The sequence below is a fragment of the Phyllobates terribilis genome, unplaced genomic scaffold, assembly GCF_046119375.1.
Source record: "Phyllobates terribilis strain yellow unplaced genomic scaffold, ASM4611937v1 Scaffold_12__6_contigs__length_324123572, whole genome shotgun sequence".
Taxonomy (NCBI): Eukaryota; Metazoa; Chordata; class Amphibia; order Anura; family Dendrobatidae; genus Phyllobates; species Phyllobates terribilis.
This window is the reverse complement of record NW_027362772.1, coordinates 23861556-23933644: the sequence shown is the minus strand read 5'-3', so window position 1 is coordinate 23933644 and position 72089 is coordinate 23861556. Positions and strand designations below refer to the sequence as shown.

Genomic DNA, 72089 nt, shown 5'->3' with positions numbered 1-72089 from the left:
ACGTCGGCTGCCCTGAGGCCATACCCCTCCCGTTGGGGGTTATACTATCACGCTGCACAATTCTACACCGGCCTCAGCGGTCTGCCCTGCGGCGGCAGCTCCATAGCTGCAAATCAACGGGTGGCGTAGTCGACACTCAAATAACATCTATCAAGACTGCCACACACTGAGTTTGACTCCCTGGGCACGGACCGGGTCCCCGCCACTCGGAGACTACAACCCTCATCTGATCCGGTTCCGGGTAAGCCCCCGTGCGCGAGACGCTGCGCGACACAGCAGGCCCAGGGGCGCGTCAACTTTGGCGTAGTCGGCAGGATTTCGTGCCCGCAACCACCGGGTACTGCGTGCCTGAAAAAGAGACTTTTCAAACTTACCTGTGGTGAAGATTCCCGCCATCCGGCGCCATTTTCAGCCTTCTTCCCGCCATCCGTGAAGATTCCCGCCATCCGGCGCCATTTTCAGCCTTCTTCCCGCCATCTGTGGAGTTTTCCCGCCGTTGGGCGCCATCTTGGGGACGCCGCGCGGGAAGAAGAGGGGCGTGGACTCCGAAAAGCCCGCGAGAACTGAAGCCCCGCCTCACGTCCGGACGTTGCGTAGGGTCCTGGAAGGAGCCCAGCAGACGCCGACGTCACAGGAGCGCGACGGAAGGTCCTCAACCATCCACTGCGGAGCCGCGGCCTACGGAAGAGGATCATCGCAAGGTAGGCCACGGTCCACTAGGGGGGAGGAAGATGTCAGATACGGAGGAGAGCTTCACTGCCTCAACCCCCGCCAGCGGTACCGCTGCTGCAGTTATGCCCTTCACCATGCCCTATATCCCGGGAGCAGCTTGGCTACCCCAGTACTCAGGGGAGTCACATACCCTGCATGACTTTAGAGAAAAGCTGGATAGCCTCTTCCAGGTGTACCCCCTCACAGAAGAGCAAAAAGTGAGCATCCTTGTGGCCCAACTAACCGGGGCAGCCAAAAGGGAAGTAAAATCCTGGCCACCTGGGAGGAAGACTGTCGCAGGGATACTAACCCGGCTGAAGGACACCTTTGATACCCGCACCTCAGCCGAGATTAAGCTTAGGTTCTACGGGTGCAAGCAGCGAGCGCATGAGAGTATAAGGGACTATGCTCTAAACCTACAAGAGGCCCTGAGGGCCATTAAGCAGACCGACCCTGATGGAGTGGGAAACGAGGACAGGCTGTTGACCGAACAGTTTATAGAGGGACTATATTGTAATACCCACCGAACCCAGTTGCGGGCAATGGCCTTACAGGATCCCCATCTGGGCTTTGCACAGTTCAAGGACAGAGCCATCCGGGTGCTCCGAGAACCGGCACCGGGTGGCGTTGTGACCCACAGGCGCCCTGCTATCACTTACCACCAGGAGGCGGCGCCTTTGTCGGCAGGGCCTGTGGGAGCTGATGCGCAGGCTTTGGACAATGACCCGGCTCCAGACCTACACCATCAGGTCCAAGAGCTAGCTAAGAGCGTTGCTGCGCTAACCCGAACTGTGCAGTCTTTACAGGCTTCCACCCCAGGGAAGATCCAGCTGGCATCCGGACCGGAGGACATCCCGTGGCGTCGACCAAGGTGGACCCCACCGGCCAGAGGAAGACCCAGTGACCGATACAGCGAGGACGGACCACCCATCTGCCGCCGCTGCAATCAACCCGGACATATGGCAAGGTACTGTTCTTTAAACGGGCACAACCTGGGGTAGAGGGCCAACCCCCAGGAAAAAGATCACCAGGCCCATCGAACTGGCGCGACAGATATGTGGGAGGATGTCCAGTCTTGCCTGTGGTACTGGATGGCATTCCCATGAGTGCCCTACTGGACACCGGGTCACAGGTCACCACCATCCCGTACGTGCTCTTTAAGCAGTACTGGAATGACTCGGATATTACCCGCTACCCTGACGACGACTTGAGTATCATCGCCAGCAATGGCCAGCCCGTGCCACAGATCGGATTTAAAGAGGTGACCATCAAAATCGGTAGAGTCGAACTGGCAGCACAGGGACTGATCATTGTAGATATTGACAAACATGAGAGTCACCCAAAAATAACTCTAGGAACTAATGTAATTGAAAATTGTCTTGCAGAGGTGATTTTCCTTTTACAGCAGGTTGCCAAGAACGCCAGCTCCGGCGAGCAGCGGGTGCTCCAGAAAGAGATCCGGGCACTGATGCGATGGCAACAGGTGGAACTCTCCGGCGGTGAGATTGGTAGCGTAAGAATGTGTGACCCTTTTCCTATTGCCATGCCCCCAAAAAGTGAAATGATGATTTGGTGCCGGGCAGCTATTGGTCTGAGAGGTAGGGATTACCAGGCAATGGTAGAACCAGTTTACTCGGACAGTAGGCCCACCATTTTGACAGCACGGGGGGTGGTTGATGTACGCCATGGGAGGGTGCCCGTTCGCATAATAAATATCGGGGAGAGGGAAGTGTACCTGCCCCGGTATGCCACGCTAGCCAAATTATATACCATTAACCAAAATTCTATACAATCTGTGGAACCCTTGCCTCCATCTCACCCGGAGGAAGGTAACGGCTCTAAGAAAAACATGGAGGACTGGTGTCAGCAACTACATCTGGGTACTGACTCCACTCCCACACACCAGAAACAAGGAGTCTATCGGGTGGTTCAAGAGTACGAGAGAGTGTTCAGTAAACACCCGTTAGACTTCGGGCGAGTCAAGGGGGTAGAACACCACATCCCCACGGGAGACCATCCTCCTATAAAAGAGAGGTATCGACCCGTACCCCCTGCCCACTACCAACACGCCAAGGGGATGCTTAGAGACATGAAGGAGGCTGGGGTGATCAGGGATAGCTGTAGCCCCTGGGCAGCTCCACTAGTCTTAGTCAGAAAAAAAGACAACACCATGAGGATGTGTGTAGATTACCGGAAAATCAACCGTATCACACACAAGGATGCGTACCCCTTACCAAGGATAGAGGAGTCATTGGCTGCTTTAAGGTCTGCTAACTTCTTCTCTACCTTGGATCTCACTAGCGGGTACTGGCAGGTTCCTGTAGCAGAGGCGGACCGGGAGAAGACCGCATTCACCACCCCGATGGGACTTAGCGAGTTCACCTGCATGCCGTTCGGACTCTGCAACGCACCAGGAACCTTCCAACGACTAATGGAGTGTTGTCTGGGCCACAGAAACTTCGAGACGGTCCTGTTGTACCTGGACGATGTCATCGTATATTCCAAGACGTATGAGGACCACCTGAAACACCTGGCGGAAGTGTTCGAGGCTCTGGCGAGTTACGGCCTAAAGGTGAAACCCTCCAAGTGTCACCTCCTGAAACCAAAGGTGCAGTACCTGGGACACGTGGTGAGCGCTGACGGAGTGGCTCCCGACCCTGATAAGATCACCGCAATTAAGGAATGGCCAAGCCCCTCCAGCGTAAAAGAAGTGCGGCAGTTCCTCGGGTTGGTAGGCTACTACCGAAGGTTTATTCCCGGTTTCACCAAAAAGGCAGCACCTATGCAGGAACTCCTGATAGGCCAGTCCCGGAAGGCCAAGAACCAGAAGCCGCCCTTCAAATGGGAGGAGCTGGAAGAAGAGTCCTTCCGCCAGCTGAAGATGGCCCTCACGGGGGACGAAATCCTGGCGTACCCGGATTATAGCCAGCCCTTTATCCTCTACACCGACGCCAGTAACATCGGGCTAGGAGCCGTACTGTCCCAGATTCAGCAAGGGAAAGAACGAGTAATCGCCTACGCCAGCCGAAAACTGCGACCCACCGAAAGGAACCCCGAGAATTACAGCTCATTTAAGCTAGAGTTCCTGGCCGTGGTATGGGCAGTCACCGAGCGCTTTAAGCATTACCTCGCTTCTTCCCGGTTCACCGTGTACACGGATAACAACCCGTCGACACACCTGGACACGGCAAGACTCGGTGCCCTGGAGCAGAGGTGGATGGCCCGTCTGTCCAACTACGAGTTCACAATCAAATACCGGGCAGGACGCTCCAATACCAACGCGGACGCCCTGTCCAGGATGCCCAACCTGCCGGACGGAGGAGAAGATCCGGAGGGACTGGAAGAAGTTGAACTCCCTGCGTTCCACCGTCATGGGACTATCCAGTATTCCCACCGGGTAAGGAGTAAGCAGGCTGCTACGTTGAACCCCTTACCCCACTACAACTGGGCGGAAACGCAAGACAGCGACCCTGCCGTCCGACTGGTGAAGGAGATGCTGACTCGGCCGGAGGCTCGCCTTGAACCAGACGCTCCGGAGGAAGCCAAACAACTATGGGCAGAGAAGAGTCGACTGTTCTTTAACAAAGGGAAGTTGTGCCGCAGAATGGTTAACTCCCGGACGCATGAATTACTCTGGCAAGTAGTGGTGCCACGAAGAGACGCAGCCATGGTGATGGAGGCATACCACGACGGAGCTGGACACTTCGGGTGGAAGAAGCTGGAGTTCCTGCTGCGCGAGCGGTTCCACTGGGTAGGCATGCGGGGAACCATCGAGAAGTGGTGCAGAGACTGTGGCCCGTGCAACCTGAGAAGGAAGGACCGTGCCAGCCAGAAGACTCCCCTGCAGTCCATCGTCACCCGGCAACCGTTGGAACTGGTAGCCTTGGATCATGTAAAACTGACCCCAAGCAGAAGTGGCTACGTCTACGCGTTAACCATCGTGGATCATTACTCCCGGTTCTTGGTTGTCGTCCCCGTCAAGGACTTAACGGCTCAAACAGCAGCTAGAGCCTTCCAGCAGCACTTCTGCCGTCCACACGGGTACCCGGACCAAGTGCTGACGGACCAGGGACCTGCCTTTGAAGCGGAGGTCTTCCAGGAATTTTGCAATCTGTATGGCTGCCGGAAGATAAGGACGACACCCTACCATCCGCAAACTAATGGACTTTGTGAAAAAATGAACCAGGTGGTAATGGATCTTCTAAAAACGTTGCCCCTGGAAGAACGCAGTCTGTGGCCTGAGAAGTTGCCCGATCTGGTGGACCTATACAACCACATCCCGGTAGGTTCCACCAACTGTACCCCGGCTTACCTAATGAGGGCGAGACCTGGTAAGTTACCTGTTGACCTGGAAATGGGAGTCCTGACACCCGAGGACACTTCACCAGAAGCAGACTGGGACACAGAGAGGCAGCAACAGTACCGGAAAGTACAGGAGAGCGTGGAGCGAAGTCTCTGTCAGGCTAGGGAAAGACAAGAGAAAACTTACAACCAGTACGCTCCCGCCGTTCCCCTGGTACCCGGAGAGCAGGTCTTAAAGAGGAAAAGACGGCTCCACAAGTTGGACGACCAGTGGGAGAAGGACCCGTACACCGTACTGCCCTCAAGCCACGAGAACCCGAAGGTCTGCACCATCAGTAAAGACGGAGGGGAAACCACAGCCATTGTATCCCGGGACCACCTGAAGAAGTGTCCCGAACAACTGAGGAACCCTGAAGAGGAACAAGAAGACCATCGACCCGTAGAGGAAAGGGAAGATATGGTTAGTACTGTACTCGGGGACTTCCCTCGGTCTTGGACTCAAGTCAATGGTGCAGTTGTTGTGCCCGTACTCACCTTCCTCCAACCGTCATCCCAAGCACCTACGGAGCAACGGGTAGAGCTGGAAGAACAGCCGGTCCAGGAGGCAGAAGACCCCACACCCGCAGACCAGGAGGATCAATCCTCTGCTTCCAGTGAGCCTGCCATATCCCTAGTGAGCCACGGAACTCGTAGACAGCTGCCCAGTTTACCCTTGACAGCTCCTACACCCTGTAGTTCGGGGCCAAACGGTCAGCTCCGTAGGTCCACTAGAGCCACTAGAGGCCAGTTACCCGCACGCTGGAGGATTTAAAGTGTATAAATTGTTTTATTTATGTTTACCTGTGTATTGTTGCTTGTGTATAATTTTGTGTTTCTAGTTATTTTTAGGAATCCTTGGTGGATCTACCGGGAATCCTTGTACAATTAGTTGGAGCGTAACCCAGGATGGACTAGAGACTGTTAAGGACTCGGGGTAGGACAGACCCCTACCTGGTTACGTCTCCCTGTTTTGGTGAAATGGACACCTTGCTTCCCCTCAAAGACTGCACCCGGTTGCGGACACGCCGTGACCATTGTTATGTGTCTCTTTATTATAATGTTTTGGTTGTGCTCTGGTATGTTTACAAAAATGTGTTTAGTCCCGGAGTACTAAATTTTACTAGGGGGGAATGTCGCACCCCAGGGGTCTGGTTTCCACAGTAATGTAATGTTATGTCTGAGAGCAGGTGGGAGGTCCTTTGGTCAGGGATCCTGTGCATGCCACACCTCCTGCCCAGTCTTGGGAGGGGAAGAACTTCCCCTGTATAAACCCGGGGCTGAGGCAGGGTTAGTCAGTCAAGGGGCAGGGGATTGCAGGTCCTCTGGCCAAGAAACCCGAAGGCACGGTCACACGCGTGGGACCAGCACCGCCATCGTGGAGCGGAAGCCATTAGAAGGCCCCGAGTCACCGGCCATACAGGTGAGCACCACACGGTACACTCAGGGACGTGGGCTACTTATATCCGCTTCTAGCAAGGTAGCCAGAAGAGTACAGTCAGTTTGGGAGGCCTACAACTCCGCCTGGCCAGGGGAGATCCCATCTGCTCAAGGACTGACCAGGCCCCGTTCGCTAGCAAGTACTCCGGGAGGGTCTATCGTTGTTACCAGTAAAGACCCTGAATTACACCGCACCGTCTCTGAGTGGTTCCTGCTACCCCCATCTTCCACGTCGGCTGCCCTGAGGCCATACCCCTCCCGTTGGGGGTTATACTATCACGCTGCACAATTCTACACCGGCCTCAGCGGTCTGCCCTGTGGCGGCAGCTCCATAGCTGCAAATCAACGGGTGGCGTAGTCGACACTCAAATAACATCTATCAAGACTGCCACACACTGAGTTTGACTCCCTGGGCACGGACCGGGTCCCCGCCACTCGGAGACTACAACCCTCATCTGATCCGGTTCCGGGTAAGTCCCCGTGCGCGAGACGCTGCGCGACACAGCAGGCCCAGGGGCGCGTCACACACAGTGCTCAGATAATATACACAGTGCCAGATAATGCACACAGTGCCCAGATAATACACACAGTGTCCAGATAATACACAGAGTGCCCAGATAATACACACAGTTCCCAGAAAATACACACAGTGCCCAGATAGTACACACAGTGCCTAGATAATATACACAGTGCCCAGATAATACACACAGTGCCCAGATAATACACACACTGCCCAGATAATACACACACTGCCCAGATAATACACACAGTGCCCAGATAATACACACATTGCCCAGATAATACACACACTGCCCAGATAATACACACAGTGCCCAGATAATATACACAGTGTCCAGATAACACACACTGTGCCCAGATAATACACACATTGCCCAGATAATACACACAGTGTCCAGAAAATACACACAGTGCCCAAATAGTACACACAGTGCCCAGATAATACACACATTGCCCAGATAATACACACAGTGCCCAGATAATACACACAGTGCCCAGATAATACACACTGTGCCCAGATAATACACACAGTGCGCAAATAATACACACACTTCCCAGATATTACACACATTGCTCAGATAATACACACAGTGCCCAGATAATACACACAGTGTCCACATAATACACACATTGCCCAGATAATACACACAGTGACCAGATAATACACACAGTGCCCAGGTAGTACACACAGTGCCCAGATAATATACACAGTGCCCAGATAATACACACTGTGCCCAGATAATACACACAGTGCCCAAATAATACACACACTTCCCAGATATTACACACATTGCTCAGATAATACACACAGTGCCCAGATAATACACACAGTATCCAGATAATACACACAGTGCCCCGATAATACAAACACTTCCCAGATATTACACACTGCTCAGATAATACAAACAGTGCCTAAATATTAGACACTGTGCCCAAATAATACACACACTGCCCAGATAATATACACAGTGCCCAGGTATTACACACAGTGTCCAAATATTACACACACTGCCCAGATAATACACACAGTGCCCAGATAATACACACAGTGCCCAAATAATACACACAGTGCACAGATAATACACACAGTGCCCAGATAATACACACAGTGCCCAGATATTACACACACTGCCCAGATAATACACACATTGTCCAGATAATACCAACAATACCAAGATAATTCACACTGTGCCCAGATAATACAAACAATGCCCAGATAATACACACACTGCCCAGATATTACAAACTGCCCAGATAATACACACACTGCCCAGATAACACACACACTGCCCAGATAATACACACAGTGCCCAGATAATACACACTGTGCCCAGATAATACACACAGTGTCCACATAATGCCAACAATACCAAGATAATTCACACTGTGCCCAGATACTACAAACAATGCCCAGATAATACACACACTGCCCAGATATTACACACTGCCCAGATAATACACACAGTGCCCAGATAACACACACACTGCCCAGATAATACACACAGTGCCCAGATAATACACACTGTGCCCAGATAATACACACTGTGCCCAGATAATAAACACATTGCCCAGATAATACACACAGTGCCCCGATAATACACACAGTGTCCAGATAATACACACACTTCCCAGATATTACACACTTCCCAGATATTACACACTGTGCCCAAATAATACACACACTGCCCAGATAATATACACAGTGCCCAGATATTACACACAGTGTCCAGATATTACACACACTTCCCAGATAATACACACAGTGCCCAGATAATACACACAGTGCCCAAATAATACACACAGTGCCCAGATAATACACACAGTGGCCAGATAATACACACACTGCCCAGATAACACACACAGTGCCCAGATAATACACACACTGCTCAGATAATACACACACTGCCCAGATACTACAAACAGTGTCTAAATATTACACACTGTGCCCAGATAATACACACAGTGTCCAGATAATACCAGCAATACCAAGATAATTCACACTGTGATCAGATAATACAAACAATGCCCAGATAATACACACAATGCCCAGAAAACACACACAGTGCCCAGATAACACACACTCTGCCCAGATAATTCACACAGTGCCCAGATGATACACACAGTGCCCAGATAATATACACAGTGCCCAGATAATACACACAGTGCCCAGAAAATATACACAGTGCCCAGATAATATACACAGTGCCCAGATAATACACACAGTGCTCAGATAATACACATAGTGTCCAGATAATGCACACAGTGCCCAGATAATGCACACAGTGCCCAGATAATACACACACTGCCCAGATACTCCACAGTGCCCAGGTAATATACAATGTGCCCAGATAATACACACAGTGTCCAGATAATACACACTTTGCCCAGATATTACACACAGTGTCTAGATAATGCACACAGTGCCGAGATAATACACACAGTGTCCAGATAATACACACTGCCCAGATCTTACACACTGCCCAGAAAATACACACTGTGCCCAGATAATACACACAGTGTCCAGATAATACACACAGTGCCCAGATAATACACACACTGACCAGATACTACACAGTGCCCAGATAATACACAAAGTGCCTAGATAATTCACATAGTGTCCTGATAATACACACACTTCCCAGATATTACACACATTGCTCAGATAATACACACAGTGCCCAAATACTGCACACAGTGCCCAAATAATACACACAGTGCCCAGATAATACAAACAGTGCCCAGATATTACACATACTGCCCAGATAATACACACAGTGTCCAGATAATACACACAGTGCCCAGATAATACACACAGTGCCCAGATAATACACACAGTGTCCAGATAATACACACAGTGCCCAGATAATACACACAATGCCCAGATAATACACAAGTGCCCAGATAATACACACACTGCCCAGATACTACACAGTGCCCAGATAATACACAAAGTGCCCAGATAATACACACAGTGCCCAGATACTTCACAGTGCCCAGATAATACACACAGTGTCCAGATAATACACACAGTGCCCAGATAATACACACAGTGCCCAGATAATTCACACAGTGTCCAGATAATACACACAGTGCCCAGATAATACACACAGTGCCCAGATAACACACATAGTGCTCAGATAATACACACTGTGCCTAGATAACACACACAGTGCCCAGATAATACACACAGTGCCCAGATAACACAAACAGTGTCCCGATAATACACACAGTGCCCAGATACTACACAGTGCCCAGATAATACACACACTGCCCAGCTAATGCACACAGTGCCCAGATAACACACACACTGCCCAGATAACACTCACAGTGTCCAGATAATACACACAGTGACAAGATAATGCACACATTGCCCAGATAATACACACAGTGTCCAGATACTACACACACTGCCCAGATAATACATGCACTGCCCAGATAACACACACACTGCCCAGATAACACTCACAGTGTCCAGATAATACACACAGTGCCCAGAAAATACACACAGTGCCCAAATAGTACACACAGTGCCCAGATAATACACACATTGCCCAGATAATACACACAGTGCCCAGATAATACACACAGTGCCCAGATAATACACACTGTGCCCAGATAATACACACAGTGCCCAAATAATACACACACTTCCCAGATATTACACACATTGCTCAGATAATACACACAGTGCCCAGATAATACACACAGTGTCCACATAATACACACATTGCCCAGATAATACACACAGTGACCAGATAATACACACAGTGCCCAGGTAGTACACACAGTGCCCAGATAATACACACATTGCCCAGATAATATACACTGTGCCCAGATAATACACACAGTGCCCAAATAATACACACACTTCCCAGATATTACACACATTGCTCAGATAATACACACAGTGCTCACATAATACACACAGTGCCCAGATAATACACACAGTATCCAGATAATACACACAGTGCCCCGATAATACACACACTTCCCAGATATTACACACTGCTCAGATAATACAAACAGTGCCTAAATATTACACACTGTGCCCAAATAATACACACACTGCCCAGATAATATACACAGTGCCCAGGTATTACACACAGTGTCCAAATATTACACACACTGCCCAGATAATACACACAGTGCCCAGATAATACACACAGTGCCCAGATAATACACACAGTGCCCAAATAATACACACAGTGCACAGATAATACACACAGTGCCCAGATAATACACACATTGCCCAGATATTACACACACTGCCCAGATAATACACACATTGTCCAGATAATACCAACAATACCAAGATGATTCACACTGTGCCCAGATAATACAAACAATGCCCAGATAATACACACACTGCCCAGATATTACAAACTGCCCAGATAATACACACACTGCCCAGATAACACACACACTGCCCAGATAATACACACAGTGCCCAGATAATACACACTGTGCCCAGATAATACACACAGTGTCCAGATAATACCAACAATACCAAGATAATTCACACTGTGCCCAGATAATACAAACAATGCCCAGATAATACACACACTGCCCAGATATTACACACTGCCCAGATAATACACACAGTGCCCAGATAACACACACACTGCCCAGATAATACACACAGTGCCCAGATAATACACACTGTGCCCAGATAATACACACTGTGCCCAGATAATAAACACATTGCCCAGATAATACACACAGTGCCCCGATAATACACACAGTGCCCCGATAATACACACAGTGCCCCGATAATACACACACTTCCCCGATATTACACACTGCTCAGATAATACAAACAGTGCTTATATATTACACACTTTGCCCAAATAATACACACACTGCCCAGATAATATACACAGTGCCCAGATATTACACACAGTGTCCAGATATTACACACACTTCCCAGATAATACACACAGTGCCCAGATAATACACACAGTGCCCAAATAATACACACAGTGCCCAGATAATACACACAGTGTCCAGATAATACACACACTGCCCAGATAATACACACAGTGCCCAGATAATACACACACTGCTCAGATAATACACACACTGGCCAGATACTACAAACAGTGTCTAAATATTACACACTGTGCCCAGATAATACACACAGTGTCCAGATAATACCAACAATACCAAGATAATTCACACTGTGATCAGATAATACAAACAATGCCCAGATAATACACACATTGCCCAGATAACACACACAGTGCCCAGATAACACACACTCTGCCCAGATAATTCACACAGTGCCCAGATAATACACACAGTGCCCAGATAATATACACAGTGCCCAGATAATGCACACAGTGCCGAGATAATACACACAGTGTCCCGATAATACACACTGCCCAGATCTTACACACTGCCCAGAAAATACACACTGTGCCCAGATAATACACACAGTGTCCAGATAATACACACAGTGCCCAGATAATACACACACTGACCAGATACTATACAGTGCCCAGATAATACACAAAGTGCCTAGATAATTCACATAGTGTCCTGATAATACACACACTTCCCAGATATTACACACATTGCTCAGATAATACACACAGTGCCCAAATACTGCACACAGTGCCCAAATAATACACACAGTGCCCAGATAATACACACAGTGCCCAGATATTGTAGCACCCTGAGGACTCGGCTGCTACAGGGGTATTACACCTCATGCCAGAGGTGTGGTATTCCACTCCCGGGTAAGGATGGAGTGTGGAAATGAGCTAGTAGGCTGCATGCACTACATACATCCCATTTCCGGGGGACAGAACGACGGTACTCCCACCAGTTTATGTGCAGGTACGATAGTGTCTGTCCCTGGCTGGAGTGGGAGGGGGGGTGGAACATCCCAGTAGTGTAGGGGCAGATAGGGGGAGCAGTCTGGGTAAGGCTAGGAGCTCATTGGGTGCTGGTCACCTGAGCTCACACATAGAGGGAGTATATAAGGTGGGCACCATCTTAGGACAGGGTCAGTCTGTCAGAGTTTAGCCTGAGGAGCAGAGCAGAGAAGCTCAGCCAGGAGGGCTGACAGGGAGCTGTGGCTCCGGCTGGGCCCAGCTCCAAGGCCATGTCTGCAGAGAGAGAGGAGAAAGGAAGGCCCAGAGAGGAAAGAAGAAGGAACCCCAAGATCCCAGAATAAGGACAAAAGGGTGAAGGGTTGGCGCACAAGGGTACCGGATCCCAAGCTGGCAGAGGCCAAAGCACACCTTAGCCAGGAACCGGAGGTCGTGGACAGGATCTGCCCCGACCCTCACCAAATCCACTAGAAAGGCACACCAAGCATAGGGTCAGGGGACCCAGAAGGGGTCCAACCAACAAGAGACCCGAGGGAGCCGGACATAAGTGGATCCCTGGTGGGAACGGCCAGAGAAAAGGGAAAGTCAGAAAGGAGCTCAGGGCCACGCTCCAGAATTGCTTGGGGGTTGGCCGAGTCCAGGACCTGGTGGACGCAGCACGGCTCGGGTGGTCACTCAAGGCCAGAGTGACCACAAGAACATCAGTAAGTAAAAACCCCTGAACTGCACAGCCCGACTCTGAGTCTTCTTGCTTAATTCTCCTGCACCTTCACAACCACCATCCTCTACACCTGACCCCCTGAGGCTATACCCCTCCCGTTGGGGGTTATACTACCACAGCTGCACACATACCACCAGCCTCAGCGGACCCTTCTGCAGCGGCGGCCCTTTTGACCGCAAATCAACGGGTGGCGTAGTCGACACTAAGAACATCTAACAACATCTACAAAAGACTGCCGCACACAGAGTTTGACACCCTGGGCATGGACCGGGTCGCCGCCACTCGGAGACTACAACCCCCATCTGATCCGGTTCCGGGTATCCCCAAACAGCACTGGCCCAGGGGGCGCGTCAATATTACACATACTGCCCAGATAATACACACAGTGTCCAGATAATACACACAGTGCCCAGATAATACACACAGTGTCCAGATAATACACACAGTGCCCAGATAATACACACAATGCCCAGATAATACACAAGAGCCCAGATAATACACACACTGCCCAGATACTACACAGTGCCCAGATAATACACAAAGCGCCCAGATAATACACACAGTGCCCAGATACTTCACAGTGCCCAGATAATACACACAGTGTCCAGATAATACACACAGTGCCCAGATAATACACACAGTGCCCAGATAATACACACAGTGCCCAGATAATTCACACAGTGTCCAGATAATACACACAGTGCACAGATAATACACACAGTGCCCAGATAATACTCAAAGTGCCCAGATAATACACACAGTGCCCAGATAACACACATAGTGCCCAGATAATACACACAGTGCCCAGATAACACACACAGTGCCCAGATAATACACACAGTGCCCAGATAACACACACAGTGTCCCGATAATACACACAGTGCCCAGATACTACACAGTGCCCAGATAATACACACACTGCCCAGCTAATGCACACAGTGCCCAGATAACACACACACTGCCCAGATAATACACACAGTGTCCAGATAATATACACAGTGCCCAGATGATACACAAACTGCCCAGATAATAAAAACACTGCTCAGATAACACACACACTGCCCAGATAACACTCACAGTGTCCAGATAATACACACAGCGACCAGATAATGCACACATTGCCCAGATAATACACACAGTGTCCAGATACTACACACACTGCCCAGATAATACACACACTGCCCAGATAACACACACACTGCCCAGATAACACTCACAGTGTCCAGATAATACACACAGTGCCCAGATAATGCACACATTGCCCAGATAATACACACTGTGCCCAGATAATACACACAGTGCCCAGATAATACACACAGTGCCCAGATAATGCACACAGTGCCCAGATAATACAAAAAATGCCCAGATAATGCACACAGTACCCAGATATTACACACAGTGCCCAGATAACACACACACTGCCCAGATAATACACACAGTGTCCAGATAATACACACACTGCCCAGATAATATACACTGTGCCCAGATAATACACACTGTGCCCAGATAACACACACAGTGTCCAGATAATACACACAGTGCCCAGATAGTACACACAGTGCCCAGATAATACACACAGTGTCCAGATAATACACACAGTGCCCAGATAATTCACACAGTGCCCAGATAATACACACACTGCCCAGATAATACACACAGTGTCCAGATAATACACACAGTGCCCAGATAATACACACAGTGTCCAGATAATACACACAGTGCCCAGATAATACACACACTGCCCAGAAAATACACACAGTGCCCAGATAATATACACAGTGCCCAGATAATACACACAGTGTCCAGATAATACACACAGTGCACAGATAATACACACAGTGCCCAGATAGTACACACAGTGCCCAGATAATACACACAGTGCCCAGATAATACACACAGTGTCCAGATAATACACACACTGCCCAGATAACACACACACTACCCAGATAATACACACAGTGTCCAGATAATACACACTGTGCCCAGATAATACACACAGTGCCCAGATAATACACACAGTGCCCAGATAATACACACACTGCCCAGATAACACACACACTACCCAGATAACACACACACTGCCCAGATAATACACACACTGCCCAGATAATACACACAGTGTCCAGATAATACACACAGTGCCCAGATGATACACACACTGCCCAGATAATACACACACTGCCCAGATAACACACACAGTGTCCAGATAATATACACAGTGCCCAGATAACACACACAGTGTCCAGATAATACACACAGTGCCCAGATAATACACACACTGCCCAGATAATACACACAGTGCCCAGATAATACACACAGTGTCCAGATAATACACACAGTGTCCAGATAATACACACAGTGCCCAGATAATACACACAGTGCCCAGATAGTACACACAGTGCCCAGATAATACACACAGTTCCCAGATATCACACAATGCCAAGATAATTCACAGTGCCCAGATAATACACACAGTGTCCAGATAATACACACAGTGCCCAGATAATACACACACTGCCCAGATAATACACACAGTGCCCAGATAATACACACAGTGCCCAGATAATACACACACTGCCCAGAAAATACACACAGTGCCCAGATAATATACACAGTGCCCAGATAATACACACAGTGTCCAGATAATACACACAGTGCCCAGATAATACACACAGTGCCCAGATAGTACACACAGTGCCCAGATAATACACACAGTGCCCAGATAATACACACAGTGTCCAGATAATACACACACTGCCTAGATAACACACACACTACCCAGATAATACACACAGTGTCCAGATAATACACACTGTGCCCAGATAATACACACAGTGCCAGATAATACACACAGTGCCCAGATAATACACACAGTGCCCAGATAATACACACAGTGTCCAGATAATACACACAGTGCCCAGATAATACACACAGTGCCCAGATAGTACACACAGTGCCCAGATAATACACACAGTTCCCAGATATCACACAATGCCAAGATAATTCACAGTGCCCAGATAATACACACAGTGTCCAGATAATACACACAGTGCCCAGATAATACACACACTGCCCAGATAATACACACAGTGCCCAGATAATACACACAGTGCCCAGATAATACACACACTGCCCAGAAAATACACACAGTGCCCAGATAATATACACAGTGCCCAGATAATACACACAGTGTCCAGATAATACACACAGTGCCCAGATAATACACACAGTGCCCAGATAGTACACACAGTGCCCAGATAATACACACAGTGCCCAGATAATACACACAGTGTCCAGATAATACACACACTGCCTAGATAACACACACACTACCCAGATAATACACACAGTGTCCAGATAATACACACTGTGCCCAGATAATACACACAGTGCCAGATAATACACACAGTGCCCAGATAATACACACACTGCCCAGATAACACACACACTACCCAGATAATACACACACTGCCCAGATAATACACACACTGCCCAGATAATACACACAGTGTCCAGATAATACACACAGTGCCCAGATGATACACACACTGCCCAGATAATACACACACTGCCCATATAACACACACAGTGTCCAGATAATATACACAGTGCCCAGATAACACACACAGTGTCCAGATAATACACACAGTTCCCAGATAATACACACAGTGCCCAGATAACACACACAGTGTCCAGATAATACACACACTGCCCAGATAACACACACAGTGTCCAGATAATACACACAGTGCCCAGATAACACACACAGTGTCCAGATAATACACACAGTGTCCAGATAATACATACACTGCCCAGATAACACACACAGTGTCCAGATAATACACACAGTGCCCAGATAATACACACAGTGTCCAGATATTACACACACTACCCAGATAATACACACAGTGCCCAGATAGTACACACAGTTCCCAGATATCACACAATGCCCAGAGAATATGACTACTGCCTTAATAATATATATAATGCCCAGATATACAGTACTCAAAATCTTATACACAGTGTCCAGATAATATACACTGTGTCAAGATAATTTAGAGTTCCCAGATAGGTGCCCAGATAATATATAAAATGCCCATATAATACACACTGCCCAAGCATTACACACAATGCTCAAATACTACACACAGTGCTAGATAGTACACATAATGACTAGATAATACGCAATACCCATATAGATTACATAAAGTACCCAGATAGGACAATAGTACCCCAATAGTACAGAAAGTATATATATACTCAGTGTTAGTGGCTGGTATACATTACCCCAATCCCCTGCACCTTCCCAAATAATCCAGAGCAAGTGAAAGGCCCTGGAGTTAATTATTTACACCCTAATCTCAAGTGGAAGAGAAAGAAGTGGAAACAGAAGGCGAAAAATTTCCTAAGAGTTAAGTACCTCACCATGTACAGACTGCTGGTGGCTGCTCTCCTGGGGGTCGTCGGTAAGTGGAGCTTTACGCTAAAGGATACGGTGGGTTCCTAGGGGGTCTTGAACTGTGCATTTATGGGACCCTTCTATCCTTAAACCCATATGTTTCTGGGGTAATAGTAACTTAAAAATAGGATTAAAAAAACCCTATTTTTGAACTTTACGAAGATCTTCATTTTTCTTTTTAGAAGTTTTAGGAAGTTCTGATGGAATTTCGAAATCTACTGTATATTAATGATACTGAGCGAACAAAGGAGAAACTGGAGTAAATGATGTACAAATAATACAAGATAATTTTATTAGACAAAAATAGTTATAAAAAGTGGAACGATAGGAAAATCTATAAAAACAGCACAATATGTGAGGGGATGGGACCCTCCTGCACACATGTGTAAAGTGCCAAGTGCTTAATAATGACATAAGGATAACAGCATCTTCTACCCATAATAAAGAATCTAACATAGGGCTGAGCAGATGAACACACGTATATTAGAAGCCACAAGTAAGAAATATCCAGTGCGCCCTATATCAAAATATATAAATAACCATGTAGAGTCCAGTGACTCATAATAATAGGCGTTTCACATATGTCTTACCCGGGCAGGTGCAGGAGAGAAGTAGATGGTACCGGGGGGGGAAACCAGGTCCCCAAATAAACCCCGACGCGCGTTTCGCGTATGGTTTGATAGCTTTTCCAAGTGGAGATACTGTAGAAAATGAGTGTGGAAGGGTGTTGGGTCAATTTTTTTGTAATTCAAATTTTTTTTAAAGAGGAAACAGGAACAGGTAGAATCAACAGGGTAAATGTCGATATGCGACATTCCTGCCTATCTGTGTTCTGCAGTATCTAAAATGTCCACACAGTAAACAAGAATTAAATACATTTCTGGCAGGTAAAAGTATACATAAGTAAATGGGTATTAGAGAGGTTGTCCTAACTCTGGGTCCAACTGATCAATCCAGAACCAATTCCTGTTAGAATGGAGCAATGGGACCAAACATTTTATTTTGACGCTATAGAGTTATAAATGTCAGCATCTTTAAAAAATCTTAGAATTTGCTTTTTTATTTTATATATTTTATTTGTTTGAATCTTTGCAATAAAGAAAATTCAATTTCTTGCTGATAGTTTCCAGCAGGAGATATTTTCTTATCTTTCTTATAGAAGGGGGCTCCTAATACAACTTACGGAAAAGCGTCGTCTTTTAAAGTCTAGTTCAAATATTGACGCAAAAGAGGAAACATTATTTTAAAGCTGATGCAAATGAACAATGAAGCATTTTCCCAGCGTAAACTACCGTACTCAGATTTCAGCTCTGAAGCCCATTGTATTAATGAAAGCTGCAATCTTAAAAGGAGAAAATGGATCAACTTGAACAGGTGTTTGTTTGGACGCTTTCCATCATTTTATCTGTTTTTGGTTCACTCTAGTGCAAGGCCATTACTATAACAGGATTATTGGGGGCTTCGAGTGCGTGCCAAACTCTCAGCCGTGGCAGGTCAGCCTTCATTACTTTGATCAGCATGCTTGCGGAGGAGTCCTGATAGATGAAAACTGGGTCCTGACTGCGGCACATTGCAAACTACCGTAAGTGTCCCCGGGTTATAGCAAGGACAAAAAGGTGGCAGCTTTCCAAACCTACTCGCAGTGGCGGTGTTATATCTGTATTGTGTGGTACAATTACATGAGCATTTTCAGTAGTATTATGTGGGCACTGTGTGGCGTTATTATTTAGCCATTTTATAATATGTACAGGGGATGGTATTACTCTATGTCACTTCGTTCACACGTTGGGGTGTGGGTTTGAGTGCCACATGCTTTAGTCAGTTACCTCCACCCACCCTGATCCAGACCCTTCTTCAGTTCTGTTCAATGTTCCTCTTCTTCCATAGGAATCTGCAGATTCGCCTCGGAGACCATAATATAAAAAATTACGAAGGGACGGAGCAGTTCAGCTACGCTGATAAAATATGTGATCACCGCGAATTTAACCCCGAGACCTACGACAATGACATCATGCTACTGAAAATGCCGTCTCCTGTCACCCTCAATGAGCATGTGCAGACGATCCCGCTTGGCTGCCCCACCCCTGCTGATGGGACCAGCTGCCTGGCTTCAGGATGGGGGACCACCACCAGCCATGACTGTAAGAAGCTCTATATAATATATTTTTTCATCCTTTGTTACCCACTATGTATAATTAACTACCGCTAGTTATTCGGTATTTCTGCCAGACCTCGGCATGTCCTCCTATTATAATGTACGTGAAACATGAAGAAACATTGTAAATAGTTTTGGTTAACATTCCGCTACAATGTTGTGTAAATAGAACTTTTTGTTTCCATGACTACAGACTACAAAGAAACCTCTCGTCGTCTGATCCTGTGGTCAGATATTATTTCACAATGTCAATGGATCTTTTACATTGGGTGAAGTTAATGCTTAGGGGCATTAATGCTTAGGGTTAAATGTTAAGGGGCACTTTTGGGTGTATTTGATTCCTTCACAATTGGGATAAAGATTACGTTTAATGGTAAATTATATTTGCCAACTCTCCAGGAGGCTTCCGGAAGAAGGGTAGACGACTAGAATCTAGGATGAACTGGAAAATCTCCCTGGCGCTGCCAAAGATTCCTGACACCTCCTGAAAAGCAAAAACATTTCTTGTATTTTTTCAGTAGGATCCCTATTGCATTTGCATGCAATTTTAAGGGGATGGGAAACAAGAGTGCAGAGGAAAGGGTGTGATTTGCAAAAGGGAGAGGGAAATTTGCAGTATGTTCTGCAGTAGAAGGAGATTGTAACACCTATATTGGCACCCCTGTATGGTTTCCCTTACCCCTCCATGCAGGCTTGCCAACATACTCACCATCCTGGCTGCGCAGCGTGTTCCCCAGCGTTCTCCCTGTTTCATGTGTATGTGTCCCGGTGGCGCGCATAATGCGTGCGCGTGCTCGAAAGCTCCGAAAGGGGCAGTGCGTGCACCTGCAAACATGCCCCCAGCCAATGGCTGGGAGGCATCCTGCATAAAAGGAACCTTCTCCAATAGGGCGGTGTCTAAGTAACGTGGATTCAATAGTTAGTTTTAGTAGAACTAGTGAGTTGTTAGGTCCCCTGGTCCTTGTGTGGTCAGTGCATGAACCCGAATCCCTGGTCCGTGTGTTGCCAGTGCCTGAACCTGCTCTCCTGGTCCATGCAAGGCCAATGTCTGAACCTGAATCCCTGGTCCATGTGTTGCCAGTGCCTGAACCTGCTCCACTGGTCCGTGCATGGCTAGAGCCTCAACCTCGTCCCCTGGTCCAAGTGTGGCTAGTACCTGAACCTCAACCCCTGGGCCAAGTGTGTCCAGAGCCTGAACTCGAATCTCTGGTACGTGTGTTTCCAGTTCCTGAACCCTGTCCCCTGGTCGTTGTGTGGCCAGTGCCTGAACCTCATCCCCCAGTTCGTGTGTGGCCAGTGCCTGTGACGCGCCCAGGGGATGGGGACGACTACTCGGCGCCCGGGCCTTGTTGTTGGTTTTGGGGGATGCCGCGGTGGCTGGCTCCCGGGCCCGTACCCTGGGGTCACTCTTAAAAGCAAGGTATGGGGGAAAGGTGTATAGGAAAGGGGGAATTGTTCGTGACGCCACCCATGGTGTCTGGTGAGGATCACTAGCGCTGCTACAGTCCTCTGAGGCCGGTGTTCAGGCAGCTTAGTTGTTGCGGCTCCCCACAGGTGGAGCGGGGCCTCAGGGCAGCGTAGGAGAAGGGATGCAGGACAGAGGGGACCCAGCCGGGTCAGAGGAAGGGTAGAAGAATAGGCACACACGCGACAGATCACTTTAGTATCTTTACTGGTGGTGTTTCAGGCACGATCCAGGGCACTGTAGGGTGAAGGTTGCATATCAGGACTCTCCCCAGTGAGCGGGTGTGGGGCCTCCTGTTTCTTGCCTTTTCCTGATAAGTTTATGACCTGCCTGGAGCTAGGCCTAACTTGGTCTCTGTCTTGCACCGGCTGACCTGTGGTAGGGCCTTCTGTTGGAGTTCACACTCCCTGGTCTCTTGGGCTTCTGTGACTCCTGACCCTGGTATAATAGTCAGCTTTTTGGTGTTCCTGGGACATATAGTTCGTCAGGGGTTCCGGTTGTTTCCGCTGGATGTATGAATCCCTGCGGACGCGGACGCGGTGTCCGGTAGATGGTTGTGGGGTGAGCTGGTTAAGCTCCTCTGCCCCCTATGTAGCTCGCTTACTCCACTTGCCTTCGGCCACGCTCGGGGCCCTCACTAGGCTTCACACTGGCAGTAGGCCTCGCTACTCTTCACCGCTCTTTTGGCGTCGGCACGCCCTAGGCTCACTAACTGAGCTCACTGAGTCTGTACTGACCTGACAACCTCTCTGGCTGCAGCAGACTTTAGACTGCATACTCCAGGCTGTAGATTCCAGACTGACTGACTGCCTAGCTACTCCTTCCCTATTTATTTCCCTAACGGGCTCCCTCTGGTGGTCTGAGGTGGAAGGTGGAGGTGTGTGAATGCTATGAGGGTCTCTTGAGGAGGAATCCATCCATGCACCCCTCTGGGATCTGTGGCACCAATGCACAGCAGGGCACCACATTCCCCCCTAGCAAAGCTCAGTACTCCCGGACTGAAGTAATTTTTATAACAACAATAATAATAACTCTTCCCTTTATGGGAGGCACTTTGCTTGAACGTTGCGTATAAAACATTAAAAATAATAAATAGATATGTACAATTCAATAAGCAACCCCAGAATTCAAGTCTCTTCCGGTGAGGTTCGCAGACAGGATGTCCATCTCACAGGTTAGAGTACTTGGTAGCTTGGGGGACCTGTCCAATGCAAACACGCCACCTAGGCCCTGGGGTGACTGCAGGGCATGGTGATCCCGAGTTGGACCTCCGTTTGTGCCACACCAGACAGGTTTTTGTTCTGAGGTCACCTAAAGGGGCACTCCAGGGAGTGCAATTATTTACAAGAAGCAGTTTTTGGGCTGCACACAGTCCTCAGCCACAAAGTTCTTTAGGTACCCTTACGGGTAGTTAGAGGCAACCAGAAAAGTGTCCATTTCACTTAGATTGTCCATTATAAGGCAAAACACAAGGTAATAAATACATATACATGAAAATACACAATATAATACCCCAAGGGCAACTATTTACACTGTCAGAGTTTCCTTCTTTATTCTCTGTATCTGACAGGGGTCTGACCTCGTGTGCTACGTGTCGACCTACGTGGTACTGGGATGCGTGAGGCAATAGTATTTGCACTACCTCCCACTCTGTCAGTTCTAAGTGTTGGGGGACTGCAGGGTTGCCTTAACCTCTCTACGGGACTGGCAAGTATACCATTGGCTGGGCCTTCTTGCTCTGCTCCAACCGGGGATCCTTCTTCCGGGGATTCTTCTTGAGCAGTCTCTTCTGAAGCACTTACAGATTCTACTTGCTGTGGAGGGTCTTCTGGCTGTTGAAAGAAGTGGATCACAGGTATTATTACTGCTCCTCCTAGTTGAGGCCAATCTGCTGGGAATTCTCCTAAGTCAGTACGGAGTACTGCTTCTTTAGGCTCCTCCAGTACGGTGAGAGGCACTTCTTCTTGGGGCTTTAGCAGGTCTGGACACAACTTCAGATGGTCTCTAGATACCATTGCAGTCGTTATTCATCCGTCTTTGCTAATCAAACAGGTCTTCTTGTTATCAAATCTTGAATTCAACACAGTGTAGGGTTTTCTCTCCCACTGGTCATCAAGTTTGTGGTTTCTCCTTTTCCTCTTTAACACCACTTCTCCTGGTGTGAAGGGTTCTGCGGGCGCACTTTTATTGTAGTGGGCTTCCTGCTTGTCCCTTACCCGAGTGAGACTGTCTTCGACACAGGCCTGTACTCTTCTGTACTGCTCCTGTCTGGTCGTGTCCCAGTCCTCAGTGGACATATCTGCTTCCGGTTCTACTACACCAAGCTCCAGGTCCATGGGCAACTTCCCGGGTCTTGCTCGCATGAGATATGCTGGAGTACAATTGGTGGAACTCACAGGTATGTGGTTGTACAGATCTACCAGGTCAGATAGTAGGTCTGGCCACTGATTTCTCTCCTCTAGTGGTAAGGTCTTCAGCAGGTTGATGACGATGTTATTCATCTTTTCACAGAGACCGTTGGTTTGGGGGTGGTACGGTGTAGTCTGGATCTTTTTACACCCGTACAGATGGCAGAACTCCTTGAACAATTCGGCTTCAAAGGCTGGGCCTTGATCCGTCAGCACCTGCTCCGGGTATCCATGGGGCCTGCAGAAGTACGCCTGAAATGTCTTCGCCGCAGTTTCTGCCGTCAGATCCTTGATGGGGCCGACCACCAGGAACCGAGAGTAGTGATCCACCATGGTCAGGGCATAGAAATATCCTGACCTGCTGGGTGACAGCTTGACATGATCCAGGGCCACGATCTCCAAAGGTCGAGTTGTCTTGATGGGTTGCAGGGGTGCCTTCTGGCTGCTGTAGTCTTTTCTTCTGAGGCTACAGGGTCCACAATTCCGGCACCACCTCTCAATGGAACTGCGCATATCTACCCAATAAAACCGACACTTCAGCAGGGTTTCTAGCTTCTTCCAGCCAAAGTGCCCCACCTGATCGTGGTAGGCTTCCAACACCATCTGGATGTCTGTCTTGGGCACCACTATCTGCCATACCATCTCATGGGTCTTGGGGTCGACGTACTTTCGGCACAGCTTCTCTCTATAGATGAACAGCCGGCTTCTCTCATTCCACAGCTGCTTGGCTTGTAGAGACGTGTCCTTCTCCAGGGAGGAACCTTCCTGGGTTATCAGCTCTTTGATACGGCTGACAACCGGGTCGCTGTCCTGGGTCTCCTTCCAGCTGTGGTGAGGCAGGGGGTTTAACGTCTTACCGCGATGCCTCCTGGAGGCTCGTTGCTCGTGGACCATTCCATTCCGATGAAAGGCAGGTAGTTCAATCTCCTCCAAGTCATCCACTTCTTCTTCAGTGTCCGACTGGTGAGGCATCCTGGACAGGGCATCGGCGTTGGCGTTTTTTTGACCCGCCAGGTACTTAATAGTGAATTGGTAGTTTGACAGCCGAGCCATCCATCGTTGCTCCATGGCTCCTAACTTGGCTGTTTCTAGATGAGTCAAGGGGTTGTTATCAGTGTAGGCAGTGAACTTACTGGAGGCCAGGTAGTGCTTGAACCGTTCGGTGATGGCCCAGACCAGGGCCAGGAACTCCAACTTGAAGCTGCTATAGTTCTCTGGGTTCCTCTCGGTCGGGCGGAGCTTCCTGCTTGCATAGGCGATGACCTTCTCTTTGCCATTCTACTTCTGACTCAGTAGAGCTCCTAATCCTTCGTTGCTGGCATCAGTGTACAGCAGGAACGGTTGGCTGTAGTCAGGGTAGACTAGGATCTCTTTGCTGGTCAGGATCCCCTTCATCACCTTAAAGGATTCGGCTTCCTCCTTACCCCACTGGGATGGGGGATTTCTGCCTCTCCCGGACTGTCCTACCAGGAGATCTTGCAAAGATGCCGCCTTCTTGGTATAGTCCTTCACAAACCTCCGGTAATACCCGACTAGTCCCAGGAACTGACGTACCTCCTTGAGGCTCTTCAGCTCCGGCCATTTCTGGATTGCAGTGACCTTCTCCGGGTCTGGTGCTACTCCCTCTGGACTAACGATGTGTCCCAGGTACTGTACCTTTTGCTTGAGCAGGTGGCACTTGGAGGGCTTCAGCTTCATCCCATACCGGGACAGCGACTCAAATACCTCCGCCAGGTGCTTCAATAAGTTTTGGAGTACACTATCACGTCGTCCAGGTATAGTAGTACAGTCTCGAAGTTTCGGTGTCCCAGGCAGCACTCCATCAATCTCTGGAACATTCCGGGGGCGTTGCAGAGTCCAAACGGCATACTATTGAACTCGCAGAGTCCCATCGGGGTGGTGAAGGCCGTCTTCTCCCGATCCTCCTCAGCAACAGGTACTTGCCAGTACCCACTAGTGAGGTCAAGGGTGGAGAAGTAATTTGCAGACTTTAAGGCAGCCAGGGATTCCTCTATACGTGGTAAAGGGTATGCATCTTTATGTGTAATGCGATTTACTTGTCTGTAATCTACACACATTCTCATGCTTCCGTCCTTTTTCCTGACTAGAACTAGGGGAGCTGCCCAGGGACTACAACTATCACTTACTACCCCTGCCTTCTTCATGTCTTGCAACATCTCCTTCGCCTTCTGGTAGTATGCTGGTGGTATAGGCCTGTAACGTTCTTTGATGGGTGGATGGTCACCTGTGGGGATATGGTGTTGAACCCCCTTAATCCTCCCAAAGTCAAGTGGGTGCTTACTGAAAACCCGCGCGTAATCCTGAACCACCCGGTGTACACCCTGCTTCTGATGGGCAGGAGTGGTGTCTGTCCCAACATGGAGCAGTTGACACCAATCCTCCACCTGGGTTGCCGGGTCATTATCCTCCACTTCGTCTGGTGAGGTTAAGGACTCCGCCGTGTGTATGGAGTTGTTATTTACTGTGTACAATTTGGCAACAGTGGCATAGCGTGGTAATCTAACCTCGTCCTCCCCATAGTTTAGGAGGCGTACGGGCACCATCCCATTGCGTACATCCACTACCCCTCTGGCAGTTAAGAGTGTAGGTCTATGCTCTGAGCTAAGGGGCTCTACTACTGCCTGATAGCTCCGTCCTTTGAGCCCTATTGCTGCTCTACACCAAATCAGCATTTCACTCATCGGGGGAATCACAATGGGTACCGGGTCTGTCACCCGTACATTACCAATTTCACCGCCTGTTAGCTTTATCTGTTGCTGGTACATAAGGGCTCAGATCTCTTTCTGGAGAGCCCTTCTCTGCCCTGGTCTGGCAGTGTCAGCTATCTTTTGGTGCAAGAACAATACTTCTCCCAAACAGTTACTAACAATATTTCTGCCAAGTACCATATACAAGTCTGTATCATCAGGATTAGTCTCTACTACAATTAGTCCCTGGTCCTTCAGTTCCACTCTTCCCACCATTACTGCCACATCCTTAACCCCAACTAGGTTAAGGGGGAGGCCGTTTGAGGCATACATGGAAAGATTTGGATCTGGTGGGTGAAGTTCATCTATGGACCAGAACCTTTTGTAGAGGACATCAGGCATGATGGTTACCTGAGATCCTGTGTCCAGCAGAGCGGGTGTCGCGATGCCGTCCAGCACAATGGACAGGAAACATCTTCCTCCCACAAACCTACGGTACCAGTTTGATGGACCTGAGGAGTCTACTCCTGGGTCTCGGCCCTCGGCCCCAGGGTTTGCTCGTTTAAAGGACAGCTCTGGATGGCGTGACCTGTCTTGTGGCAGCGGTGGCAGACAGGGTCCTTCGGCGGGCGGCGTTGGTCGCTGGTCCTCCCACGGGGTGGCGTTGTCCTCCTCCTCCTTCTCATCCAGGGGACATCCTCAGGGCTGTCGGCTAGCAGGATCCTTCCTTCCTCCTCGGGCTCCGTCCGCAGCTGCAGGGCACTCAGTACAGTGGTCAGGGTTTTTCTCAACTGACGCACTTCAGAGCGCAAGCTGTCCAGCTCACTAGGGGACGTTGCTGGAACCTTGGCTTCAGCAGCCACTGGGGAAAAGGTGGATGCTGCAGGCACTGGGGTGGCCCCACCCTGGTAACATTGGATAGCAGTTGTTTCCAGGGGCTGCAGTCCTTTTATAGCCCTGTCCTTAAGGGTGTCAAAGGTGGCATCTGGATGATCCAGGGACCACCAACGCACAGTCCTGCTCTCCTCTTGAGACCTCAGTCCCCGGATAAACTGTTCCTTCAGCATTTTATTTTCATTATCGATGCTGGTTGGACTAACCTGTTTCAGAGCTCGCAGGGCCCCTTGTAAACGCCAGGCATTGTCCCGAACACTGTCCTCCAGTTGCTGAGAGCAGTTGTAGAACCTCATCCGGAGGTCTGTCTCAACACGATTCTCAAAGACAGTCTGTAACTTTTTAAAGAATGTGAACACTGACTCCTGGGCTGCGGCTGACCAGGTTTCTACTTCTCGCTCCGCAGCACCAGCCAATTGTCCCAATACAACAGCGGCTCTTTGTTTGCCTGTCATAGAGTACATGTCCAAGATACCGCATATTTTCCTTTTAAATCCAGACAGGGTATCTGGTTTGCCGCTGTACTGGGGGAGCCACTTCGCTCCAGGGATGTACGGTAGGGCCATGGGTATGACAGGGGTTACAAGCCCTGCTGGTGGAGTGGCTGCTCCGGCCTGCTCGGCGCCTAGCGCGGGTTGGTGATCAGGGCGGTTAACCGGTACTCCGGCGTTGTGCTGTTCTTCGGACATTCTGGCGCCCCCCTAGTGAACCGTGGCCTATCTTCTTTTCTTTTCTTCCGGTAGGCCGCAGATCCGCAGGTGACGGTCTTCCTTCAGGACCTTGCGTCGCTTACGTCCTACGTCAGAGCGCTCACTGGGGGTCCTTCCAGAACCTGGTGCTTCCTGGTTCAACGTCGAGGCGTGGGGCGTGTCCGGGGCTTCGCGCGCTTCAGCAGGTACGCCTCTCAGTTTCCCGCGGTTACGCCCTTCTTCCTGCTCGGCGGCACAACAATGGCGGCGATCTTCGCCACAGTTAAATACACAGTACACAGTTCTAATTAAAGGCACACAGTACCCGGTGGCAGCGGGCACAACACTCCGTCGTTGCAGCGGGCACGGAATCCTGTTCGTAACACCAGGAAGAGATGACGCGCCCAGGGGATGGGGACGACTACTCGGCGCCCGGGCCTTGTTGTTGGTTTTGGGGGATGCGATGGTGGCCGGCTCCCGGGCCCGTACCCTGGGGTCACTCTTAAAAGCAAGGTATGGGGGAAAGGTGATTAGGAAAGGGGGAATTGTTTGTGATGCCACCCGTGGTGTCTGGTGAGGGTCATCAGCGCTGCTACAGTCCTCTGAGGCCGGTGTTCAGGCAGCTTAATTGTTGCGGCTCCCCACAGGTGGAGCGGGGCCTCAGGGCAGCGTAGGAGAAGGGATGGAGCACAGAGGGGACCCAGCCGGGTCAGAGGAAGGGTAGAAGAATAGGCACACATGCGACAGATCACTTCAGTACCTTTACTGGTGGTGTTTCAGGCACGATCCAGGGCACTGTAGGGTGAAGGGTGCATAGCAGGACTCTCCCCAGTGAGCGGGTGTGGGGCCTCCCGTTTCTTGCCTTTTCCTGATAAGTTTATGACCTGCCTGGATCTAGGCCTAACTTGGTCTCTGTCTTGCACCGGCTGACCTGGTGGTAGGGCCTTCTGTTGGAGTTCACACTTCCTGGTCTCTTGGGCTTCTGTGACTCCTGACCCTGGTATAATAGTCAGCTTTTTGGTGTTCCTGGGACATACAGTTCGCCAGGGGTTCCGGTAGATGGTTGTGGGTTGAGCTGGTTAAGCTCCTCTGCCCCTTATGTAGCTCGCTTACTCCACTTGCCTTCGGCCACGCTCGGGGCCCTCACTAGGCTTCACACTGGCAGTAGGCCTCGCTACTCTTCACCGCTCTTTTGGCGTCGGCACGCCCTAGGCTCACTAACTGAGCTCACTGAGTCTGTACTGACCTGACAACCTCTCTGGCTGCAGCAGACTTTAGACTGCATACTACAACATACTCCAGGCTGTAGATTCCAGACTGACTGACTGCCTAGCTCCACCTTCCCTATTTATATCCCTAACGGGCTCCCTCTGGTGGTCTGAGGTGGAAGGTGGAGGTGTGTGATTGCTATGAGGGCCTCTTGTGGAGGAATCCATCCATGCACCCCTCTGGGATCTGTGGCACCAATGCACAGCAGGGCGCCACACCTGAACCTTGTACCCTGGTCCGTGTGGTTCCAATGCCCGAACCTCGCCCCCGGTCCTTGTGCGGCCAGTGTCTGAATGTGTACTCTGTATATCCAGACAGCTGTAACCAGCCTCATGAAGGAATGAAATATTGCAATCACTTAATAATGAGAGATGATCTGACCCTGGGGACCCCACTAATCCTTTAAAGAAAGGGGCTGCAGTCACTCATTTTTGTGCTACCTTCTGTGTTGACATTTTTTTGGATAGAGCTGTACTGCAGTACTCCTGCAGAGCTATGCAGTAGAAGACTACCAAAAGGATGCAATTTTGAATACACCTTGCAACCCCTTAATTTTCCAGGTCATTGGTGGTCCCAGGGGTCAGATCTCTGCCTATCGTAGCGATATGAGATGAGAGTACCCCTTTATGCAATCCTTTTTTGTTATGAGCCATATAACACAACCATAAGGACCTCTGACACGTATCTTATCCATGCAGCAACCTTTCCAGATGCGCTGCAATGTGTGAACGTGGAGATAGTCGCTGATGACATCTGCAGAGGCGCTTATCCTGGGGAGATAACGGAGAACATGCTGTGTGCTGGAGCCATTGAGGGCGGGAAAGACACCTGTCAGGTACCGTTCTGCAAATCCTTCCATTTCTCAGGGTTAGGAAAATGAATAAGAAAAACTTTGTTCAGATGAAGGGTGCTTAGCAGCACAGAGTATTTCAGGAGAGAGGAGTGATAATTTTGTAGGTGCAAAATGACTTTATGATATTAGTAAAGATAGGGCTAAAAGAGCAAATGTGAATGGAGATCAATAGAAGCCGCATATTGATATGGATTATTTTTCTTGCAGGGAGACTCTGGGGGACCCCTGGTCTGTAATTCACAGTTAAGTGGGATCACATCTTGGGGTAACATTCCTTGTGCTGAAGCCGAAAAGCCAGGAGTATACACAAGATTGTGCAACTACCTGGACTGGATCCGAGACACAATTGCAAAAGGCGACTGCCTCCCATGAAGAACCTGAAAGCCGATGGGAAGGACGACAATCCATCATGGAGGGTGGCCGCTAATTGCCACTAATTACTAAACGACAGAAAATCCTGCAGTTTAAATCTCGATAGAAATATCCAAAAACCTGTCCTCAAATCTGACACTATTTTTTGGAATGATTACTGTTAATAACTCAAAAATTCTTAGAATTTTCAATAATTTTGCTAAAAGTAAATCTCCACCCTTGAACCCTAATTTTAACCTTAAAAGGTCCACCAGCCTTGGCTGCTTATTTTTTTTAATCCATTATTATAACGATCAGAGCTGTGTTATTCTGATGTAAATCCTTTGCATCGATATAGAACCAAATGATACAATTCTGTTTGCCTGCAGCCACCACTAGAGGGAGCTCACTGCATGCTATGTATTCATTGAAGTCAATGATGAAACAGTATGCACTGAGCTCCCTCTAGTGGTGGCTGCAGGAAGGTAGAATTCTATGAAGCAGGAGACCTGGAACTCTATTAATAAAAAAGAAACAAAATTCCGAATTTCTAAATGCAAATATTGAACACATGCAAATTAGCTGAGTAAAATAAACATGTTATTAGTAGCAACAAAGCTGTCAAAGAGGTTTTATTAAGTTATGTTATATGGTATAGAATTATTAGTTTTGGGGTTGGAGTCAATGATAAGGCGGTAGAAGAAAATGTGTGAAGAGTGAAGACCAAATAATCCTTAACCATTCTTCATGATTGCAAGATCATCCTCTATTGTTAAGGCCCTTAACTAAAGCACTTTACTAAAGTTTTAGGCAGGTGTGGAAAAAATGCTGTAAAGTAAAAATGCTTTAAAAAATAAAATTGTTAGAAGTTAATTTTTATCAATTAGTAAAATGCAAAGTCAATTAACAGAAGAGAAATGTAAATCCCATTAGTATCTGGTGACCGCCCATTGCCTCCATCATCAGTATCTTGGAACCGCCCATTGCCTCCATCATCACTATCTGGTGACCGCTCATCACCTCCATCATCAGTATCTGGTGACCTATCCCATCGCCTCCATCATCAGTATCTAGTGACCGCCCGTCCCCTCCATCATCAGTATCTGGTAATCGCCCGTCACCTCCATCATCAATATCTGGTGACCGCCCGTCACCTCCATCATCAGTATCTGGTGACCTATCCCTCACCTCCATCATCACTATCTGGTGACCGCCCATTGCCTCCATCATCAGTATCTTGGAACCGCCCATTGCCTCCATCATCACTATCTGGTGACCGCTCATCACCTCCATCATCAGTATCTGGTGACCTATCCCATCGCCTCCATCATCAGTATCTAGTGACCGCCCATCCCCTCCATCATCAATATCTAGTGACCGCCCGTCACCTCCATCATCAGTATCTGGTGACCTATCCCATCACCTCCATCATCAGTATCTAGTGACCGCCCGTCCCCTCCATCATCAGTATCTGGTAACCGCCCATCACCTCCATCATCAGTATCTGGTGACCGCCCGTCATCTCCGTCATCAGTATCTGGTGACCGTCCATTGCCTTCATCATTAGTATCTGGTGACCGCCCGTCTCTTTCATCATCAGTATCTGGTGACCGCCCGTCCCCTCTATCATCAGTATCTGGTGACTGCCCGTCGCCTCCATCATCAGTATCTGGTGACCGCCCGTCGCCTCCATCATCAGTATCTGGTGACTGCCCGTCGCCTCCATCATCAGTATCTGGTGACTGCCCGTCGCCTCCATCATCTGTATCTGGTGACCTCCCTTCTGACACATTTCTTATGCATGTAGAAACCTTTCCAGATACGCTGCACTGTGTGAACATGGAGATTGTGGCCAATGACGTCTGCAGAAGCGCTTACCCTGGGGAAATAACGGAGAACATGCTGTGTGCTGGTGTCATGGAGGGCGGGAAAGACACCTGTCAGGTACGGCTCACAAAATCCTTCCCTAACTCTGATTTAAGGAAAACAAGTAGGAAAAATGTTGCTTGCACAGAGTATTTCAGGAGAGGGATGTGATGATTCTGTAGGTCATAATGACTTTATGATATTAGTAAGGATAGGTCTGAAAGAGCCAATGTGAATGGAGACCAACAGAAGCTGCATATTAATATGGATTATTTTTCTTGCAGGGAGACTCTGGGGGACCCCTGGTCTGTAATTGTCATGCCAGGTGTGAGTGCAACACAGAGGGGAAAGGGAGCCCAGACACTAGGGAAAGGGGATAGAGGTGACCTCCTAATCTGGACTAGCGTCACCCTGTCTTCCCCTAGCTTCCCTATACAGTCTCCGCAGCTGTCGCCGATCATGTGCCTCACCCTACTATCCCTGGTGTAAGGCTATAGTGGGGGGTGGAAGGAGACGAGCACTAGTCAACCTCCGCTAGCACTCTAAAGACAAATGGGGAAGACAAAACAGGGGAATAGGAACTTAGCTTTAGAAGAACTCCAACAGGGCACACGGCTTCAAGACTCCAGAGAGGACATGATGCTACTTCAGCCAAGTTCCAAGTGGAAATGAGTATAACCGGTGACACCCACCCAGACACATCAGGTATATACACACCCAGACTAAAGGGAGTAGTTGCTGGGTACTAAACACAGCCTCCTATCTAGGCAGCTGTCTGCATTGCCAAACGTGGAGATCTCCTGCAGACCACTGCAGGGCGACTGTCTGTCACCTCTGACACACCCGTGACAGTAATTCACAGTTAACTGGGATCACATCTTAGGGTAACAATCAGTGTGGTGAAGCCGAAAAGGCAGGAGTATATACAAGACTGTGCAACTACCTGGACTGGATCCTAGACACAATTGCAAAGGGCGACTGCCTCCCATAAAGAACCTGAAAGCCGATGGGAAGGGCGACGCTCCAATGATCCAGCACGGAGGGTGGATGCAAATCCTCCAGGTTAAATCTCTACAGAAATATCCAAAAACCTGACTCTATTTTTTTGCAATGACTCAAAAACTCTTATCATTTTCAATAATTTCGCTAAAAGTAAATCTCCACCCTTGAACTCTATTTTAGCGCCACCATCCTCTGCTGCTTATTTTCTTAATACTTTGCTATAGAGATCAAAGCTCTGTTATTCTAATACAAAGATCCAAAGCCTCTGCATAGATACAGAGCCAGATGATACAATTCTGTCTTCCTGGAGCCACCACCAGAGGGAGCTCACTGTATACAGTTTATACATTGTTTTCAATAGTAACTCAGTATGCAGTGAGCTCCCTCTGGTGGTGACTGCAGGTGGACACAATTGTATCATCTGGCTCTGTATCTATGCATTGAAATTAATGATGAAACAGTGTGTAGTGAGCTCCCTCTAGTGGTAGCTGCTGGAAGGTAAAATTCTATTATGTAATTATGACTAATTTCTACTGAATTTCTAAATGCAAATTAGGTCAATAAAATTACCATGTTATTAGTAGCAACACACCTGTCAATGAATTTGTATTACATTATGTCACATGATATTGAATTGGATAATAAATTGGCCATAAATTTGGGGTTAGGGTCAACATAATGATTGTAGACTCAATCCTTCACCACTTGCCAATCAAGCATGGAGATTCAGTGATTATTTTCCTAACACAGCGCCATACTTTGGTAGTGGCAAAGCCTGGTATTGGAGATCAGCTCCATTTACTTGCAGAGAGCTTTGGATGAATGGGGCTGTAAAAGTAATGGAAGGGATGCTTTGCTTGCACTCACCTTATTGATTGCCTACTTTAAGAATATACCCCTTTAAGAATCCTTAAAAAACACCCTTTAATTAAAGGGATATTCATAGTAAAGTTTCAAATCTAATCTCAAGAGGCAAAAAATGGAGGAAGCGTTAGCACAATGAGTGGACAATACTGCTGCCCGATGATGGAGTCTCTTAAAGACACCTCTCCTCTTTTCTGGCATAAGAAACCCCTAGTGACACAAGGCAAAGGCATGTCTTCTCGAGTCTAGTTCAAAAATTGATGAAAAGGGGGAAACTTCTTTAAAACTGGTACAAATGATTAGTGGAGCAGTTTCCCATAGTGATCGGGTCATATTTAAGCTCTGAAAACTATTTTACAAGTTAAAGCCAAAAACCTTAAAGGAAATAAAAAAAAAAAAAAAAAATGAAAAAAATAAAATAAAAAAAAAATAAAAAGTTCAAATCACCCCCATTTTGCCCTATTGAAAAAAAAACAATAAAAAGTAAAAAATACACTTATTTCGTATCGCTGACTTCAGAAATGTCCGATCTCTCAAAATCTAAAATAAATTAATCCGATCGGTAAACGGCGTAACGAGAAAAAAAAATTTAAACCCCAGAATTAAGTTTTTTTGGTCTTTGCATCATTGCAATAAAATGCAATAACGGGCGATCAAAACGTTGGATCTACCCCAAAATGGAATCAATAAAAACATCCGTTCTGGGCGCAAAAAATAAGCCCTCACCCGGTTCCAGATCCCGAAAAATGGAGACGCTATGGGAAAATGACAACAAATGCAAAAACTTTTTTTTCATACAAATTTCTGAATTTTTTTTCACCACTTAAATAAAAAAGAACCTATCCATGTTTGGTAACTCGTACTGACCTGGAGAATCATAATGGCTGGTCAGTTTTACCTTATAGTGAACATGGTAAATAAAAAAAATAAAAAATCAATTGTGAAATTGCACTTTTTTTTTTTTGCAATTTAAACGCACTTGGATTTTTTTTTTCCTGTTTTCCAGTACGCTATATGGTAAAATCAATGGTGCCATTAAAAAGTACAACTGATTCCACAAAAATCAAGCCCTCATATGGCCATATTGATAGAAAAATAAAAAAAAGTTATGGCTCTGGGAAGCAGGGGAGCAAAAAAAAAAAATGAAAAGAAAAAAAAAAAAAGGAAAATGGCCTGGGGGTGAAAGGGTTAATAGATTTATGTTCATCTCCACTTTACATTGCACCAGTTTTGATCATTGTCTCCCGGGAGCAGTAATGTTCACGGATTGTGAGCAGCAGAACCGCGACAAGGTCCTTCCCATGTCTGCTGAAAAATATTGCTGGAGCTCCGCTCCGCCCCCTGCAGGTACAGAGTATATAGCAGATCATATAGAAAACCATGTGTACGAGATAACACTACTTACAGCCGCTCCAGAGCTTCACATCCATTATATTCTTCCATCTAAAATATTCTAAACTGCAACACGGCACGAACACCCGGCCAGTGACAGAGCACAAGAAGTACAATGTGTGTAAGAAGGACAAATATTACATCGTCATCCAAATATTATTAAATCAAAATATTCTGCTGATATTTTAAAACATTAATTTGCATAAATATTTAAGAATATTTTATGGTCGTATACAATGTACTTTTTATATTAGTCAAAAAAAAATTCTGATTTGTAAAAAACAACAACATTGGATGTTACCTTTAAACAATTAATAGTAATATTATTAAAACAAAATAGGAAAATATGTTTTATAATAGTTTTTGTGCTTTATTATTGCTATTATTTTAATCATTATAAATATTATTTGTTAATATTATTTTTATCTCTGTACCAGTCTATCATTGTTCAATTGGTTACTGTCATTTATATCTCTATTTTGTATGTAACGGCTCGTCATGTACAGCACCAAGGAATCAGTGGTGCTATTTAAATAATAATAATAATAATAATAATATTATTAGTAATAATAATAATAATAATAATAACAACAATAATAATAACAATAATAATAATGTGTTATTATTTAAATTATTATTATTCTATGTAAGACTTAGATTAAATAAAAAATATACAAAAAAAGAAAAATATTTTTATAAAAGTTTTCACATTTTATTATTGCAATTTTAATTATTATAAATATATATATTTATTATTATTATTATCATTATTATTATTTTAAGTGACATGTTGCAATGTCAGGGACTTAGATTAATAGTACAATTAATTAAAAAATAGAAAAATTATTTTTAGATTGGTTTATGCATTTTATTATTGCTATTATTTTAATAATATACATATTATTATGTGTCAATATTATTTTTATAAGTGTTGTTTTATGTAAGACTTAAATTACATAAAAAAAAAAACAAATAGAATGTTTTTTTATAATAGTTTTCACATTTTATTATTGCTAATGTTTTAATTATTATAAATAGTATTATTGCTGTTATTTAATCATTATAAATATTTTGTAATTATTATTTTTTTATAAGTATTATTATTTTTTATGAGATTTGCTGCGATGTCAGGGACTTAGATTAATAGTATAATTAATTAAAAAGTAGAAACATATTTTTTTATAATAGCTTATGCATTTTAATATTGCTGTTATTGTAATTATTATTATAAATATTATTATTATGTGCTAATTTTATTTGTATTATTATAAATATTATTAATAGGGGTTAATATTATTTGTATGTGGCATTATTTTAATTATTATTATTTTATGTAAGACTTAGATTACATTAAAAAAATTAAAAAAAATAGTTTTTATTTATAATAGTTTTCACATTTTTATTATTGCTTGTTTTAATTATTATAAATATTATTACTTTTTAAATATAATTAAAAAATGATAATATTTTGAATAATTAATATATTAATATATAATTATATAATAATAATGTGTATAATACTTAAAATATTCAATTACTTGATTATTAGTATTTTATAAGCATTATTATTATTTTTTTAAAGTATTTTTATAATAAAAAAGTATAATGATAAAAATACATATAATTATATAATAATATTATTAGATTAATATTATAAATGTTTTATAAGTATTATTACTATTATTATTATTAGTTTATGCAAGACTTGTAATGTTAGGGACTTACATATATACATTCATTTTATAAGCTTTGTGTAAAATTCTCAGTATTGCACATGAACAGAAGTTATTTACGTTTGTGATGTTACAAACACCCCCTGATAAAGCAGGGTGAAGCGCGCGTCGGGTCTAGGCACCCTCTACTCAGATGATAGTTTTTCTCTAAATTGTTTCTATTTCATTTATATGATATTGAATGGCTTGGTTGCTTTTTTTCACATGTTATCACATGGTTTGATGCATTGATATAGTGGGAAAATAGGTGGGAGTATGTAATATACATAATTGGTGTAGCTAGCATTAATCTGAATCTCCCTCACCCACTTATTTTCCCTTGCATCAAACCAACCGTAACCATTTACCTTATTTAAGTTTGAATATTATTGTTTTATATTTTACATGCATATATTTATATCTACAACTATGTTTAACCATTGTTATTCATAAGTATTATATCCCTCCACCACGAGATTGATGATTCATCTCCCAATATATCACACATAGCCTGACGCAGTTGTGATCCTTGAGGATATCTTGGCTATTATTTTTTTATTATACCTCCAATTTTTTATAATTTTTGAATACATGCATGCTTTTATATTATGTAGAGTTTTTTGCATTTATTTTATCCTGTGGCGTTACCCCCTCGGGATTATGTTGTTTTGTCAATTATCCTGTGCATCTCCACCATACACTAATGGTATGGATCTAAGGATTGTTATATTCTAATAGATGACACATAATAGTCTCTGTATGTTTTGTAATATCAAATTTATATAAAACACCAGCCAAAGGAGTGTCAGCATTTCTGTGGATCAGCAGAGATACTTTTTACACTTTTCTACATCACCTATAATCCCACTGGCATCTTCCGGATGCAGTTTGTCCACTCTGAAGACCCAGCGCCCAGTGACGTTCACATTACTGGTGGACGATATATTAATCATATCTTCTGATAAGGAACCTGGGATTTTATAATAACCGGTCTGGTATCCGCTATTTACACCAGCCTGTGAGAAGTAAGAAATGTATACATTAATAATAAAATAGGGGTCAGCACAACATACAGAATGTGGCATTTCCGGTTCTGATTCATTTCTTTATATAACTTCATAGTTATCAGAGCTTTATTTTATGATGCAAAGCTATAAATCCCCTGCATAGACCAGATAAAATTCTGGTTACTTGCAGTTACCACTAGAGGGAGCTCACTGCATACAGTTTATACATTGATATCAATAGTAATTCTGTATGCAGTGAGCTCCCTCTGGTGGTGACTGCAGGTATACAAAATGTGAAACTAACTTTCACTTCTATAAAGCATGACAATGTACAGTACAGTAGGAGTTCTCTTCACACCCCAATGTAAGTGTTGCCGTGTTTTTTGATGGCAAAAAAAGTGAAGTCTGAAAAATTATTCACCAACTTCCCCCCTCAACAGAACCATTCAGACCTCTTTAAGTCATGGTGGATTAACTGTAGAATATCTGGCACTTACCAAAGCTTGGGTCCCTCCGGTTCCTTTATTGTTACCTCCGCTCGATGTCCCTGTCGTCCACAGGATGCTCTCATAGTTAAACATAATAAAAGTAAGATTTCCATTAGAGCAGAGGACGGCCTGGAACGTGTTCACCTGCAAGTGCGGAACATAATCAGGTCCAATCTATGGTATAATGCAGATTATTCAGCAAGTCTGTGATTGGCTGATGATGTCACTGGATGAGGGCAGTGATGTCACAGTCTGTGTAGCAAATTAGTTTGTGATTGGCTTATGATGTTACTGGGTGAAGGCAGTGATGTCATGCAGACTGAATAATGATGTCACAGTATGAAAGGTATCACTTGCTCTGAGTCTATGACACCACGTCCTGTCCCTCATGGCTCATGGCTGTAGATATACGTAGAGAAATGTTAAACTCTATATGATTGTCTTTAAAAATTACCATGCTGGATGAAGCAGACGATCCGTAGTAAGCCACGCCGTGCCACGTAGCCACAAAGACCAATGCAGCAGAGAAGCTCGGGAGGCTGAAGTAGGAGCGGACATCAGATGTCGCCTGATTGAGAAGTGACAATTCATTGCTCTGCCAGTAAGAAATGTTTCCCGCTATGACGTTGTCTATATCAGCCCAAAATACAGCAAGGAAAGGGTTACCGTCCGCCACCGGCAGATCTTTAGGTGTAAATACAGAAATGGGGGCCTTAAAGGACAACAAACCGTTATTATTTACCTGTAATAGAAAAGACAGAAAGAATGGTCATTATCCATCTATCTATTATCTATATATCTATTATTTATCATCTATTATCTATCATCTATCTATTATCTATCTATTATCTATTATCCATATATCTTATCTATCATCTATCTATCTATCTATCATCTATCTATCATCTATCTATTATCTATCATCTATCTATCATCTATCTATTATCTGTTATCTATCATATATCTATTATCTATCATCTATCATCTATTATCTATCTATCTATCATCTATTATCTATCTATTATCTATCTATTATCTATCTATTATCTATCATCTATCTATTATCTATCATCTATCTATTATCTATTATCTATCTATTATCTATCTATTATCTATTATCTATCTATCTATTATCTATTATCTATCTATTATCTATTATCTATATATTATCTATCTATCATCTATTATCTATCTATTAACTATCTATTATCTATCTATCATCTATCTATCTATTATCTATCTATTATCTACCTATTATCTATCATCTATCTATTATCTGTTATCTATCTATCATCTATCATCTATTATCTATTATCTATCATTTATCATCTATTATCTATCTATTATCTATCATCTATCTATTATCTATCTATTATCTATTATCTATCTATTATCTATCTATTATCTATCATCTATCCAATATCTATCTATTATCTATTGATTATCTATCTATCATCTATTATCTATCTATTATCTATTATATATCTATTATATATCTATTATCTATCATCTATCATCTATCTATTATCTATCTATTATCTATCATTTATCTATTATCTATCTATTATCTATCTATTATCTATTATCTATCTACCATCTATTATCTTTCTATTATCTATCATCTATCTATTATCTATCTATCATCTATCATCTATTATCTATCTATTATCTATCTATTATCTATCATCTATCTATCATCTATCTATTATCTATCTATTATCTATCTATCTATTATCTATTATCTATCATCTATTAATCTATTATCTATTATCTATCTATCTATTATCTATCTATTATCTATCTATTATCTATCTATTATCTATCATCCATTTATTATCTATCTATTATCTATTATCTATCTATTATCTATCATCTATCTATTATCTATCTATTATCTATCATCTATCTATTATCTATCTATTGATTATCTATCTATCATCTATTATCTATCTATTATCTATCTATTATCTATCATCTATCTATTATATATCTATCTATTATCTATCATCTAACTATTATCTATCTATTGATTATCTATCTATCATCTATTATCTATCTATTATCTATCTATTATCTATCATCTATCTATTATCTATCTATTATCTATATATAATCTATCATCTATCTATTATCTATCTATTGATTATCTATCTATCATCTATTATCTATCTATTATCTATCTATTATCTATCATCTATCTATTATCTATATATAATCTATCATCTATCTATTATCTATCTATTATCTATCTATCTATTATCTATTATCTATCTATCATCTATTATCTATCTATTATCTATCTATCATCTATCTATCATCTATCTATTATCTATCTATTATCTATCTATAATCTATCATCTATCTATTATCTATCTATTATCTATCATCTATTATCTATTTATTATCTATCATCTATCTATTATCTATTATCTATCTATTATCTATCATCTGTCTATTATCTATTATCTATCTATTATCTATCATCTATCTATTATCTATCTATCTATTATCTATTATCTATCATCTAACTATTATCTATCATCTATCTATTATCTATCATCTATCTATTATCTATCTATCATCTATCTATTATCTATTATCTATCTATTATCTATCATCTATCTATTATCTATCTCTTGTCTATCATCTACTGTATTATCTATCTATCATCTATCTATTATCTATTATCTATCATCTATCTATTATCTAACTATTATCTATCTATCTATTATCTATCATCTACAGTCATGGCTAAAAGTGTTGAAGTATCTCTCCTAGAAAATTATTGCAATGCCAATTACACACGTTTTGTTATACACATGTTTATTTCCTTTGTGTGTATTGGAACAACACAAAATTGGACATAACTTCATACAAAACCCCAAAAATGGGCCGGACAGTATTGTTGGCTCCCTCAACTTAATATTTAGTTGCGCCCTTTGGAATAAATAACTGAAATCGCTTCCTATAACCATCAGCTTCGTACTCCTCTCAGCTGGGATCTTGGACTCTTCTTACAATCTGCTCCAGGTCTCTCTTATGTGAAGGCGTCTTCTCCCAACAGTAATTATAAGATCTCTCCACAGGGGATCAATGGGATTTAGATCCGGACTCATTGCTGCCATTTCAGAACTCTCCAGCGCTTTGCTTCCATCCATTTCTGGGGGTTTCTTCAAGTATGTTTGGGGTCATTGTCCTGCTGGAAGACCCTTGACCTAGGACACAAACCCAGCTTTCTGACACTGAGCACTACATTGTGACCCAAAATCTGTTGGTAATCTTCAGATTTCATGATGCCTTGCACACAGTCAGAGCACTCAGTGCCAGAGGCAGTAAAACAACCCAAAACATCTCTGAACCTCCACCATATTTGATTGTAGGTAGTGTTCTTTTCTTTGGAGGCCTCATTCCATTTTTGGTAAACAGCAGAATGATGTGCTTTACCAAAAAGCGCTATTTTGGTCTCATCTGTCCACAAGACGCTTTCCGAGAAGGATTTTGGATTACTCACGTACATTTTGGCTAACTGCAGTCTAGCTTTTTCATGTCTCTGTGCCAGCAGTGGGGTCCTCCGGGGTCTCCTGCCATAGCATTTCATTTCATTCAGATGTGGACGGATAGTTCACGCTGACATTGATGCACCCTGATCCTGCATGGCAGCTTGAATTTCTTTAAACCTTGATTGGGGCTGCTTATCCACCATCTGGACTATGCTGCGTTGCAACCTTTCATCAATTTTTCTCTGCCATCCACGACCAGGGAGATTAGCTACAGTTCCATGGGCTGTAAACTTCTCGATTATGTTGCGCACCTTGAACAAAGGAACATCAAGATCTCTGGAGATGGACTTGTAACCTTGAGATTGTTGATGTTGTTCACCAATTTTGGTTCTCAAGTCCTCAGACAGTTCTCTTCTCCTCTTTCTGTTCTCCATGCTTAGTGTGGCACACACAGACACACAATACAAAGATTGAGTCAACTTCTCCCCTTTTCAACTGGTTTCATATGTGATTTTCATATTGCCCACACCTGTTACCTGCCACAGCTGAGTTTGAACGAGCATCACATCCTTGAAAAAAAAAAGTTGTTTACTCACAATTTTGGAAAGGTGTCAACAATTTTGTCTGGTCCATTTTTGGAGTTTTGGATGAAATTATGTCCAATTTGCCTTTTTTTCCTCTGTTTTTTTTGTGTTCTTCCAATACACACAAAGGAAATAAACATATGTATAACAAAATGTATGTAATTATGATCATTTTCTGGGAGAAATACTTCATTTTCTGGAACAATTTCAAGGTTGCCAACACTTTTGGCCATGACTATCTATCTATCTATCTATCTATCTATCTATCTATCTATCTATCTATCTATCTATCTATCTATCTATCTATCTATCTATCTATCGATCTATCTATCGATCTATCTATCTATCTATCTTCTATCATCTATCTATCTATTATCTATCTTTCCGTCCATCCATCTCCACTGCTTACAAATTACTCACGTAAAGTGATGATGAAACATTCCCAAACAGTGTAATATTAGAATACAGTTCTATTAATGCCGACGTTCCATCGTCTTCGTTTTTGTTGAAGGTATCGTTTTCAGATCCATAGGGGTAGAGGAGTCCTGTAAATCAGAAGATTTGGTCATACAATAACCAATATTACCGCAGTAGAGATTATATTCTGGGGTATCTTAGATATATACTTGCGGCTGAAGATGTTGCTCGTAGCGCAGTGAATGTAGCTGGAGAAGAAAAGTCATTGTTACACAAGAATAGGAAACATTTATGAGAGAGTGACTAAGATCACATAGTCGGATATGGGATGATAAAGACATAAAGAGCGACATATATAAAACACATGCTGCAGTGTCCGATTGTAAACTAAATTGTAAAACATGACGACTTACCGAGAGCAATGACGGCGAGAGCGGCGCAGAAAGCCATTTGTAACAGTGAGTATCAGCTCATGAATGTCATACCCGGAGTCTCCACTCATCTATTGAGACAAGAAGTGAAAAGGTTAAACTTTCGTATTAGACCCACATGATGGTCAACTGTGGTATAGCACCATCTTTTCCAATGCAAATGCCCTAATGCTCACTTTTAGAACTATAAGGATACAAAGGTTCATGAAGCAATAACTGTACACAATATCTGTGAATATGGAAACCACAATATTTTAGGTTTGGTTGCCCAACAGTATAATATATCCTTAAATATACTTTCCAACATGCAGTACCATTTTCCACCACTAAGAGTGCTAGATTTCATAGACATCAAGTCAAGAGCGCCACCTACTGTTCATTGCAATACAAACATTTGATATAAAAACGTCACCCAAATGAATGACCCTATATTAAGGGCTCTAACCCTCGATGCATACTCCTGTAACTGACTGAGAGACTTCAACAGAGGCAGCGCTGAGTAGCCGAAGAATCCCAGGAAGGATCATTTTGCAGCCCTATTGTAACAATAAAAGCTTTGCTGCAGGATCTTAGGATCTTCCGTCCAGACATTTTACCTGGCTGCTGCTTCTTAGGAGACTGCAATATGTCTGTGCTGCCCGACATCAGCTCAGCTGCAGTCTGATATTTGCTTTATATGCTTTACAGTCAGCTGCACAGAACCAGTCCTTCATGTTGTAGCGTCGGCGTCCCTGCCTCCTGCTAGGCAGGGACGCTGTTCTCCTCACCTCTCCGCTCCGTGCCCGGCGTCCTCCTCCCGCTCTGCTGGCAGCGCGCGCTGCTTCCCGGCCACTGTGCTTAGGGCGCGCGTGCGCGCTCCCCCTCTCTTAAAGGGGCCACGCGCGCCGTCCTAAGGAGTCCCCGGCCAATGGCCGGAGGACCTCACCATATATAAGGCACCTCCTCCAAAATGGAGGTGCCCGAGCAATGTTGTTGCATAGCCTATCACTCTGCTTCAGCCCTCAGATCCCGTTACCAGATACCTGCCAGTTACCTCCAGATTCCTGCTTGATACCTGCCTGATACTTGTCTACCTACTTGCATTCCTGCGGTCCGACAGTCTGCCTACCAGCCCTGCCAGTCTGTCTATGGATCTGATTACCCGCTCACCTGGGAGCGCTCATCTGCTACCTGCCTGCTAGCCTACCTGGAGGCTCTGCCGTCACGTGCTGTGACCACCTGCCTGTCCAGAGACTCTTACCCGCTCACCTGGGAGCGTCCGCCTGCTACCTGCCTGCTAGCCTACCCGGAGGCTCTGCCGTCACGTGCTGTGACCACCTGCCTGTCCAGAGACTCTTACCTGCTCACCTGGGAGCTTCCGCCTGCTACCTGCCTGCTAGCCTACCTGGAGGCTCTGCCGTCACGTGCTGTGACCACCTGCCTGTCCAGAGACTCTTACCCGCTCACCTGGGAGCGTCCGCCTGCTACCTGGCCGCTAGCCTACCTGGAGGCTTAGCCATCACTTGCTGTGACCACCTGCCTGTCCAGAGACTCTTACCCGCTCACCTGGGAGCGTCCGCCTGCTACCTGCCTGCTAGCCTACCTGGAGGCTCTGCCGTCACGTGCTGTGACCACCTGCCTGTCCAGAGACTCTTACCTGCTCACCTGGGAGCTTCCGCCTGCTACCTGCCTGCTAGCCTACCTGGAGGCTCTACCGTCACGTGCTGTGACCACCTGCCTGTCCAGAGACTCTTACCCGCTCACCTGGGAGCGTCCGCCTGCTACCTGGCCGCTAGCCTACCTGGAGGCTTAGCCATCACTTGCTGTGACCACCTGCCTGTCCAGAGACTCTTACCCGCTCACCTGGGAGCGTCCGCCTGCTACCTGCCTGCTAGCCTACCTGGAGGCTCTGCCGTCACGTGCTGTGACCACCTGCCTGTCCAGAGACTCTTACCTGCTCACCTGGGAGCTTCCGCCTGCTACCTGCCTGCTAGCCTACCTGGAGGCTCTACCGTCACGTGCTGTGACCACCTGCCTGTCCAGAGACTCTTACCCGCTCACCTGGGAGCGTCCGCCTGCTACCTGGCCGCTAGCCTACCTGGAGGCTTAGCCATCACTTGCTGTGACCACCTGCCTGTCCAGAGAATCTTGCCCGCTCACCTGGGATCGTCCACCTGCTACCCGCCTGCTAGCCTATCTGGAGGCTTAGCCGTCACTTGCCGTGACCACCCGCCTGTCAAGAGACTGTTCCCGTCACTTGCCGTGACCTCGTGCCCTTCTACCAAGATACTGTTCCCGTCACTTGCCGTGACCTCCTGCCCTTCTACCCAGAGACTGTCCCCGTCACTTGCCGTGGCCTCCTGCCCTTCTATCCAGAGACTGTCCCCGTCACTTGCCGTGACTACCTGCCCGCCTACCCTGGGAGCCACCCGCTTCCTTACAAGGACTGCCCCTTTGTATCGTTGCTCAGAGGTTCCACCTCCCAGACCCGTTACACATGTCTGACACAGGATTAGATTGTGCAAATATTATCACCAGAAAATTCAGACATTGTGCCATGCTGGCTACAGAACAGAAAGCAACACAACGGACAAAATCATTCAGACTGTATGTCCTGAACGCTGAATACAATAAAAAGGTATAGCTTAGAGAGAATGTATGACATAGATCAGGGGTCTCAAACTCGGCTGGGTATATGGGCCGCACATGGAAAAAATTTGAATTTGGGGGGCCGCATTCTTTGTTCAATGTGACATTTTTAGTGATACCATTTTTTTTGTATACACCTTTTGAACATTTTTGCCGTGTTTATTTTTTTATGGCTTGGGTCGTTATGGATGTGGCGATAATAAACGTGCACTTTTTTGTGTTTACTTTAGTTTACATATAAAACAGCATTTTTAGTGCCCAATATTTTTTCATGCTTTATTTTATTTTATTTTTTTTTTACAATTTTATTTCCCCCAATTGGCCACATACAGTAATATTGTCTTACAATTAGCATCATATAGTAATAATGGAAAACATCTTGTAGTAATGTTCCCCATCCAAGTCCCCATCTTGTACTAATGTGCCCCATCCAGGTCCCCATCCTGTGGCTATGTGCCCCATCCAGGTCCCCATCCTGTGGCAACGTTCCCCATCCTGGCGCCCATCTTGTACTAATGTGCCTCATCCAGGTCCCCATCTTGTGGCTATGTGCCCCATCCAGGTCCCCATCTTGTGGCTATGTGACCCATCCAGGTCCCCATGTTGTGGCTCTGGTCCCCATCTTGTGGCTCTGTGCCCCATCCAGGTCCCCATCTTGTGGCTCTGTGCCCCATCCAGGTCCCCATCTTGTGGCTCTGTGCCCCATCCAGGTCCCCATCTTGTGGCTATGTGCCCCATCCAGGTCCACATCTTGAGGCTCTGTGCCCCATCCAGGTCTGCATCTTGAGGCTCTGTGCCCCATCCAGGTCCTCATCCTGTGGCTATGTGCCCCATCCAGGTCACCATCCTGTGGCTATGTGCCCCATCCAGGTCCCCATCCCGTGGCTATGTGCCCCATCCAGGTCCCCTCTTGTGGCTATGTGCCCCATCCAGGTCCCCTCTTGTGGCTATGTGCCCCATCCCGGTCCCCATGTTGTGGCTCTGTGCCCCCTGTGCTGTTCTTCACACACATAAAATAGAAAAAAAAAAAGATGATTCTCACCTGTCCTCCGTTCCCTCGGCGGCCTTCCTGCAGATGTGGCCCGCAGGCACCACAGAGTCCGACCCCTTGACGATCCCGACCTGGTCCAGGAGGAGCCGCCGACAGCAGCGCTGCATTGCCGCACAGAGACTGTCTCCCAGCACAGCATTTTCAATGTCAGCCGCCGGCCAATCAGAGGCCAGCAGCTGTCTTTTTTTTGTCTTTTGTCTTTTGTCTTTTGTAGGTTTTGCTTCTTTTTGCTAGTGTGAACATGCTCCTAATTCTTGCATGTCTACCATCTTAGACCTCAGTTCACATTGCTTGGTTTTTCATTATTTTTGAAAGAAAGGCACATTTTTTTCAATGAAGCTAGCATTAAATGAATCAGAAATACACACTATACATTGTTAATGTGGTAAATGACTATTCTAGCTGCAAACGTCTTGTTTTTATTGCAATATCTACATAGGTGTATAGAGGCCCATTTCCAACAACCACCACTCCAGTGTTTTAATGGTACATTGTGTTTGCTAACTGTGTAAGAAGGCTAATGGATGTTTAGAAAACTCTAGAAAATCCTTGTACAAGTATGTTAGCCCAGCTGAAAACGGTTTAGCTGATTTGAGAAGCTATAAAATTGACCTTCCTTTGAGCTAGTTGAGAATCTGGAGCTTTACATTTGTTTGTTCTATGAAACTCTCAAAATGGCCAGAAAAAGAAAACTTTCATGTGAAACTCAACAGTCTATTCTTGTTCTTAGAAATGAAGGCTATTCCATGCGAGAACTTGCCAAGAAACTGAAGATTTCCTACAACGGTGTGTACTACTCCCTTCAGAGGAGAGCACAAACAGACTCTAACCAGAGTAGAAAGAGAAGTGAGAGACCCCGCTGCACAACTGAGCAACAAGACAAGGACATTAGAGTCTCTAGTTTGAGAAATCGACGCCTCACAACTCCTCAACTGGCAGCTTCATTAAATAGTACACGCAAAATGCCAGTGTCAACGTCTACAGTGAAGAGGCGACTACGGGATGCTGGCCTTCAGGGCAAAGTGGAAAAGAAAAAGCCATATCTGAGACTGGCTAATAAAAGGAAAAGATTAATATGGGCAAAAGAACACAGACATTGGACAGAGGAAGATTGGAAAAAAGTTTTATGGACAGACGAATCAAAGTTTGAGGTGTTTGGATCACACAGAAGAACATTTGTGAGACGCAGAACAACTGAAAATATGCTGGAAGAGTGCCTGACGCCATCTGTCAAGCATGGTGGAGGTAATCTGATGGTCTGGGGTTGCTTTGGTGCTGGTAAAGTAGGAGATTTTTACAAGGTAAATGGGATTTTGAATAAGGAAGGCTATCACTCAATTTTGCAATGCCATGCCATACCCTGTGGACAGCACTTGATTGGAGCCAATTTCATCCTACAACTGGACGAGGACCCAAAGCACACCTCCAAATTATGCATGAACTATTTAGGGAAGAAGCAGGCAGCTGGTATTCTATCTGTAATGAAGTGGCCAGCGCAGTCACCAGATCTCAACCCCATTGAGCTGTTGTGGGAGCAGCTTGACCGTATGGTACGCAAAAAGTGCCCATCAAGCCAATCCAACTTGTGTGAGGGGCTTCAGGAAGCATGGGGGGAAATTTCTCAAGATTACCTCTGCAAATTAACAGCTAAAATGCCAAAGGTCTGCAATGCTGGAATTGCTGCAAAGGAGCATTCTGTGCCGAAAGCAAAGTTTGAAGGAGAAAATTATTCTTTCTAATAAAAATCATTATTTCTAACCTTGTCAATGTCTAGACTATATTTTCTATTCATTTTGCATCTCATTTGATATATAAAAGTATGAGTTTTCGGAAAACACAAAATTGTCTGGGTGACCCCAAACTTTTGAACGGTAGTGTATATATACATATAGATAGATAGATAGATAGATAGATAGATAGATACAGATAACAGGATTTATTGAACCCGGCTTCTTTTGGTAGTGCTGCCAAATTTTCTTTAATTATTATAGATACATAGATAGATATATGGATGGATAGATAATAGATAGAAGCTAGATAATAAATAATAGATAATAGATAACAGACAGATAATAGATAGAAGATAGATAGATAATAGATACATAGATAATAGATATATAGATACATAATAGATACATAGATAGATAGATAATAGATATATAGTGTAAGATGGCTGCCGGACAGGTCTTTGAGGGGAGATATGTATCATTGAGGTTGGTAGCTTCAGTGATGTAAACCCGGGAAATACTGTATGGACTGTTTATTTTCTGTTTTGTTACTCTGTGCAGGAAAAGGCTGTCATTTTGTTTACTACTAAAGTGAGGTTTATGCAGTTATAATAAACCTGCCTTGGTCATTTTAAAGAAACCGGTTTCCTGTGCCTACCTCAAACGCAGCTGAGTGAGTGAACTCTACAATAGATAGAAGATAGATAAATAATAGATAGATATTAGATAGATAAAAGATAGATGATATATTATATATAAAAGATAGATAGATAATAGATAGATATATACAGTGGGTAAAAAAGTATTTAGTCAGCCACCAATTGTGCAAGTTCTCCCACTTATAAAGATGAGAGAGGCCTGTAATTGACATCATTGTTAGACCTGAACTATAAGAGGCAAAATGAGAAAAGAAATCCTGAAAATCACATTGTCTGATTTGGAAAGAAATTTTTTTTCAAATTTTGGTGGAAAATAAGTATTTGGTCAATTACAAAAGTTCATCTCAATACTTTGTTATATATCCTTTGTTGGCAATGACAGAGGTGAAACGTTTTCTGTAAGTCTTCACAAGGTTGGCACACACTGTTGCTGGTATGTTGGCCCATTCCTCCATGCAGATCTCCTCTAGAGCAGTGATGTTTTGGGGCTGTCGCTGGGCAACACAGACTTTCAACTCCCTCCAAAGGTTTTCTATAGGGTTTAGATCTGGAGACTGGCTAGGCCACTCCAGGACCTTGAAATACTTCTTTACTAAGCCACTCCTTCGTTGCCCTAGCGGTGTGCTTGAGATCATTGTCATGCTGAAAGACCCAGCAAGTTTCATCTTTAATGCCCTTGCTGATGGAAGGAGGTTTGCACTCAAAATCTCACGATACATAGCCCCATTCATTCTTTCATGTACACGGATAAGTTGTCCTGGTCCCTTGGCAGAGAAACAGCCCCAAAGCATGATGTTGCCACCCCCATGCTTCACAGTAGGTATGGTGTTCTTTGTATGCAACTGTCACGGGTGTGTCAGAGGTGAAAAACAGTCGCCCTGCAGTGGTTTACAGGAGATCTCCACTTTTTGCAATGCAGACAGCTGCCTAGATAGGAGGCTGTGTTTAGGACCCAGCGACTACCTCCCTTTAGTCTGGGTGTATATATACCTGGTGTGTCTAGGTGGGCATCGCCGGATACACCCATTTTTACTTGGAACTTGGCTGAAGCAGCATCACGTCCTCTCTGGAGTCTTAGGCCGTGTGCCCAGTTGCAGTTCTTCTAAAGCTGAGTTGTTGTTCCCCTGTGTTGTCTTCCCCTTTTGTCTTTAGAGTGCTAGCGGAGGTTGACTAGTGCTCATCTCCTTCCTACCCCAGCTATAGCCTTACGCCAGGGATAGTAGGACCAGGCACGTGATCGGCGACAGCTGTGGAGGCTGTATAGGGACGTTAAAGGAAGACAGGGTGACGCTAGTCCAAATTAGGAGGTCACCTCTTCCCCCTTTCTCTAGTGTCTGGGTTCCCTTTCCTTTTACCCTCTGTGTTGCTCTCTTACCTGATGTGACAGCAACTCAGCATTCTTTCTCCTCCAAACACGATGAGTTGTGTTTCTACCAAACAGTTCTCCTTTGGTTTCTTCTGACCATATGATATTCTCCCAATACTCTTCTGGATCATCCAAATGCTCTCTAGCAAACTTCAGACGGGCCCGGACATGTAATGGCTTAAGTAGGGTGACACGTCTGGCACTGCAGAATCTGAGTCCCTGGCGGCGTAGTGTGTTGGTCCCAGCTCTCTGCAGGTCATTCACTAGGTCCCCGCGTGTGGTTCTGGCATTTTTGATCACCGTTCATGAGATCATTTTGACCCCACGGGGTGAGATCTTGTGTGGAGCCCCAGATCAAGGGAGATTATCAGTGGTCTTGTATGTCTTCCATTTTCTAATTATTGCTCCCTCAGTTGATTTCTTCACACCAAGCTGCTTGCCTATTGTAGATTCAGTCTGCCCAGCCTGGTGCAGGGCTACAATTTTGTTTCTGGTGTCCTTCGACAGCTCTTTGGTCTTCACCATAGTGGAGTTTGGAGTGTGACTGTTTGAGGTTGCGGACAGGTGTCTTTTATACTGATAACAAGTTCAAACATGTGCCAGTACTGCAGGTAATGAGTGGAGGACAGAGGAGCCCCTTAAAGAAGAAGTTACAGGTCTATGAGAGACAGAAATCTTGCTTGTTTATAATTGACCAAATACTTATTTTCCACCAAAATTTGAAAAAAACTTCTTTCCAAATTAGACAATGTGATTTTCAGGATTTGTTTTCTCATTTTGTCTCTGATAGTTGAGGTCTACCTATGATGTCAATTACAGGCCTCTCTCATATTTTTAAGTGGGAGAACTTGCACAATTGGTGGCTGACTAAATACTTTTTTCCCCACTTTAGATAATAGATAGATAATATATTACAGATAAAAGATAGACAATATATAGATAATAGATGGAAGATGATAGATAAGATGTTTGCATATATTCAGTATATACAGATCTGTCAGATGAAGTTATGTTGAGTAAATAAAATGTATGAATATATATACATATACGGTATATATAGATCTGTCTCGGCTTTCTTACCTGTGCTTGGTGTCGTGTTAATCGTACGATGGTCACATCGCATTTCTTGCTCCAGCTTTTATAGGCTCTGTGTGTGGGAAGTGATTTCCAGTTATTCTTCATTCCGTTCTGCCTTGGTTAGTGATGCATCCCATGGTGTCTATACGGAGCTTCAGATAATAACCTCACAAGTCTATATATATTCCTGTCCTATTCTAAAGTTAAAAATATCAAATGTGTCTTTACATTTGTCTGCACGCAAATACAGGAGAGGAGACGTCTCCGTGTAAGAAACACCCAGATGCCCATACACACCTACAAGAAGGCAACATTAATAGAATAGAAGTAACTATATAGACCATGAACACTAAGTGAATGTCCACCTTTGAGCTCTGCTCTGTATTAAATAGGTTAGGAATTTCCTGATATATCTTTGCAATGGTCGGGGATCCATTTTCCTGATACAGAGCTGTAAATCACTTGCAAGCGACATGGAGGAGCTCAGTGTATTCAGTTTTATCATTGAATTTAATGTATATTCAGTATGCAATTAGCTCCTAAGCTCCCCCTTGTGGTGATTGCAAACAGCAAAAACTTTCAAAATCTCAGACCTAGAATATGGTTCAAAAGGTATACACTACAATGTGTTCCAAATTATTATGCAAATAATATTTTCTCAGATTTTCCCAAATTACCTTTATGAATTGCAGTCATTGTAATTTTCCAGTCAAATAACTATTAGAGTACAATTGAAAGGTTTTTGTACAAACTGCCTATGATAACAGTATATTTTTTAAAAAATAAAAAACTCAAACTGCACTCAAAATGCATGTTCCAAATTATTATGCACAGCAGAGTTTTCAACCTTTTCATTTTAATAAAGAACAAAAATAATGGTCATTTTTGAAATTATAAGCATTAGCAGGTTATTACACACTGAAATCAAACAGTTTTCACCTCAAAACTTTATTCTAGGTGATGTTACATTTGCACATAGGACCGCTTGTTCAAAAGGAGCTTCTGAACTCTCTCGTCCATTGAATTTGTCAGGTTTTGGATGGTTTCTGCTTCAATTGTTTTGCATGAGGACAGAATACCCTCCCAGAGCTGTTGCTTAGATGTGAACTGCCTCCCGCCATCATAGACACTCCTTTTGATGATGCTCCAGAGGTTCTCAATGGGGTTGAGGTCAGGGGAGCATGGGTGCCACACCATAAGTTTGTCCCCTTTTATGCCCATAGCAGCCAGAGATGCAGATGTGTTATGTGCAGCATGAGAAGGGGCATTATCATTAGTGTTGAGCCACCCCCGTAGTGTTCGAGTTCGGTTCGGTTCGTCGAACACCTTGTGTTCGCCAAACTGTTCGTCGAACTGTTCGTCGAACACCTTCGAACACCGTTAAAACCAATGGCAGGCAAACAAAAACACATAGAAACACATAGAAAACACCTTCAAAGGTGTCCAAAAGCTGACAAACTGCTCAGAAGACATAACTAACACATGGAAAAGTGACAATTACATATAGTCATGCGAAAAGAAAAGAGGTGGAGGAGTAAAAGGAGGGGGAGACACAGATATAGGCATGTCATGCCCTTCTAAAATCCAAAAAGTGAGAAGCCGACACGGCCAGTCCTTTCCTGCCCGTGCCACCTCCGTGTCGCCGGGTTTGTGCCAGAGCCGCGGTGGACCCTGACGGCCAGCCCCCCTCTCCCAATACTGGTGCCTGTCCACTGGTGGGTCGAGCGAGCCCCCTGTGGTGGAGGCAGGTCTAAGCTTTTTAATTAAAATTGTCTCTCTAATTTGAATGAATACACTTTAAATCCTTTTACAAGGATCTATTGGAGGGCAAGTCTCATGCCAGGAGCCGCGTAATTCCAGCTACAGTAGCGTCCACTAAAGCTGCTACAGTTAAAAAGCTTTCATAAGGATCGAGCTTGGCGGTCCACTGCAAGGCGTCCAACCGCCAGTCCCAGCCCCTATGCCTTGGGGTGCCTCCTAATGCTCTTCACTGAGTATCCCGGGGTCCTGAAGCATTTCCTTTGAAAAAATTAAGTGTCCAAACTACAGGTGGTGTAGCTTGCTTAACAGCTGGGATAATCCGCTGACTAGCAGACACTGCTACTAGGCACAAAGTATTTCCTGGGCTAGATGCAGTTAAAAATTTGTAATTAGATACTCTCGTTGGATGCTGAGAAAGCATTCCATAGAGTCTCCTGGCACGCCATATATTATTCTCTTAAAAAGCTTGGGGTAGGGGTCTAGGGAACCCTTTTATAGCCAAAATCACGGCCCTGTATTGCAATACGTCACCTAGGCTGAAAATAAATGGAACTGTAGCACCCCGAGGGCTTGGTTGCTACAGAGGTATTGCACCTCACCCAGAGGTGTGATATCTCACTCTCAGGTAAGGATGGAGTGTGGATCAGGACCCCGACACCTGCATGCATTACACCACATTGCCGTGGGGCAGGGCGACCAATATGCCTATGAGATGGGCACGACAGTCCCTGTCCCTGGCTGGAGTGGGAGGAGGGAACACTGAGGAAGGGGAACCCTGTAGTGCAGGAGCAGGGAGGAAGCAGTTCCTGGGTGCATTGAGAAGGAAGTGTAAAAGGTGGGCACCATCTTAGTTCAGTGCAGAGAAGTCTGAGCAGAAGTGACAGGGAGCAGGGGCTCTGCATGAGCTCTGCTCCGGAGGCGGGCCTAGTAACAGAGGCCCAGGCCTGGAAGAGGGAGAAGGAAGGAAGAGGAGCGAAGAAGGCTCCAGGAACGAGAAACTAAGGGATCCCAGGGGTGCGGACGGGCGAGTCGCCACCGCACGCCCGAATCCACCTGAGTTGAGGGGTCAGGCCAAAGGGGGAGACCGGTCCCGGAAACTAGTGGAGGCGGGAAACGACCCTCAGCTAGAAACCGGAGGCTGTGACATTTTATGTGGCGCAGCCCCTCGCTACACCCGCTAGGAAGGCACCACATAGGGTCAGGGAAACTGGCGCCAAGTTTACCAAGAGGAGGCCCGAGGCAGCCGGACAGAAGCGTTGGTAAGAAAGGCCAGACAAAGGACACACAAAGGGGGTCCTGTGAAGCGCTCCAAAGTTATCTGGGAGTTGTCTGAGCCCCTCACCTGGTAAGCACAGTACGACATGGGCAGCCGTTACCTGCAGAAGTGGTCTGGATAATAAGAACTGTGAGTAAAGGCCCTGGACTGCATCACTGACTCCGTGTCGTTACTGCTGCTGCCCTGCACCATCACCCCCATCCTCCGCATACACTGCCCTGAGGCTATACTCCTCCCGTGGGGAGTTATGCTACGCTCTGCTGCACCCACAACACCAGCCTCAGCGGTCTGCCCTGCAGCGGCGGTTCACTCTGACCGCAATCCACGGGTGGCGTAGTCGGATGTTTAAACATCAAAACCACATAAATAGTTCAGCCACTGGTTTGACAGCCCTGAGCCACGGAACCGGGTCGCCGCCACGGAGACTACAACCACCAGCATCCACCAAAAAGGGACCGGCTCCGGGAGTCCCAAGGCCCAGGGGGCGCGTCAGAACATTTTCATCACCTTTCATAATCACCAATGGGACAAGGCAGGGATGTTCTCTGTCCCCTCTCTTATATATCCTAGTGACGGAGCACCTGCTCTCATCAATTCGCCATAACCCCAATATTAGATGGATTGAGGTGGGAGGCACCGAGTACAAGTGCTCTCTATTTGCTGATGATGTCCTAGTATATATCACTCAATCACATATATCCATCCCTGCTGATATGGCTGAAATAGATTACTTTGTTACATGGTCAAATTTTAAAATCAATGCAGCGAAGTCTGAGGCCCTCGATGTCTCCCTCCCAAAATCCATACAGGATTCCATCCAGTCCAACTCTCCCTTTGCCTGGCCCTCACAGGGTATCAAATACTTAGGAATTCCTATTCATAGAGACCTCTCCCGTCTATATTATCTTAATTTTGGGCCCTTTATTGAACAACTCCATACAGACCACGGTTGGCAAGTTAGAACTGTAAGATTCACTACATGAACCACTGGTGTTTTGTGGAAAAGCACATGTACACTGTGTTCCAAATTATTATGCAAAAAGTGTTTAGGAGTGATAAGGGAAGAATTTGTTTGTTTGTCAGTTAAACTCATTGATGGTGATGTGTGTCAGGGCTCTTTATAACACTGTAAGCAATTGCAGACACCTGTGCTTATTAGTTTGGCAGGTGTGTCCAATGAAAGGCAAGACTACTTAAGAAGGCTGTCCCACATTATTAAGCAGCCTACATTTTCTGCCAAAATGGGAAAGAAAAAGGATGTGTCGGCTGCTGAGAAGCAACAAATTGTGGAGTGTTTAGGTCAAGGCATGACTACAATCAACATTGTGCGATGATCAGGATGAAGTGTCTTGGCAATCAAGAAGTATGTAGCTGATTCACAGTACACACGTGTGCGTGCTGATAAGGGCAAATTGAGGACTCTTTCCTACAGGCAATTACGTCAGGTTAAAAGAGCAGCGGCAAAAAAGCCTTGTCATAGCAGCAGACAAGTTTTTGAAGCTGCTGGTGCCTCCAATGTCCCCCAAACAACAAGATGCAGGGTCCTTCAGAGGTTTGCAGCTGTGCGTACGCCATCCTGTCGACCTCCTCTATCCACTTCACACAAGCAGAAACGGCTCCAGTGGGCCAAACATTACATGAAGATTGATTTCAAAACTGTTTTGTTCACGAATGAGTGCCATGCAACGCTTGATGGTCCAGATGGATGGAGTGGAGGATGACTGGTTGATGGACACCCCACGCAAACACGGCTACAAGGCCAACAAGGAGGAGGTGGAGTAATGTTTTGGGCTGGAATCATGGGGAGAGAGATTGTCGGCCCCTTTAGGATCCCTGAAGGGGTAAAGATGAACTCCATAATGTATGTGGAGTTTCTCAAACAGCACTTCCTGCCATGGTTCAAGAAGAAGAACCGTGTATTCCACAGCAAGATCATTTTTATGCATGATAATGCACCGTCTCATGCTACACATAACACATCTGCATCTCTGGCTGATATGGGCATAAAAGGGGACAAACTTATGCTGTGACCTCCATGCTCCCCTGACTTGTACCCCATTCAGAACCTCTGGAGCATCATCAAAAGGAGTATCTATGATGGCGGGAGGCAGTTCACATCTAAGCAACAGCTCTGGTAGGGTATTCTGTCCTCATGCAAAACAATTGAAGCAGAAACCATCCAAAACCTGACAAATTCAATGGATGAGAGAGTTCAGAAGCTCCTTTCGAACAAGGGGTCCTATGTGCAAATGTAACATCACCTAGAATAAAGTTTTGAGTTGAAAACTGTTTGATTTCAGTTTCTAATAACCTGCTAATGCTTATAATTTCAAAAATGACCATTTTTTTGGCCTTTATTAAAATGAAAAGGTTGATCGAAGAGTGTGGGGGATCTAAGAGTGTGGCAACCCAGTAGTCATGATTACTTCGAATTCTGACAATCTGAGGGTCATGTTGCAGGTAGTGCAGCAAGAAGGCACTTATGTGTCTTGCGCATCTCGGAGCCCCAAAATTATTTTCCGGGCTAGATGCAGCTAAAAATTATTATTAATTTTAAATCTGGTGGAGCTTAGTATAGATGGCCTAATAGAATCAGTACTGCACACTGCTACAAAGCCCAAATTATTTTCCAGCCAAGATACAGATAAACATGATTAGTAATTTTAAATCTGGTGGAGCTTAGTATAGATGGCCTATTAGAATCAGGGCTGCACACTGCTACAAAGCCCAAATTATTTTCCAGCCAAGATACAGATAAACATGATTAGTAATTTGAAAGCTTAAAACGGTTGGTGAGGTGATTTTAACCAATCAACAAGCTTTTACTCTCCCCAGGATGACACAGGGGTAGAAAAGTCATTTCGGATCCATGATTTGTTCATCTTTATGAACGTGAGTCTGTCTACATTATCAGTGGAGAGCCGCGTGTGCTTATCTGTCAGCACACCACCAGCAGCGCTGAACACACGTTCAGACAGAACGCTGGCTGCGGGGCATGACAAGATCTCCAAGGCATAAGTGGCTAGCTCCGGCCATTTATCCAGATTGGAAGCCCAATTCCAATCCCAAAAAGAGCAAGGGTCCAGTGACACAGTCATGGCTTCAATGTTTACTTGGAGATACTCCTGTACCATCGTCTCTAGGCGTTGACTATGTGTCAGACTTCTTGTCTCCTGTGGCCTTGCAAAGGATGGGCTAAAAAAGTGGTGAAATGATTCCGCAAAATTGATGTTACCAGCAGATCCTGTGTTTCTGTTACGGTTTGAGTGCTGAACACTTGACGATCCCACGGTTGGCAAGTTGGAACTGTGAGATTCACTACATGCACCACTGGTGTTTTGTGGAAAAGCACATGTAAGATTCTGCAACAGTCTCTGCTGATACTCCTGCATGCGTGCATCCCTTTCTATGGCAGGAATAATTTCTGCAAATTTACTTTTGTACCGGGGATCTAACAGTGTGGCAACCCAGTAGTCAGGATTATTTCTAATTCTCACAATTCGAGGGTCATGTTGCAGGTAGTGCAGCAAGAAGGCACTCATGTGTGTTGCGCATCCAGGAGCACCAAGTCCCTGTTGTGTTGGTGGCGAGGTAACAATCATGCTTCCTTCCTCTGTCCTCTCCCCCCAACCTCGCACAACAGAAATGTGATCAAGGCCTCCCTCATCTGATGAGTCTTCCATCAGTTCGTCCTCCACTTCTTCCTGGGCTCCTGCACCTTCCTCACTAGTTTGGCTGCTACCATGTGCCCTGGTAAAACCATCTCCCCCACCCTCACATGCCTGCCGCCTTGGTGCTGCCGACCGTCTGGACCTTGCAGATGTTAGCCCTTCCGCATACAACTCCTCCTCCTCTACTTCCTCCACCTCCTCTTGTGCCACCACCTGACTCCGAATTCTGTTTAACATGTGCTCCAGCATGTAAATCACCGGAATAGTCATGCTGATAATGGCATCGTCAGCACTAAACATCTTCGTCGCCATTTCAAAACTGTGCAGAAGGGTGCATAGGTCCCTGATCTGAGACCACTCCTCCAGAGTGATTTGCCCCACCTCTGGATCTCGTTGGCCCAGGCTATACGTCAGAACGTATTACACCAGGGCTTGTCGGTGCTGTCACAGTCGCTGCAACATGTGCAGAGTTGAATTCCACCAGGTAGGCACATCGCATTTTAGCCGGTGAAGTGGCAGGCCCAACGACTTCTGTAGAGATGTAAGTCGCTGAGTTGCGGGATTCGAACGGCGGAAGTGAGCACACAGCGACCGTGCCCTCTGCAGAAGGCCATCTAGTCCGGGATAGTGGGCTAAAAATTGCTGGACAACCAGGTTCAACACGTGAGCCATACAAGGCACATGTGTGACATTGCCCCGGCGAAGGGCCGCACCCAGGTTTGCAGCATTGTCGCACACGGCCTTCCCTGGTTTCAGGTCCAGTGGAGACAACCATTCATGAAATTGGTTCTCCAGAGCTGACCACAACTCCTCAGCTGTGTGACTCACATTTCCCAGACATTTCAAAGTAAAAACCGCCTGATGACGTTGAGCCCTACTGCCAGCATAGTAAGGAGGTGTGCAGGATCCCTTCTGCGCAGTTAGAAAGCTTGTGGCATGACCAGACAGGCTTTGGGTGCAGGTGGAGGACCGAGAGGAGGTTGAGGACGCAGAAGCAGTGGAGGAACTTTGAGATAAAGAGGATTGACACACAACTCGTGGGGACGGCAAGACTTGGACAGCAGCCCCTTGTCCTGCTGTCACCATAGTTACCCAGTGCCCAGTCAGCGACATGTAACGCCCCTGTCCATGCCTACTCGTCCAAGTGTCTGTGGTGAAATGCACCCTGTCACACACAGAGTTTCTCAAAGAAGTGGTGATGTTGTGTGCAACATGCTGGTGGAGCGCAGGCACACCTTTCTTTGAGAAGTAGTGCCGACTGGGCATCTGGTACTGGGGCACTGCGACGGACATAAGGTCTCGAAAATCCTCTGTGTCCACCAGGCGGACAGGCAGCATTTCTGTAGCCAAGAGCTTGCAGATGGTGAAATTCAACATCTTAGCTTTCTCATGGCTAGGAGGAAATGGTCTTTTACTTGTCCACATCTGAGGGACCGAGGGCTGGCTATTGTGCTTAGACGGGGTTGATAAGGGTGTCCCCGGCAAACTGCCAGTCTGTGAGGAAGATGCAGGCGGACATGTTAGGTTGCCTTGATCCAAAGGTGGTGCTATCGATGTCGGACAGCGCTCAACACCAGCTGGTGTTACCACCTCCAAAGAAAATGATGACCTGCCAATCACGCTGGCTGTTGCGGGTAAAGAGGTGGCAGGTCTGCGTCCCAAAACAGGTGTGACTGCTGTCCCCCCAGTCACAGAGGATGAAGAGGCCGCGGATGCACAAGATATGGCAGACGGTGGTTGGCCCGGCCGGCTAGGCCGCATTGTAGCACAGTGAGCTTCCCACTGCAACTTATGCTTCATGTCCATGTGCCGGTTCATGCATGAAGTACTCAAACTATGTATTTTTTGGCCTCTACTTAGCTTTTGCTGACAAATGTTACAGATAACACGAGTTGGGTCATCTTTATCGATCTGAAAAAATGCCCAGGCTATGCAAGGCTTAGCCGCCATGCGACCTGAAGAGCCACCATGACTTGTGGTGAGAGGCAGAGTTGTGTTTGAGGATGCAGTTGTTGACGTGCTTCCAGTACTACGTCTCTGTCCAGGAAGGCGCAACCTGACCTCGTCATCACTAGCATTCTCCTCCACCTCCTCTGCTGACCTCATCTCTTGGCTGACTGTGGGTTGACAGTAAGTGGGATCTCCAACCTCATCATCATCACCCTGTGCGTTATCACACCCGTCGTCCTCAGAGCCAACCTGTTCCTGCCCTGACAAAAAACTAAAGTTGTCGCTCCAATCAGGTATTTGAGTCTCATCATCGTCTTCCTCATTGTCTCCACCAACAGGAGTTACAGTTTGGGAATGAGGGTCTACATTATGGTCAGAACCTTCTGCGTCTGGTCCTGGATCCGACTCATAAAGATTCTGGGCATCAGTGCAGATCATTTCCTCGTCTGGATTCACAGAAGCGCTGGAGCCGACCTCTGATTCCCAGGCTATAGTATGAGTAAACAGCTCTGCAGACTCAACCATCTGTTCTACCTCATACTCAGACGGGCAGCTGGAGATTTGGGAGCTGTGAGGAAGCAAGTGCGATTGGGGTGACACCTTTGAGGACTGGAGTATTTGTGATGTTGAAGTTGATGTGGAGGAGAGCCCACTTAAAGGAGCACTTGATATCCGTTGAAGCACCTGCTGTTTTTGTGCCTCATCTGGAATTTGTAGCGATTGGCGTGGCCGTAAGAAAGGGATCTTATCACATTGTCCGCTAAAAGAAGTAGACATTTTAGTTTGGCTGGAAGATGGTCTTTCTTCTGCAGATGTTACTGTTGCTTTAACACCTACCCCACGGACACAACCTTTTTTCCCCTTCCCAACACGCCTATTCCCCTTTCCACCAGCAGCAGGCCTTTTTCCACTCATTTTGGTGGTTAACTAATTCACAACTCTGGAGTTGTTTGCACAAAAAAACAATGGATGGGAACCGAACAGAGCTGAGTGGCCAAACTGTGGTATTAGGCCAAAACTATTGGCTGGGTTAGATGCAGAAAAAAATTATATTCAATTTGCAACCTGATGGAGGTCAGTAATAGAACAAGTCCCACACACAGCTAGAAGCCCAAATATTTCTTCAGAGCTAGATGCAGAAAAAAAATATTTTTAATTTGCAACCTGATCGAGGTCAGTATAGATGGACTAATAGACCAAGTCCCACACACTGCTAGAAGCCCAAATATTTTTTCAGAGCTAGATGCAGAAAAAAATTATATTCAATTTGCAACCTGATGGAGGTCAGTATAGATGGACTAATAGAACAAGTCCCACACACTGCTAGAAGCCCAAATATTTTTTCAGAGCTAGATGCAGAAAAAAATTATATTCAATTTGCAACCTGATGGAGGTCAGTATAGATGGACTAATAGACCAAGTCCCACACACTGCTAGAAGCCCAATTTTTTTTTCAGAGCTAGATGCAGAAAAAAATTATTTTTAATTTGCAACCTGATGGAGGTCAGTATAGATGGACTAATAGAACAAGTCTCACACACTGCTAGAAGCCCAAATATTTTTTCAGAGCTAGATGAAGAAAAAAAATATTTTTAATTTGCAACCTGATGGAGGTCAGTATAGATGGACTAATAGAATGATGTTATGCCCAAAAGGTTTTACTTTACTAGGTGCAGTAAAAAAATTGGTATTCTATACACAGGTGGTGTAGCTTGCAACACAGATAGGCTACTCCACTGACTAACACACTCTGCAATAGGCCAAAAAGGATTAGCTTTGTTAGATTTAGCCAAATGCTGTGAAAAAAACTTGCACAGCACTGGCACAGACCTGCCTGGCAAAAACTGATAGGAACTGATGTAACTTAGTCCTGAAAAGGACTGCAATTACAATTAGTCTTTACTCCCAACCTATCTATTTAAGAGCACAGACCTGCCTGATAAAAGTCGTAGGAAATGCTGTAACCTAGTCCTTAAAAGGACTGCAATCACAACTATTCCCTACTCCCAAGCTATCTGTAGATTTGTGCGAAAATTGGCTTTAAATTAACAAGGTATAGCGCACACAGCAACAGCGGTGCCGTCTAACACGCAGCTGCAGCAGTGAGAAAATGGTGGCGACGGGGAAAATGGCTGGGTCTTATAGGGCAAGGACATGTGACATACACTGCCAATGACACATGCCCTTGCTTGTGTGAAAAAAAGCAATTCGCTCCATGTGTGCTCTGCTGATAGGCTGACAGATTGCACCTCCCCACTGTAAATGCGGGAAAGAGAAAAAAAAATGGAGATCTTCATTATTCCTGCAGAGATCCATCCCCTGCCCCTCCCCCCGCCCCGCTGAACACTCAAACTGCGTATTAACATTAATTTTCAGCATTACTGAGAAAAAATCCAGTTATGATTTTGGTGCACGAACAGTTATCGAACATAACCTCGAACAGCCGAATTTTTTTCAAATTGTTCGTGTTCGCCGAACGGCTCGAACACCGCCCAAAACAGCTCGAATTTGAGATTGGTGAACAGTTCGAGTCGAACAACGCTCATCTCTAATTATCATGCATGAAAATGATCTTGCTGCGGAATGCACGGTTCTTCTTCTTGAACCATGGAAGGAAGTGCTGTTTGAGAATCTCAACATACATTATGGAGTTCATCTTTACCCCTTCAGGGATTCTAAAAGGGCCGATAATCTCTCTCCCCATGATTCCAGCCCAAAACATTACTCCACCTCCTCCTTGTTAGCGCCGTAGCTGTGTTTGCATGGGGTGTCCATCAACCAGCCATCCTCCACTCCATCCATCTGGACCATCGAGATCATTTTCATGCATGATAATGCCCCGTCTCATGCTGCACATAACACATCTGCATCTCTGGCTGCTATGGGCATAAAAGGGGACAAACTTATGGTGTGGCACCCATGCTCCCCTGACCTCAACCCCATTGAGAACCTCTGGAGCATCATCAAAAGGAGTGTCTATGATGGCGGGAGGCAGTTCACATCTAAGCAACAGCTCTGGGAGGGTATTCTGTCCTCATGCAAAACAATTGAAGCAGAAACCATCCAAAACCTGACAAATTCAATGGACGAGAGAGTTCAGAAGCTCCTTTCAAACAAGGGGTCCTATGTGCAAATGTAACATCACCTAGAATAAAGCTTTGAGTTGAAAACTGTTTGATTTCAGTTTGTAATAACCTGCTAATGCTTATCATTTAAAAAATGACCATTTTTTTGTTCTTTATTAAAATGAAAAGGTTGAAAACTCTGCTGTGCATAATAATTTGGAACATGCATTTTGAGTGCAGTTTGAGTTTTTTATTTTTTTTAAAATATACTGTTATCATAGGCAGTTTGTACAAAAACCTTTCAATTGTACTCTAATAGTTATTTGACTGGAAAATTACAATGACTGCAATTCATAAAGGCAATTTGGGAAAATCTGAGAAAATATTATTTGCATAATAATTTGGAACACAGTGTAGATGGATGTTGTCTGACTATTAAACATGTATTTTAGTGACTGTTTTTTTCAGATTTTGGGGTAAGAAGGATTGGGCATGTTCGATTTCAACATATTTGATCCTTTGTTCCAAGCCTCTGCCAGAAGACTCTTGATGAGGCTTCTTCCCCTCTACACATTGTAAACTTGTGACTGACCCCTTTTAGAAAGTTATTCCTATGTGAACCAAACAGTGCTGCCTCCTCTACCACTGATATTATAGGGGTTGTCGACCTTTGGGGACTATTATTAATTTTTTACCTATACTTAAAAAAAATATTTTTTTCAATTGGCTTTCAATAAAAATGTTGCAGATACCAAACATCTATAGGTTCTTTTTCTATTTAAGTGGTGACAAAAAATCTAAAATTTGTAAGAAAAAAAAATGGCGCCATTTTCTGAGACTCGTAGTGTGGCGCCCCTGAGGGTTCAGTCGCCACAGAGGTACTGCACCTCACCCAGAGGTGTGGTGTCTCCTTCTCTCAGGTAAGGAGGGAGTGTTGCCCGGAACCTCAACACCCGCATTCAACACTACACTGCTCCAGGCCAGCTGGAAGGGCAAGATGCCCTGTCCCTGGCTGGAGTGGGGGGAGCAAAAGAGAGGGAACCAGTAGTGGGTGTGGGTGGAGGATGTAGAGTAGGGGAGCACCATTAAAGGAGGTATATAAAGGGAAGCCATCTTAGGGTGGAAGAACAGAAAGGACAGAATAGGACAGTGAGTAGTAAGGAGAGGAGGGGAGCAGAGTCTCTTCAGGAGCTCTGCTCCACAAGTGGGGCCTAGTAAGAGAGGCCCAGGAGGGGAGCAGAGGAGAAAAGGCTCCGGTAACAGAGGGGATCCCAGGGAGGTACGGTGAGTGCAGGACGGCACCCGTACGCCCGAATCTGCCAAGTGTCACAGGCATCAGGCCACTAGAAGGTAACCGGTCCCTGGACCAGCCGTGTAACTCCAGGTCTTGGCTGGAAAACCGGAGGCTTCGGCACTTCCATGGTGCAGTTGCCACAGTCTCACCCTAGTCACCGTGGAGGGCATCAAGTAGGTCCGGGAACTCCAGGTTGCCCAGAGGGACTTCAGAGCACCCGATCGGGACTGTGTGTGGGGAAGCGTAGAGCAGGAGGCAGAAGACCCTGCGCGGGAAGTCGGTCTAGTAAGGAACATAAAGAAAGCGGGGTTCCGTCAAGCGCTCCTGATATATCTGAGAAAGTGCTGAACTCCTTGTCTGGTAGATGCAGTGCGACGCGGGAGGCTGACACCCGTACAGTGTACCTGAGGAACTTGAACAGAACTGTGAGTAAACTCGGATGACTGCACTCCACTGCCTCCATCAGTTATTTCCGCTGTGCCATCTCTTCTGCACCGCAAGCCCAGCATCACCATCATCTACACTACACTGCCCTGGGGCCCGCTCCACCTGTGGGGAGCAGAAACATCCCAGCTGCCCTCTCAACCGCCCCAGAGGTCTGAAGCAGCGCTGGTACCTATTACCAGAAACCACAGGTGGCGTCACGAACACTTCCTAAAAACTACAAATCCCATATAAACATTCCGGGCCGCCGCCACTGTGACATATCCCTCCCCCCAGCATCGATAGGCCCGGCACCGAGTACCCCACGGCCCTCGGGGTGCGTCAGTAGCGTCTCCATTTTTCATGATCTGGGGCTGCGTGAGGGTTTATGTTTTGCACCCCAATCTTACATTTTTATTGATATCATTTTGGGGTAGATCCGATGTTTTGATCACCTGTTATTGAATTTTATTGCAATGTTGCAGTGACCAAAAAAAATTTAATTCCGGCTTTTTGATTGTTTTTCTCTTTACACCGTTTACTGATTGGATTAATTATTTTTATATTTTGATAGATCGGACATTTCTGAACGATACCAAATATGTGTATTTTTTTAATTGTTTTATTTTGAATTTTGCAAAAGGAGGGTGATTTGAACTTTTATATATTTTTAATTTTTTTTTATATATTTTTTAAACCTTTTTTTTTTTTCTTTAAACTTTTTACTTGCTTCAATAGTCTCCTTAGGAGATTTGAAACTGCAATCATCTGATTGCCTGTGCTATACACAGCAGGGCTCTGATTGCCTGTGCTATACACAGCAGGGCTCTGATAGCCTGTGCTATACACAGCAGGGCTCAGGATTGGACTGGGATGCCTAGGGCCCACCAGGGGAACTGACTCTAGGGGCCCACACTACAGCCCACCATAAACGGTTTTATTACTTATGTTTTTCAATAATGTACTGTAGTTACATGATTGGCCTCGCTATGGAGCACCAAGCAGCAGGACTTTGTTCGAACAGTCATTCCGTACTGCCAGAGTCCCTTTAATGGTAACTTGTCACCTTGAAAAACGCTATTGATCTGCAGATATAGGGGTAATCTGCAGGTAAATAGGGTTTAAAGCCTGGTTAGACGGCTTAATGGAAAAGTGTTGGCTACAGGGAGAAAATTACGTTTTATTCTCCCTGCCGCCACTCGCTTCCTGTTATACGGTCCGTGCAAGGAGGGAGACATTATAGTCACCGCTAATTACAAAGTGAGGGTGCTGTAATAACATCCCGGCACCTTGATTGTGACATGGAGCCCAATCTCAGGCTGAGCTTCATTAAATGACTAACATGGCAGCAGCACCTGGCAACTAGTGATGAGCGAGAATGGTCAGATAAGGTGTGATCCCAGCATGCTCAGGTGTTATCCAGGTATCTTGTAGTGCTCTGCTAATATGCCTGAGTCCCCGCAGTAGCATGTTTTGCTGCGGTAGACAGACTCAACACATGCAGGAATTGCCTGTTTATTAGGTAATCCCTGCATGTGTTGCTTCTATCTACCACCGCAAAACATGCTACCGCGGGGACTCGAGCATAGTAGCAGAGCACTACAAGATACCTGGATAACATCCGAGCATGCTGAGATAACACCTTGTCCGACCACGCTCACTCAGCACTACTGGCAACCCATCAGCAACCTGCAACTGCGTCATAGGGGGCTGAAGGGAACAGTTGACTGCATGCACCGGCCATTGTGCTATCTAAATGCCGCTGTCAGTGATTGACAAGGGCTTCTTGCAGACGCCGGCTATGTAACACAGCCGACATCTGCCCGGTATGGAGCAGGCTCAGCTCCTGAACCCGCTCCATACAAGCACATCCCAATGGTGACAGTTAAGACAGGTTAGCAAATTTCACTTGTCTGTTTCTAAATGTGGAAAGACAAATGGAATTCCATAACACATGAGAAGGAGCCGTAATAAATTTAGTAAAGCTGCCCCAAGCATATGAATGTTATTACACACCACAATGCACTGTTACATACACGCATCTTACAAAAATACATATCATTCCAGATACGCAGACGCCCACAAACTCATCAGTACATGAATACATCATCTGAACCACCATCAATTGTAATGTCAGGTCAGCCCCATATATCTTCGTATCGCATAAACCTACAACTCCCAGTATGTAATTAACAATAGAGATACTGGGAGTTGTTATCAGTCATCATCAGACTGCGGACCATACAGGAACCACAGTACTGATGAGACACAGGCAGGATCACAAATGAACATTTACATCCAGGTATCTTACCTGAGACGTCTTCTCTGATTAGAGTCGTTCTCTTTCTTTTCTTCCTCTTGTCCAGTCTCCATGATGACTTTTCTCATCCACAGCTCGTCTCTGCAGACTTCCATCTTCTCCGGTCTTCTGCAGATCATCCCCACACGATGCCCTTAAAGATAGCAGAATTATTATAATGCTCCTGAATAAAAATATCTACACTGAGCCCCTGAATAAACCTAACTCTTACAATGCTCCCTGCACAAAATATGACATACACTCTACCCCTCTTATGGTACCTGCTCTCCACACTGTCCTCTCCTTACCATACTGGGCCCCCTCTTCACACTGTCCTCTCACACTGTGTCCCCCCTATACTGCCCAGTCTCTATACTGTGCCCCTTCATCACACGGCAGTATGGGGGGAACAGTATGCTGAGGAGCAGCATACTGTTCCCCCCATACTGCCGCATCGCTCTACCTTCCCCCACACTACCTAATCTCTGTGCTATGTCACCTCACACTTTTCTCCCTCCATACTGTCTCCTCACACTATTCCCCCACTCTCCATACTGTTTCCTCACACATCCCCCTTCCCCATTCTGTTCCCGCACCCATTCCCACCCTCCTCTAGTTCACCATACTGTTTGTTCACACATCTCCCCATTCTGTCTCCTAAAATTTCTCTCTCATCTCTCCCCAAATATAATAAATCTTGGGAAGAGCACACAGACATGCAGAAGCACGCTTACACACACGAAAACAAGTGCACACAGACACATACTAAGGGCTCTTTCACACGTCAGTACGTGCGGTGACAGTTTCCACATGTACCAGAGACATTGGTACATGTAGACCCATTCAAATGAATGGGTCTGTGCACATGTCAGTGTGTTTCCACTTTCCACAGACCATGTTCTGTCCGTGGGCAAAACACGCTGACATGTCTGTTTTTTACTTGCTGCACAGGCTGCAAAACGTCCCGCACACTGATGACCGCGCTCTTCCCAAGCACCGGGTGCTGAACGCTGCCCTCATCATAGATCCCTGCCGGCGTTGTGATCAGCAGCAGCAGGGTCAATGATCAGAGTAGTAGTCTACTCCCGCTGTGTTCAACTGTAAAAATAAGAATAAAATTAAAGAATCCTTATACTCACCTCTCCTAAGTATCACCCGCTGTAATCCGTGCGAGCGCTCACGCCGAGGAGAATGACTCCTGCAGCGAGTGGGCCCCGGAGCTACGCTCAACATGCGATGCCCTGTTATTCACTAAGCACAGCTCTGGGGCCTGCTCGCTGCAGTAGTCATTCTCCCCGGCGTGAGCGCTCGCACGGATTACAGCGGAGGACACTTAGGAGAGGTGAGTATAAGGATTTTTTTATTTTATTCTTATTTTTAAAGTTGAACACAGCGGGAGTAGACTACTACTCTCATCATTGTCCCTGCTGCTGCCGATCGTAGCGCCGGCAAGGATCTATGATGAGTCACCAATTCTGCATTTATCACCCACTCCTGGTTTTGGCTCCCACTCCTGAGAAAAAATACTGAACGAATACTGACAAAATACAGATAGCAGTGCTTAAAATGATCATGTCTTGTGTCTCCTGTAACCAGTCAATCCTCCATTATCTTTTTTTCTTACACCCCAGTCCTGATGACAGTATACAAGGGGTAATTGTATCTGTAGACCGAAGCACGGCTATGAGGTTCCTGTGGTTGGTGGGCCTTTTCCCTCTTGGTCTTCATGTTTCCTGACTCACCTTCTCGACGTCCCCCTGCTCTCTGGTATCGGGTGTTAAGTGGGTCAGCGTGGGTCTGGAGTTCATAATGCCCCCCCTGAGGTCCACCCTCCATGTGTATAGGACATGTGCAAGTCCCTTAAAAATTACATTGATATCATGTACAGAGCCTTGAAAAAGTATTCATACCCTGTGAACTTTTCCACATTTTTTCACTTTACACCCACAAGCTTAAATGTATTTAATTGGGATTTTATGTGATATACCAACACACAGTAGCAAGTATTTGTGAAGGGTAAAGGAAATGATACAGGGTTTTATAATTATTTTATAAGCATAAATCTGAAAATTTATGACAGGATGTTTAGGGCTGTAGTCCTGCTTTTTTTACAACCTCTAACCGGTTTTCCAAGGATTTCCCTTATATTTAGCTCCATCCATCTTCCCATCACCTCTGACCAGCTTCTCTGCCCCTGCTGAAGAAAAGCCTCCCCACAGCAGGATGCTGCCTCCACCATGTGTGACGGTGGGGATGGTGGTTTCAGGGTGATGTGCAGTGTTAGTATTCCACCATACATTCTATTGAGATTTATACATAGGCTCTCTGTCTGAGCACTCCACCCATCAGACCGTGGCAGTTTTAATTACAGCAGGATCCTATCTACCAATATAAATGTAGTAGAGGAGTCACATTAGGATAGGTTCCCAGCAAAAGAAGGTCGCCTTGCTGTGGCTTCTAGGCACACATGAACTATCCAAATTATGTGCTAAGTATCTTTGTTTGTTCTTATTTTATAGAGCCGTAATGCAATTATGTTGCATGTTATAGCACTACAGTGCAACTTTATATACCACAGCCAAACAACATAAAAGTCATAAATCATCGGTTACTTGAATAATCCATGAGGCATTTCTTATTATTTAAGTGATTTTCAATAAATACAATATTATGAATAATTTAGGAAGCGTTGGCACAACTGATGATCATATTGCAACCAGATCCATAAAAAGAACCCTTAACATTAGGGATCTCATTACTGGTTTCCTATAAATGCTGTAGTAGAAAGTACAATTACTATTACACCCTTTATTGTCTTCTTAAATTGCCTATATGGATGTGAAAGTGAGAATTAACTCGCCAATGCCTGATTACCTATATCAATATCCAGCAATTCCAAAACTCAATTGGGTGCTTGTTCAGTTTATAACTGTATTCAAATTTGGCTGGTTCGCGAATGTCCTGGTAAATAAATACCACTAGACTTTATCATCTACTACGCTGGATCACACCAACCTTGATTTGACTCAATCTCAATTGTTGTGATCTAGAATGATTGCAGTAAGATTCACGGGTTGTGAGCAACAGAACCACGGCAAGGTCCTTCCTGCGTCTGTTGAAAAATATTGGTGGAGCTCCGCTCCTTGTCCCACTCAAGGACAATGCATAATGTCACACAAGAGTCAACAATAGGCAAAAAACAGCTCTAAAACCAGTAAAACATGAAAAACAGGACTTACCAACATCATACAAACATAGTGACATCATCACTTCTCCAGTTCTGATTGAACAGATATTTATGGGTAATGACTCCTGAATTTGTGATTCGACTTTCCACCACTTCTACCTGCTGGATTCTTTCAGTACATGCAGAAATCAATCTGCTGTATAGTAGACCAGACTTCCTTTCTGCACAGACTTGGTTAAGTTCCTCCCATAGGATGCAGCACAAAAATGACGAAGATTTAAAAAAAAAAAAAAACTCAAGCCAGTCAGGGGGAAAGTACAGAAATATTAAAGATGATGGTGTAGGCGCAGCAAAAAAAAAAGGTTTGGACAGAGAATTAAGTATTAGACTTTCTTAATACATCATCATTACCACGTTATTCACAATAATATCATACACGTAAATAAACGTACCTTTGTTTTGGGCGCATAATACAGAAGAGGCGCAATTTCTATACATTGTTTATAAAAAATATATAAATCAATATAAATACGATTTAAAATCACGAAATAAATATGAGCCAAATGACAAAAAATGAG

The 72089-nt window shown here is 45.2% G+C and overlaps 2 protein-coding genes across 2 annotated transcripts; one reads left to right on the top strand and one right to left on the bottom strand.

Moving 5' to 3' along the window:
* The first annotated feature begins 17911 nt into the window (after positions 1 to 17911).
* LOC141172964 (trypsin-like) lies at positions 17912 to 31431 on the top strand. The gene is made up of 5 exons (XM_073657578.1): positions 17912 to 18029; positions 19448 to 19604; positions 19910 to 20163; positions 30309 to 30445; positions 30671 to 31431. Exons 1-5 carry the CDS (start codon positions 17990 to 17992, stop codon positions 30833 to 30835), a joined length of 753 nt encoding a protein of 250 aa, XP_073513679.1. The 5' UTR covers positions 17912 to 17989; the 3' UTR covers positions 30836 to 31431.
* Positions 31432 to 38471: 7040 nt separating this feature from the next.
* On the bottom strand, positions 38472 to 52634 carry LOC141171639 (sushi, nidogen and EGF-like domain-containing protein 1). The gene is made up of 7 exons (XM_073655306.1): positions 52589 to 52634; positions 44060 to 44148; positions 43856 to 43894; positions 43650 to 43774; positions 39600 to 39887; positions 39155 to 39289; positions 38472 to 38666 (listed from the first exon to the last, which is right to left on the bottom strand). Exons 2-7 carry the CDS (start codon positions 44094 to 44096, stop codon positions 38472 to 38474), a joined length of 819 nt encoding a protein of 272 aa, XP_073511407.1. The 5' UTR covers positions 44097 to 44148; positions 52589 to 52634.
* Between the last annotated feature and the right edge of the window lie 19455 nt (positions 52635 to 72089).

What these genes read in the sequence shown, in the direction of transcription:
- LOC141171639 (XM_073655306.1), bottom strand. Translation starts at nt 44,096, where the DNA reads ATGGCTTTCTGCGCCGCTCTCGCCGTCATTGCTCTCG. An exon ending in AGCAACATCTTCAGCCGCAA is followed by an intron (nt 43,775 to 43,855) that starts GTATATATCTAA and finishes TCTGATTTACAG; the next exon opens with GACTCCTCTACCCCTATGGA. An exon ending in CCGGAGGGACCCAAGCTTTG is followed by an intron (nt 38,667 to 39,154) that starts GTAAGTGCCAGA and finishes TACTTCTCACAG; the next exon opens with GCTGGTGTAAATAGCGGATA.
- LOC141172964 (XM_073657578.1), top strand. Translation starts at nt 17,990, where the DNA reads ATGTACAGACTGCTGGTGGCTGCTCTCCTGGGGGTCGTCG. An exon ending in GCGGCACATTGCAAACTACC is followed by an intron (nt 19,605 to 19,909) that starts GTAAGTGTCCCC and finishes CTTCTTCCATAG; the next exon opens with GAATCTGCAGATTCGCCTCG. An exon ending in GACCACCACCAGCCATGACT is followed by an intron (nt 20,164 to 30,308) that starts GTAAGAAGCTCT and finishes TTATCCATGCAG; the next exon opens with CAACCTTTCCAGATGCGCTG.